At 41.3% G+C, this 72,089-nt stretch overlaps 2 protein-coding genes across 3 annotated transcripts; one reads left to right on the forward strand and one right to left on the reverse strand.

Moving 5' to 3' along the window:
- Window positions 1-10,416: 10,416 nt before the first annotated feature.
- On the reverse strand, window positions 10,417-14,163 carry LOC142204556 (uncharacterized). Its single transcript, XM_075275872.1, has 5 exons — window positions 14,082-14,163; window positions 12,902-13,004; window positions 11,641-12,812; window positions 11,257-11,310; window positions 10,417-10,511 (listed from the first exon to the last, which is right to left on the reverse strand). The coding sequence occupies exons 1-5, from the start codon at window positions 14,104-14,106 to the stop codon at window positions 10,417-10,419; spliced, it is 1,449 nt and encodes a 482-aa protein (XP_075131973.1). The 5' UTR covers window positions 14,107-14,163.
- Window positions 14,164-14,326: 163 nt separating this feature from the next.
- On the forward strand, window positions 14,327-33,057 carry LOC142204967 (V-set domain-containing T-cell activation inhibitor 1-like). Of its 2 annotated transcripts, none has more exons than XM_075276306.1 (6): window positions 14,327-14,610; window positions 15,175-15,288; window positions 17,784-17,844; window positions 25,141-25,473; window positions 29,257-29,382; window positions 30,530-33,057. In XM_075276306.1, exons 3-6 carry the CDS (start codon window positions 17,796-17,798, stop codon window positions 30,601-30,603), a joined length of 582 nt encoding a protein of 193 aa, XP_075132407.1. In that variant the 5' UTR covers window positions 14,327-14,610; window positions 15,175-15,288; window positions 17,784-17,795; the 3' UTR covers window positions 30,604-33,057. The 2 variants fall into 2 exon arrangements, with proteins under 2 accessions (XP_075132407.1, XP_075132408.1); XM_075276307.1 differs by lacking the exon at window positions 14,327-14,610 and adding an exon at window positions 14,665-14,965.
- The last annotated feature ends 39,032 nt before the right edge of the window (window positions 33,058-72,089 follow it).

Genomic DNA, 72,089 nt, shown 5'->3' on the forward strand with positions numbered 1-72,089 from the left:
GTCAGAGCCAGAATCAGTCTGAGAGGTCAGAGCCAGAATCAGTCTGAAAGGTCAGAGCCAGAATCAGTATGAGAGGTAAGAGCCAAAAGAAGTATGAGAAGTCAGAGCCAGTAGTAGTATGAAACGTCAGAGCCAGAAACAGTATGAGAGGTCAGAGCCAGAATCAGACTGAGAGTTAAGAGCCAGAATCAGTCTGAAAGGTCAGAGCCAGAATCAGTATGAGAGGTAAGAGCCAGAATCAGACTGAGAGGTCAGAGCCAGAATCAGACTGAGAGGTCAGAGCCAGAATCAGTATGAGAGGTAAGAGCCAGAAGCAGTCTGAGAGGTCAGAAACAGAATCAGTATGAGAGGTAAGAGCCAGAATCAGACTGAGAGGTCAGAGCCAGAAGAAGTATTAGACGTCAGAGCGAGAATCAGTCTGACAGGTCAGAGCAAGAATCAGTATGAGAGGTCAGAGCCAGAATCAGTCTGAGAGGTCAGAGCCAGAATCAGTATGAGAGTTCAGAGCCAGAATCAGTATGAGAGTTCAGAGCCAGAATCAGTCTGAGAGGTCAGAGCCGGAATCAGTATGAGAGTTCAGAGCCAGAATCAGTCTGAGAGGTCAGAGCCGGAATCAGTATGAAAGTTCAGAGCCAGAATCAGTCTGAGAGGTCAGAGCCAGAATCAGTCTGAGAGGTCAGAGCCAGAATCAGTATGAGAGGTAAGAGCCAGAAGCAGTCTGAGAGGTCAGAGCCAGAATTAGAATGAGAGGTCAGAGCAAGAATCAGACTGAGAGGTCAGAGCCAGAATCAGTATGAGAGGTAACAGCCAGAATCAGACTGAGAGGTCAGAGCCAGAATCAGTATGAGAGGTAAGAACCAGAATCAGTATGAGAGGTAAGAGCCAGAAAAAGACTGAGAGTTAAGAGCCAGAATCAGTCTGAAAGGTCAGAGCCAGAATCAGTCTGAGAGGTCAGAGCCAGAATCAGTCTGAGTGGTCAGAGCCAGAATCAGTCTGAGTGGTCAGAGCCAGAAACAGTATGAGAGGTAAGAGCCAGAAAAAGACTGAGAGTTAAGAGCCAGAATCAGTCTGAAAGGTCAGAGCCAGAATCAGTATGAGAGGTAAGAGCCAGAATCAGACTGAGAGGTCAGAGCCAGAATCGGTATGAGAGGTCAGAGCCAGAATCAGTCTGAGAGGTCACAGCCAGAATCGGTCTGAGAGGTCAGAGCCAGAATCAGTATGAGAGGTCAGAGCCAGAATCAGACTGAGAGGTCAGAGCCAGAATCAGTCTGAGAGGTCAAAGCCAGAATCAGTCTGAGAGGTCAGAGCCAGAATCAGTATGAGAGGTCAGAGCCAGAATCAGACTGAGAGGTCAGAGCCAGAATTAGTATGAGAGGTCAGAGCCAGAAACCGTATGAGAGGACAGAACCAGAAGCTGTATGAAAGGTCAGAGCCGGAATCAGTAAGAGAGGACAGAGCCAGAATCAGTCTGAGAAGTCAGAGCCAGAAGTAGTATTAGAGGTCAGAGCCAAAATCAGTATGAGAGGTAAGACCCAGAATCCGTCTCAGAGGTCAGAGCCGGAATCAGTCTGAGAGGTCAGAGCCAGAAGCAGTCTGAGAGGTCAGAAACAGAAGAAGTATTAGACGTCAGAGCGAGAATCAGTATGAAAGTTCAGAGCCAGAATCAGTCTGAGAGGTCAGAGCCAGAATCAGTCTGAGAGGTCAGAGCCAGAATCAGTATGATAGTTCAGAGCCAGAATCAGACTGAGAGGTCAGAGCCAGAATTAGAATGAGAGGTCAGAGCAAGAATCAGACTGAGAGGTCAGAGCCAGAATCAGTATGAGAGGTCAGAGCAAGAATCAGACTGAGAGGTCAGAGCCAGAATCAGTCTGAGTGGTCAGAGCCAGAAACAGTATGAGAGGTAAGAGCCAGAATCAGACTGAGAGGTCAGAGCCAGAATCAGTATGAGAGGTCAGAGCCAGAATCAGACTGAGAGGTCAGAGCCAGAATCAGTATGAGAGGACAGATCCGGAATCAGTCTGAGAGGTCAGAGCCAGTAGTAGTATGAAACGTCAGAGCCAGAAGTAGTCTGAGAGGTCAGAGCCAGAATCAGTCTGAGAGGTCAGAGCCAGAATCAGACTGAGAGGTCAGAGCCAGAATCAGTCTGAGTGGTCAGAGCCAGAAACAGTATGAGAGGTAAGAGCCAGAATCAGACTGAGAGTTAAGAGCCAGAATCAGTCTGAAAGGTCAGAGCCAGAATCAGTATGAGAGGTAAGAGCCAGAATCAGACTGAGAGGTCAGAGCCAGAAGCAGCATAAAAGGTCAGAACTGGAATCAGTCTGAGAGGTCAGAGCCGGTATCAGTATGAGAAGTCAGAGCCCGGAATCAGACTGAGAGGTCAGAGTCGGAATCAGTCTGAGAGGTCAGAGCCGGTATCAGTATGAGAAGTCAGAGCCAAAATCAGTATGAGAGGACAGAGAAAGAATCAGTATGAGAGATCAGTGCCAGAAACAGTCTGAGAGATCAGAGCCAGAATCAGTCTGAGAGGTCAGAGCCAGAATCAGTCTGAGAGGACAGAGCCAGAATCAGTCTGAGAGGTCAGAGCCAGAATCAGTATGATAGGTCAGAGCCAGAATTAATATGAGGTCAGAACCAGAATCAGTATGAGAGGTCAGAGGCAGAATCAGTCTGAGAGGTCAGAGCCAGAATCAGTATGAGAAGTCAGAGCCAGAAGTAATATTAGAGGTCAGAGCCAGAATCAGACTGAGAGTTAAGAGCCAGAATCAGTCTGAAAGGTCAGAGCCAGAATCAGTCTGAGAGGTCAGAGCCAGAATCGTTCTGAGAGGTCAGAGCCAGAATCGGTCTGAGAGGTCAGAGCCAGAATCGGTATGAGAGGTCAGAGCCAGAAGCAGCATAAAAGGTCAGAACTGGAATCAGTATGAGAGGTGAGAGCCGGAATCAGTATGAGAAGTCAGAGCCCGGAATCAGACTGAGAGGTCAGAGCCGGAATCAGACTGAGAGGTCAGAGCCGGAATCAGACTGAGAGGTCAGAGCCAGAATCAGTTTGAGAGGTCAGAGCCAGAATCAGTCTGAGAGGTCAGAACCAGAATCAGTATGAGAGGTAAGAGCCAGAATCAGACTGAGAGGTCAGAGCCAGAATAAGTCTGAGAGGTCAGAGCCAGAAACCGTATGAGAGGTCAGAGCCAGAAGCAGTATGAAAGGTCAGAACTAGAATCAGTACGAGAGGTCAGAGCCAGAATCAGTATGAGAGGTCAGAGCCAGAAGCAGTATGAGACATCAGAGCCAGAATCAGTCTAAGAGGTCAGAGCCAGAATTAGTATGAGAGGTCAGAGCCAGAATCAGTCTGAGAGGTCAGAGCCAGAATCAGTCTGAGAGGTCAGAGCCAGAATCAGTATGAGAGGACAGAGAAAGAATCAGACTGAGAGGTCAGAGCCAGAATCAGTACGAGAGGTCAGAGCCAGAATCAGTACGAGAGGTCAGAGCCAGAATTAATATGAGGTCACAGCCAGAATCAGTCTGAGAGGTCAGAGCCAGAATTAGTATGAGAGATCAGAGCCAGAATCAGTATGAGAGGTCAGAGCCAGAATCAGTCTGAGAGGTCAGAGCCAGAATCAGTATGAGAGATCAGAGCCAGAATCAGTATGAGAGGTCAGAGCCAGAATCAGCCAGAATCAGCCAGAATCAGTCTGAGAGGTCAGAGCCAGAAGTAGTATGAAAGGTCAGAACTGGAATCAGTATGAGAGGTCAGAGCCAGAATCAGTATGAGAGATCAGTGCCAGTATCAGTATGAGAGGACAGAGCCAGAAGTAGTATGAAAGGTCAGAGCCGGAATCAGTATGAGACATCAGAGGCAGAAGCAGTCTGAGAGGTCAGAGCCAGAATCAGTCTGAGAAGTCAGAGCCGGAATCAGACTGAGAGGTCAGAGCCAGAATAATTCTGAGAGGTCAGAGTCAGAATCAGTATGAGAGGTCAGAGCCAGAATCAGTCTGAGAGGTCAGAGCCAGAATCAGTCTGAGAGGTCAGAGCCAGAAGCAATATAAGAGGTCAGAGCCAGAATCAGTATGAGAGGTCAGAGCCAGAATCAGTCTGAGAGGTCAGAGCCAGAATCAGTCTGAGAGGTCAGAACCAGAATCAGTCTGAGAGGTCAGAGCCAGAAGCAGTATGAAAGGTCAGAACCGGAATCAGTATGAGAGGTCAGAGCCAGATTCAGTCTGAGATATATATGCGAGCGCATATGTATGCACTCGCAAATACAGGGTGTCCAAAAAAAACGCGCGCTCACATGGGCGCGGGTGTCCCATATACACTTACCGGCCACTTTATTAGGTACACCTGTCCAACTGCTCGTTAACACTTAATTTCTAATCAGCCAATCACATGGCGGCAACTCAGTGCATTTAGGCATGTAGACATGGTCAAGACAATCTCCTGCAGTTCAAACCGAGCATCAGTATGGGGAAGAAAGGTGATTGAGAGGCTTTGAACGTGGCATGGTTGAGGGGGGGGGGGGGGGGGGGGGGGGGGGGGGGGGGGGGTGATCACTGGGATTTTCACACACCCATCTAGGGTTTAGCGAGAAGGGGGGGGGGGGGGGGGGGGGGGATAGGTCCGAAAAAGGGCAGTTCTGTGGGGGAAATGCGTTCGTCTGATGGACAGAAGGTCAGAGGAGAATGGCCAGACTGGTTCGAGCTGAAGAAGGCAGGCAGACTAGAAGCTCAGTGGACTCAAATGGCCAGTGCCAAGCCGATACACTCTGAACGCACAGTACTTCGAACCTTACTCGATGGGCAGATGCGGCTACCCGCAGCAGAAGACCACACCGGGTGCACTCCTTTTGCTTGATAGAACAGGAAACTGAGGCTACAATTTGCACAATGCTCAGCTTCGAAATTGGACAATTGAAGATTGGAAAAACGTTGCTGGTCTGATGAGTCTCGATTTCTGCTGCGACATTCGGATGGTAGGGTCAGAATTTGGCGTCAACAACATGAAAGCATGGATCCATCCTGCCTTGTATCAACGGTTCAGGCTGGTGGTGGTGGTGTCATGGTGTGGGGAATATTTTCTTGGCACTCTTTGGGCCCCTTGGTACCAATTGAGCATCGTTGCAACGCCAAAGCCTACCTGAGTATTGTTGCTGACCATGTCCATCCCTTTATGACCACAATGTACCCAACATCTGATGGCTACTTTCAGCAGGATAATGCACCATGTCATAAAGCTGGAATCATCTCAGACTGGTTTCTTGAACATGACAATGAGTTCACTGTACTCCAATGGCCTCCACAGTCACCAGATCTCAATCCAATAGAGCATCTTTGGGATGTGGTGGAACGGGAGATTCGCATCATGGATGTGCAGCCGACAAATCTGCGGCAACTGTGTGATGCCATCATGTCAATATGGACCAAAATCTCTGAGGAATGCTTCCAGCACCTTGTTGAATCTATGCCACGAAGAATTGAGGCAGTTCTGAAGGCAAAAGGGGGTCCAACCCGTTACTAGCATGGTGTACCTAATAAAGTGGCCAGTAAGTGTATATATATTATATATACAGTCCTATGAAAAAGTTTGGGCACCCCTATTAATCTTAATCATTTTTTGTTCTAAATATTTTGGTGTTTGCAACAGCCATTTCAGTTTGATATATCTAATAACTGATGGACACAGTAATATTTTAGGATTGAAATGAGGTTTATTGTACTAACAGAAAATGTGCAATATGCATTAAACCAAAATTTGACCGGTGCAAAAGTATGGGCACCCTTATCATTTTATTGATTTGAATTCCCCTAACTACTTTTTACTGACTTACTGAAGCACAAAATTGGTTTTGTAACCTCAGTGAGCTTTGAACTTCATAGCCAGATGTATCCAATCATAAGAAAAGGTATTTAAGGTGGCCAATTGCAAGTTGATCTCCTATTTGAATCTCCTCTGAAGAGTGGCATCATGGGCTACTCAAAACAACTCTCAAATGATCTGAAAACAAAGATTGTTCAACATAGTTGTTCAGGGGAAGGATACAAAAAGTTGTCTCAGAGATTTAACCTGTCAGTTTCCACTGTGAGAAACATAGTAAGGAAATGGAAGACCACAGGGACAGTTCTTGTTAAGCCCAGAAGTGGCAGGCCAAGAAAAATATCAGAAAGGCAGAGAAGAAGAATGGTGAGAACAGTCAAGGACAATCCACAGACCACCTCCAAAGAGCTGCAGCATCATCTTGCTGCAGATGGTGTCACTGTGCATCGGTCAACTATACAGCGCACTTTGCACAAATAGAAGCTGTATGGGAGAGTGATGAGAAAGAAGCCGTTTCTGCACGTACGCCACAAATAGAGTTGCCTGAGGTATGAAAAAGCACATTTGGACAAGGCAGCTTCATTTTGGAAACAAAAATTGAATTGTTTGGTTATAAAAAAAGGCGTTATGCATGGCGTCCAAAAAGAAACAGCATTCCAAGAAAAACACATGCTACCCACTGTAAAATTTGGTGGAGGTTCCATCATGCTTTGGGGCTGTGTGGCCAATGCCGGCATCGGGAATCTTGTTAAAGTTGAGAGTCGCATGGATTCCACTCAGTATCAGCAGATTCTTGAGAATAATGTTCAAGAATCAGTGACGAAGTTGAAGTTACGCCGGGGATGGATATTTCAGCAAGACAATGATCCAAAACACCGCTCCAAATCCTCAGGCATTCATGCAGAGGAACAATTACAATGTTCTGGAATGGCCATCCCAGTCCCCAGACCTGAATATCATTGAACATCTGTGGGATGATTTGAAGCGGGCTGTCCATGCTCGGCGACCATCTAACTTAACTGAACTTGAATTGTTTGTCCAAAATACCTTTATCCAGGATCCAGGAACTGATTAAAAGCTACAGGAAGCGACTAGAGGCTGTTATCTTTGCAAAAGGAGGATCTACTAAATATTAATGTCACTTTTCTGTTGAGGTGCCCATACTTTTGCACCGGTCAAATTTTGGTTTAATGCATATTGCACATTTTCTGTTAGTACAATAAACCTCATTTCAATCCTGAAATATTACTGTGTCCATCAGTTATTAGATATATCAAACTGAAATGGCTGTTATAAACACCAAAATATTTAGAACTAAAAATGATTAAGATTAATAGGGGTGCCCAAAATTTTTCATAGGACTGTATATATATATATTTATATATATATATACTGTACACATCATGGAGGCTTCAGACCCGGGAGGTCAATTATTACCATCTCCCAGTACATGCTCGGCGTTCTACCTCCCAGAGGACACAATCCGCAGCAGAACCATCACCCAATTATATCGACAACTCAGCAGGAGCCACAATTATTATTATTTCTTTCTAGTCACGTCCAATGTAAGCATTATAAAAAAAGTATTTGCCCCCTTCCAGAATCATTATTTATGAGTGTAAATGTACTTCAGTACTTTCCTCCTGTATTTGTAGTGCATTAGTCTCGCGCCTGGCCATTGGGGGTAGCTGGTTCCATAGATCCAAAAAACCCCAAGATGTCTCCGTAGGACAGAGGCAGGGTCTTCAGTATGGCACCTGTGAACCGAGTAGGGTCCAGTACGTAGACAATGGGGCTGAGCCACAGAACTACCATTGGAGAGGCTAGACAATGTTGCAGACAGAAAAATGGAAAAGAGTCCATGTTGCTAGTTGGGATGGGTACAGCACAGATCCAGTTGTGAACCCTCAACAACATGGAAGACGTCATCTTATCAAGAGACTGAGTTGGCCTGGAACCTGGAGGACAAACCTGGGTTTGTCCTTGTAACGTAAGAGACCAGCTTGTAGGCCGTGGGTTGAAGACCAGAGGCAAAGACAGCAGAGACACTGCACTTATTTGGAGATCCCTGGGTGGAAGTGGTGATCCTGACACCGCCAAAAACGGCCTATAGAGTCACCTGTAGGGGTGGGATGAAGCCGCTTCTCCCCAGTTCTGTTGATCTACTTGTTAAATATTTGGCAGGTTTGCAAAGACAGTGATAAAAGGTTCCACCGATGTGATTCTGAGCCTCCGGTAGAGCAGGAAGCCATAGGCCTCCTGCCCTACCACTCTGATATATAGGTTAAAAGTACCCTGCGGTCTACAAGGTGCGAGGAAAACAGACAAGTTACGTGTCCTGGTGCAGGTGGTGGAATAATCACTGCCTTGTGTCCCCCGTGTCGGGTCACTCATATCCTCTCAGAACTCCCGCTACCTTGTATGTGGCTCACAATCTGGAAGAAGAAGCAGCGTCACAGCGGGATGGCGGAGGTGAGTATAATATTCACACATCGGGGGGGGGGGGGGGGTTATAATAAGGGGACATTGTGGGGGATTATATTATTGGGGGAATCAGGTTACATTACAGGAGGGTATAAAAACATGGAGGCAGCAGGTGACATTGATGGTCTTAGAGCACATTGGGGGGATTGGTTATATCATGGGGTATCGGGATATTGGGGGAATATTAATACAAAGAGACACCATTTATATAAGGCTATAGTCATACTACCTTCTTTCTATCTTGAAACACTATGCTAAAAAAGCGCAATGCCACAAAAAAATGTTTGACAAAAATATATCAGACTTTATTTAAATACATGTTAAAACATATATAAGAAAAGAGATAGAGGTGGTACAACCATACAAAAAATGGAGGCCCAATTGAGATAATACTATATATTAGTAAGTAAATGACACTCTCATTGCATACATATAAGGATATATACAATATCCATAATTTTTAGAGTGCAAATACAACATAGAATTATCATAGTACAAAAATATTAATTATCTATGGGAAGACCTCCATATAGTAAACGCACCCCAGGGACCTCCAAACAAGGACACAGGTCGCAGCATGGGCATGTTATACTGTATGGGGGAGCACTGCTGGGCTTGCTATACTGTGGGGGGACACACTGCTGGGCATATAATACTGTGGGGGGACACACTGCTGGGCATGAAATACTGTGTGTGTGTGGGGGGACACTGCTGGGCATGTAATACATGAGTCCCCCCGCGAACTTCCGGTTGACGCATGCGCAATGGAAGGGCGGCAAGAGAACTTCCGGTCCTGATGTTAGACGGACGTGTAAGCTTGACTTGCAAGCATTATGCCGTCTGCTTGTTGTGCTTTTGGTTGTTCCATGAGAAGTGGAACGAATTTAATGTCCTCCATCAAATTTTACAAGTTTCCATGGAATCCAGATCGACGAAAAGCCTGGGAAATCGCTGTAAAAAGAGAAGGTTGGACACCTAACAACAGCTCTCGACTATGCAGTCTTCATTTCATATCAGGTAAGTTTAAGTTTTCACATATGGTGTTCTGTTTTGGTCACTGTAAGCATAACTATAAACAAACAAATCGACAATTTGCAAACTAAGAATAGAAATGTTATTTCCTGGTTTCAGGGGGCCCTTCCAAAGATCCTCTGCATCCTGACTGGATACCCAGTGTGTTTCCTCATTGTGAAGCAAGTGGAGACAAAGGCAAAAATGCATTGAGACGATACAACAGGAGCAATCAACGTGCAACTTCGCTGCAAGCTACGACAGCTTCTACAGATATGAGCACAATGGCAAATGAAATGGAAAATGAAGTGGCAGGTGAAGAAAGTTGTGCAGACATTTCTACACAAACAGAGAAACTTGTACATTGTACAGTAGGAACACAGACTGAACTAACATTACATGATATTAATAAATTGGTAGCTGAGAATGAAGCCATGCGCAAACAGATTGCAAGTTTGGAGCAGATAGTTGACTATGAGAAAGATGATGAAAAAATAAAATTGTACACAGGATTGCCAAACTGTAAAGTTTTTCACATGCTCCTTCAGTATGTATTACTCTATTGGAGACCAGATATTACAACCACCCTTAGCTATGCTGATCAACTGTTATTAGTGTTGATGAAAATGCGCCTGAATCTGACCAACAAAGATTTAGGTTTCAGATTTAGAATTAGATGTAAAAAAGTTTCCACTATTTTTCATTGCTGGCTAAATATTTTGGCTGTAGAACTTAAAAGTCTAATTGTCTGGCCAGCCCGTGATGTAATTCAGAAGCGGACGTCGAAACAATTAGTAAAGGGTAGGTTTCAAAACCTTCGCTGCATAATTGATTGTTCTGAAATTTTCATTGAACGACCTGTTAATTTTAAGGCCAGATCACAAACATTCTCAAATTACAAGAATCACAACACTATTAAATTTCTAATTGCCATTAGTCCTACAGGTGGAATTTCGTTTGTGTCATCTTGTTGGGGTGGTAGGGTTAGCGATTTGGAGCTCACCAAAAGATCTGGAATATTGAGTCTCCTAGAATTTGGGGACTTAGTCATGGCAGACAGAGGTTTTGAAATTCAGAACATACTGTCTGCAAGAGGTGTTTCTCTTGCTATTCCCTCCTTCACAAGAGGTAAATTTCAACTATCAAGAAAGGATGTAGAACTGTCAAGGCAGATTTCTCGTGTACGAATACATGTGGAACGAATAATCGGTCAACTGAAGAAGTATAGCATACTACAGGGAATCATACCTATTACTCTGTTAAAACGCCCTTCTGACACAGAGCTGTCTACTATTGATAAAATGATAATCGTATGTTCAGCTCTAGTAAACATGCAAGGACAGATTTTTTAAATAAGTATACATGGTGTTGCAAAATCACATAAGGGTTAGTCAATGTAAAAGAAAGCAATAAAAAACAAATGTTTACTCAGAAATATCATTGTTTATTGTTATAAATGTTTTGATTTCACAATTTATTCAAAATACAATAGACATTTCAACTTCAGTAACTTTATCTACAGTTTCTCTTACGTTAAATCTTCTGCTGTTGGATATACACCCAAGTTTGTTGTATGATTCTGTTGTGTTCACACATCAGTATGCCATCCGTCTGTTTGAATTCAGTTTGACACTTCAAAACGGACTGATACACATGCTGATTGTATACTGACACCTTTTTCTGCTGATAGCAAACGTTCTCTGTTCCCTAGAGGACAGATAAGGGGATTAAAAGTAGCAATTGGAAACAGAGTAGAGATAAGGAGATATAATAAATGTCCTTATCTCTACTCTGTTTCCAATTGCTACTTTTAATCCCCTTATCTGTCCTCTAGGGAACAGAGAACGTTTGCTATCAGCAGAAAAAGGTGTCAGTATACAATCAGCATGTGTATCAGTCCGTTTTGAAGTGTCAAACTGAATTCAAACAGACGGATGGCATACTGATGTGTGAACATACCCTTACTGTTTTTGTTACCTTTATTTGAACATGAAAACTTGTTGAACATGAAAACTGTTAAACATTAATAAATATAAAGAGGTAAAGAATTACCTTAGTTGACAAAACAGACACGAGTATTGTTTTTTTGTTTGGCATCCATTGTGGTCTAACCTCTCAACCTCTATTCAGCAGACAACTGGTCACGTGACAAGTCATTTTTGTGTGCTCTATGCAATGATGAATACACCTGAAATCACTATGAAGAGGTTTTACACTTTTGACAATACCACTTTCCTTTAGGTTTTCGATTTAAATTCATACATTTGAAATGGAACCAAATGACATCACACCTATCGCCATCACATGCAATCATCTTTCCTGCTGCAGGTGATTTGCACAAACAGTACAACCGTTCTCCTCCATCTGGAATGTAATCTGTGTCTAGCCTTCGCGTTAGGATTTCTGGGAGTACATATTTTATATAAAAACTATCCAATTTCGGTTTTAATGCCTCTTCCCAAAATTTTGTGTCTGGGTAAATCTTACTGTATGTCACTTCATCATGTATGAACACTACAAAAAAACAAAATTTTGCTCTTGTTAAAAACAGCTGACCCTGTACTTGAGTGTAATACTGGTGATTAGGTTTTAGCTTTTTATTTTTTTCTAGATAGAATTTTGGATCTTCTAATGCCTCTTCAATTGTGGACATCTTATAAGTGAAGGGACATTTAATCTCAACAATTCCTTTCCCACAGCAAATACATTCTGTGAACCCATCAGGACTGGCTCCCAGATGTGGCCATTTTGTGTTAACTACCAATCCTGCTTTGCGGCATGAAAACTCTTGGTGTTTCCCTTGTTCTTCCTGAATAAATTTTTCTCTGGCTTTTCCCTCATTTTCAATTCCCCATACCATTGCATCAGATTTCTGAAAACCACCTGTATAGCCCATGATATCTCTTACTAAATTAGTGGAACTTGTACTTTCTTTAAATGTCATCGCCCTGTGAAATTGTGATGCACATATTCGTCCTTTTCTGTTTAGTCTCCATACTTCACTCATATTCTGTTTTCGGGATGCAAGCTCTAGGTAATCAGCCTCTTTTTGTGAAATACATAAACTGTCAAATACGGATATTAACACATTTTCTAAGCCTTCATCATCAAGATCTTTAAACTGTAGGTTATAAAGATTAATCAGTGACATGGGGAGTACGCTTTCATCTATTTCGTCTTCAGATGCAGAGTCAGTTTCTTGTGGGTCGAAAGTCTTGGTGGGAAAATGCCTTAGAATTTTAGCATTTGGATTAGCCTCCATTAGCATGCTCAGAAGTTTTTTAGGAGAACCACGAGCCACAGGAACAGGTAAAGGAGAGAACTTTTTATATGTACGTCCTCTAGTTGGCTTGCAGAAATTAATGTCAATTACTCTCATACTTTGCACCACTTTCTTGCCTGTAGTCTTCCACGTACAAGGGTTACAAGTCACAGATGTACTTGTGGCTCCATCAGTCACAGCTGCTTCTATAGCGAAGAGAACTGCAGCTATATGGCTACAAACTTCTCCAATTCTGTTAGTAAAATAAGAAAATATAATTGTTGAGTGCACATTCTACAGTTATCTATCATAAAACATTTTATTAAATGGACCATTACTTACCCAGCTATACATTGGCAGTGGGCTGAAAAAACTTCACCATTTTCGTGGCAAACAATCCAACATTCGTATGGGTTTCCATTTCGTTGTCCTGGTGCTACTGTAGCTAAAACAATACGATATAGTATAGAGCTTTCAGGTTTATGTATTAGAACCTTATATATTTTGCCACTTTGGAAATAATTAAAAGCTTCCAAAGACTTGAAAGCCTTCAAACTCTCTCCGGTATAAGGTCCTGGAGACTTCACCAAATAATCATATAGATGGGGCCATTGCACAGTCGGCCATAATGTACAATCATTGACAAACTTGTCCTTGTTTCGATTATCGTAAGGATCCGGACCTTCTTTTCCTTCTATTGTCAATTTTTCCTTGTATCGGGCTTGATCACCGATATCCAAACTTTTAAAATAAGCACTTGTCATTACGAGAAATCATCACTTCATCACTAACACTGTCTAAACCGGAAAGCGCTGTGCGCCCGGAAGTAGGAAGGGCGGGACATAATGTTTTATTATTGTTGTCAAAAGGGGACTCATGTATACTGTGGGGGGGCACTGCTGAGCATGAAATACTGTGCACGCCACTGCCCTCCCCCTTAGATGCAGCAGTACCCCCAAAGATCTCCTGCTCCCCCTTAAATGCCAGAAACACCCAAAGAACCCTGTCTCCCTCCATGCCAACGACTCCTATACCACCCTAAACATCAATCCAATCCCCCAGACCCTCCGGGATACAGTCCCATATAAAACATCACTCTCTTTTCAGCCTCATCCAACATGCAGTCCCGTGTAACTACATAACTCACCCCCCCAGCCTTACCCAACGTGCAGCCCCATGTAACTAACTCACCCCCCCCTCAGCCTCATCCAACGTGCAGTCCCATGTAACTACATCAATTGCTTCCCTCAGCCAACGTGCAGTCCCATGTAACTACATCACTTGCTTCCCTCAGCCTCGTCGAACATGCAGTCCCACGTCACTACATCACTCTCTCCCCTCAGCCTCATCCAACGTGCAGTCCCATGCAACTACATCAATCCTTCCCTCAGCCTTATCCAACATGCAGTCCCATGTAACTACATCACTCCTTACCTCAGCCTCATTGAATGTGCAGTCCCATGTAACTACATCACTCACTCCCCTCAGCCTCATCCAACATGCCGTCTCATGTAAAACAAACCTGTCTCTCCCCTTCCATCCTCCATTACCACGCTACAATCCCCTCTGCTTTCTGTTCTCCAGCTCCATGTGCTCTGCTCCGGCTTCCTCTACACAGCACAGAGCAGTGATGGCGAAACTCCGCCCTCCTCTGAGAGGCCACGCCCCTTCCTTTGACATCATAGCAACTCCACTCTAGTCACGACCCTCCCCAGCTCAAAACATTACCTGTGTGTGAGGGGACTGTTATTCATTGTGGAGGGGGGCAGTATAACAGTAATAGTGCCCACCCCAACAAGTAATGTAATTAACTGCTGTGGAGGAGGGGGGCACTATTACTGTATTAGTGGCCTAATAGTCACTAGAATTACATGACATTATCCTTCCTTGCTTACTAATGCAGCTCCTGATACCCGTTCCCGCACATAGGATTGGTGCAGCCTCTATCTGCTCCCCGGCTACAGACGCTGCACAGCCAAGGTTCCGGGAGCAGAATAGAACATACACAGCTCTGTGTCAGAGGGGATCCCGGGAGCTGCATCAGTAATCAGGTGAGTGGGAGGTGATCTGATGATGTAGCCTACACCAGCAGACCCGTCCTGTGGACACTTACCGGGTGTCGGCCGATGCTCCTATACTGTGGATTACACGCAGCGCAGGGGTATCGGACCACACCTAGTAGCCCAAACAGGTAGCCAATGACCCATATAGATACCATATGCCAGTCTAAGACGATGACAGGTTCCCTTTATATTTACTTCCGCACTTCCTCATTCACGAGTACAGCACAGATAAGCAAGTAGTGTAACCGCAGCAGAGTCTATAGAAAACCTTCCAAGTGCTCTGGATTCTAAAAACATATACAGAGATAATCAAGAAAGCCATCCACTATAGTATGGTGGTGAGGTAAGAATTATATACAAATCCATAAACTATAGGACATGTACACTGAGAATACTGGCCTCTGTTTCATTATTATTGTAATATGAGATAGGAGAGCAGCTGCTAGACTGGGAACCAGGAGCTAAACTTAGGAACAAACATTTATATCAAATGCAACTGTTTGCCAACGATTCTGTCTACTCCTACAATGTACAACTTTTCCTTATTTCCAGGTAACAGCTGTGAAGGTGTCAGCAATGTGTTAGGGAGAAACCAGAGGGAAAGAAGTTTACCTTAGCAGAGATCAATCGAGTAAAGGAACAGCTGGATATCTATGGGCAGGCAAGGTATGCTGCTTATTACTATATATATATATATATATATATATATATATATATATATATATATATATATATAATTATTATTAATAATAATAATAAACAAAAACTGTAATTTTTATTAAAGAATTATTTATCGAAAAATAAATAACATACAGGCAGCATGAAAATAGTATCAGGTGCTGAGATAATGAGTGAGACTAAGTAATAAGAGACCATAACAAAATAGGGAGGGAGGGGCAGGCAACAGGAAAACTTTTTTTTTTCCCCAACGTTTGTCCCCTAATGTACCAGATTCAGAAATTATATGACTTCTTAAGTGTTTTGATATGATGTATCTTTTGATCACAGGCCTAACCACCTTGTATAGTTATTTGTTTACGTTGGATCTTTTTATATCTCTTTCTTTATTATTTATGAAACAATACCACTTACACCAAGTTCACACAGTACAACAAAGAGGCTGAAAAAGGGGAATCCCTAATTCGGAAAAATCAGACAGAGGATCCCTACTAGAAGACGAAATAATAAAATATAACTTTTATTTGGTCCATATAAAATATTATTCAAAGTATGGGTATCCTCATCAGGATATGAAAGCAGATAAATATAATAGTGGAGAACACTGTGAGCATGTAAATAACCGGGGTGTATGATGTAGATCTGTGGGTAAATAAACCATCAGATCGAATTTAACACTCCTGCCAACAGTGCATCAATGTGACTCCACAATGGTTTTATGCAGTTATTAACTGGGGAAATAATGTATTTAAACCCCATATATGCAAGTAAGAGCAGAGTAAACCCCTGACAATACAATGAAATTAGGATGTAATACAGCATGCTCCTAAAAAGGGTAATCTGCCTGCTATATGTATACCACTTGTATCTTATCTGCATGCAAAACTGATAGAAATTTTCCCTAATCACCTCCACCCAGATGTTGCAATAGACAAGACAAAGTTGGCCACGTATGATCAGCCTGTCATCAATAGAGGGTATAGAAGGTTAAATATATATCATCCAACAGGAGCACTGGAGTCCCATAGTGTCTCAATAGATCAGACAAAGCTGAATAAATAGAACCAGCCTGTCATAGATCAGAGTGGAAAGCCAGCTCACTTGCATCAGTCACATGTAATTGAACAAGAGCAGTGTAGTCTTGCAGCTCTCAGTAAAGGAGAGACAGCTGATAAGATGAAGTCAGACTGTCAGAGACTAAACTGGAGATCCAACTCATTAAGGGTTTGTTTACACTTGCACTCAGTATCCGGTGTGTGCATTCCGCCAGGTTTCCGTCTTAAGCCCCGGCGAAACTGGACAGGGGACGGAAACCCGGAGGTCAACTTTAAAGCCCATTCATTTGAATGGATTTGTAAAGGTGACTGCCAGTGTTCACCTGCGGCCTCTCCGCGGGGAAACCGTTTTTTTTTTTAGCTGGACACAAAGTCGGACATGCAGGATTTTGTGTCCGGCTAAAAAAAAAAGTTTTCCCGCGGAGATGCCACAGGTGAATACTGGCAGTCACCTTTACAAATCCATTCAAATGAATGGGCTTTAAAGTTGACCTCCCCTGTCCAGTTTCACCAGGGCTGAAGAAGGAAACCCAGCGGAATGCACACACCGGACACCGAGCACAAGTGTGAATGAACCCTTATATCAGTTTAGTCAGTAAAACTGTACACATTTCCCTTATAATGAATAAGTTCATCAGAATAAATAGAGAGGAGGGAAAACAATACCCTATAGACCAGTAAAAATTGCCATTCGTGGAGCCTCCATTAAAGCAGAATGTGGAAAGAATACCCGAGCTCAGATGTGAACATACTCTTAAACACAACTCTTTTCCCATGAACATATCCATACTTATACTTGTGAACCTTTGAACATTTTTGCAAATGTAAAAAATGTGGGGGGTTTTTTTTTTGTTTTTTTTTTAGAGTTGTTTCTTGATCAGTTACCACTGGATAGGATCATAAATACAGGAACTTTTATTGGTTGGGCACTGGTCAAAAACCCAGCCATACATTTACATATTACGATTTTAATTGTCTCCAAATTTAGATATGACTGTGCTAGTTTGATAGGTGTTGTACAACAGAAGTCCCTGAACTCTGAATGATGTAATGTCTGGGTTCAGGTTTTTTTCCCTTCAAGTGGCCAGTGTGTTTTAAAATAAAGTAGTATTACTTACCTGCAGACATGTTGCAATCAGGAGCTGTTGACAATATGCGACTTCTTAGGTCAATTCTGAGTTACTAATTTATGAGCATTTTTAATTTTGTGTAGTATTGCTACATTATAACAATATATTATGTGATGGTACACAATGCATCTGCCTTGTATTTTATCTGTGTTTGAAACATAGAATTAGTGAAGTCAGTGACATGTTGATAGACCTCTCTGGTTTTCTGGCCCCTCTACATACCAAACATTGTAACTCATAGGGAAAATATAAAATATCTGTTAAAATTGTGTCTACTTCACCTGTTTTATACTTACAGATATACCCCAGGATGTGTATGATTTCTGGACTTCTGCTGCTCATATCGTTCTGGGTATCAGGTACCACTATTTAATACATTTTGTTTGTTTTTAACCCTAGGATTAGAAGAACTGATGTTTTTCCTAAGGCTAGACTCACATGACCGAGTTTCACCCGTGAAACTCAGTCTGTGTTTTTGCCGAATTTATTGGTGTAACCCTTATGCTGGGAGTGGGACAAGGACATGAATGTAAAAATACGAGAAGGTAATACTGGGGGGTACTGTACTGTAACAGAGTAGCTACAAAAGGAAGGGGAATATATACAAAGTAGTTATACTTTTCCCTTCTGCTCAATCTAGTCCTGGCTTTGGCTTAAAAACTGCATCACAATCTCATACCAAAACAGAGCTTTTCTACAACGTGGACCCTTAGCCTTGAAAGGTTTTTTTTGTAAGAAAATGCAGAAACTCTGCCATTGTCACTCCAAAATTCCAGCGTGACTGTTATGCAGTGTGTTCTAGTGTTCTAATGTTCACTGTTCTGATCACCCTTTCAGTGCTAAATCTCATCTTACTCTATTATCGGGGTTATCCAGGTAAAACTTTTAAAGTTTAAATCTGCTGGGTGCAGTGAAAAAAAATGCATAGTCTCCAGTTCCTTTCGCACTGGTGTCGTCCTGCACTTCTCGGTTTGTCTGCTTTCCCGGATCTCTTCCGGGATTGGGAAGCCACTGATTGGCCTCAGTGGTCATGTGACCACTGAAGCCAATCACTGGTCTCAGCAGGCCTCAGGAAGAGGACATGTGATGTCACAGGTAGTGACATTCAGGCCCTTTGCTAATTGGCCTCAGCGGTTACGTGACCACTGAGGCCAATCAGCGGCTTCAGCACAATCCTGGAAGACGCTGCTGGAGCAGATGAACTAGGAGGCCCGGAAGGTCATCAGAACAATGGGGACAAGTGAGTATACTTTTTTTTTTCACAGCCTCCAGCTTATTTAAACTTTAAAGATTTGTCCATTTTTGCCTGAACAACCCGTTTGTTTTTGTTTTTTGAAATATTGTTTTCTGAAAAATACAGAGACTGCCATTATCACTTCCAAATCCAATGTGACTGTCTTGCAGCTACTCTTACTTGAACAGGCCACCCTTTAAGTGGCAAGTCTCATTTCATTACTAATTTTTTTTTTTGTAAAACAAAAAAAATACAGTGTGTCAGAATTGTCATCAATCACTATGTAAGCGGTGCAATAAAATGATTGGAAAAAAGCAGGGCAGAGGACAGGAGCAAGAGAAGCAACTGTGATATTGTCATGCTATCTATGACTGCAAGTAGTAGCAATAAGAATGTAGGTGGCAAGAGCAACGCTACTTCTGGTCTTGGTAATGCTGACAGTAACCACAGGATTGTTGTACTTCCTGAGAAGGAAGATGAAGTTTTTGATTACTTGGCTCGTTCATCTCAGTCAGTATATTACACCCAAGAGTGATGCTACAGGGCTCTGTATGTTTCTCCTTTTAAACTATTGTTGTATCGAAATAGCGCCGCGTATACGGTACCGGCTCCCATTGAAAACAATGGGAGCGTATACGGCCCGCAAAAGCTCCCACGGCGTCTACGTGCCACATTACGTGTCAAAATACATCGTGTGAACCCGGCCTAATAGTAGTGATGTGGCACCTGCTGAGAAAACATGACTCGTAGTCTGAGTCTTGCTCTTCTTCTTCTTTTGAGAATTTGGATGAGAACAGTCAGCATTTTTTGGATGTAGAAGAGGAAAACATGACTGTTGTAGGTTGATCTAGTAGTAGCAGAAGGGTTGTGGTACTGATAATTGTGTTGGTAGGGGCACAAGGGGGAAATCTTGAGGTAGGAATTATGATGGTGAGCAAATATCTCATGAACAATATGTGTTAGGATAAGACCTGGTAATATAGTAAGGATAACAAGGTAACATCAGAGGAAAAAGGTGATAGCATTGGTGATAGTAACAATTCCATCGAATGCACAGCCCCAACATCCAAAAAACCTACCCAGGAGAAACCTAGGGAAAGCTCAAAGGTAGCAAACACATTTTCAGCACTGTGTGTTCATTTCCAGCTATGTGTGGTCATATCCCTGCTTTAAATCACCATATGCTGGAGAATTTGGGTCTTTCCTTGTATCTCTCAGTGTGGGGTGGTGTTTGCCACCATAAACATTTGGAGCAGCAATTATGGGCAGAGACAATACATGGCCTTCATGGCCCACTGGGTCAATGTTTTGAGAAAAAGGCCAATTATTAGTACCACTCGGTTTGTGCAGGCTGACATTCAGGTGGGGCCCATGCATATACTCTACTTCCTCCTCGCTAGACCACTTCCCCCAGCTTGTTTCATGAGTGTAAGTTAAAGCACTGCCATGCAGTTACAACAAATGAATCTGGAATAGAAATGCCACACAGCAGAGGAGCTGTTCTGTTTTATCCAGCAACAAGTATCCTACTGGATGGACTCCCTGCCAACTACAACTGGGGAGTATACACAACTAAATATAGGGCAAAAAATTGGCAAAGCAATATAAATAGAACACTATGCTAAAAAAGCGCACTGCCACAGAAAATGTTTAACAAAAAATATATAAAGCTTTATTTAAATACATTTTAAAACATATATAAGACAGAAATAATGAATGGGGTGATAGAACCAAACAGAACAATGAAGGCCCAAGATGGAATACTAATGGTTGATGATGAATAAATGACACTTACATTACATATATATAAGGATATGTGAAACATCCATGGTTTCTAAAGTGCATATATAACATATAGTTTTTTAAAGTGCAAATATTCTGTGAAATAACATGATACCAAGTGGTAAATTACCTATGGGTGGACCTTCATGTAGTGAACGCGCCCGACACGCGTTTCGCCACTACCGTGGCTTCGTCAGGGGGAAAAAAGATGAGGAACTCATAGGGAAAATATAAAATATCTGTTAAAATTGTGTCTACTTCACCTGTTTTATACTTACAGATATACCCCAGGATGTGTATGATTTCTTTTTTCCCCCTGACGAAGCCACGGTAGTGGCGAAACGCGTGTCGGGGCGCGTTCACTACATGAAGGTCCACCCATAGGTAATTTACCACTTTGTATCATGTTATTTCACAGAATATTTGCACTTTAAAAAACTATATGTTATATATGCACTTTAGAAACCATGGATGTTTCACATATCCTTATATATATGTAATGTAAGTGTCATTTATTCATCATCAACCATTAGTATTCCATCTTGGGCCTTCATTGTTCTGTTTGGTTGTATCACCCCATTCATTATTTCTGTCTTATATATGTTTTAAAATGTATTTAAATAAAGCTTTATATATTTTTTGTTAAACATTTTCTGTGGCAGTGCGCTTTTTTAGCATAGTGTTCTACAACTGGGGAGTGCTTCCAGTAACAATGGCATCATGAATATTGTGACTGTACTGCCATTGGGTAGAATAACACATTGTCCTTGAATAGCGCAACATCATGTTGCTGCAACATTCTTCTCCAATAAAAGGATACGGTAATTATTAGAAATGAGCGAGTAGTATTCAATCGACTACCTCCCCTACATAGTTATTGGTGTAATCGGTCGAATACCACGCGGTAAATGCAGTAAAAATTTGATGGCCCTCCCACCTTCCCTGGCACTTTTTTGCACCAATAACTATGCAGGGGAGGTATTTGAATACTACTCGCTCATCTCTAATAATTATAGGGGTTTTTTGTTGTTTTGTTTTGAAATCCACTTCAACCAGGCACACTGTTGCAAATTGCACTTACATGTCCCCAAAAAGGGCTAATTTTTATATAAAACCATTGCTTTTTCCAATATATCTGCCACATGTGTATTAAAAAAAAAAAAAAACACAGGTAAGCATCTTTTCCCAAACCAGGCTAGTTTCTGGATTTAAAACGTGTGTTAAAAATCATGGAAGAAAGATGATAGATCTAATGTATTGAAAAATATAGATTGACTTTTGAACTATGGATCAACTTATGTGAATGAGACCTTAGTTAGCCAACCCTTAAAGGGGTTGTCCATTTTCTGCAATTGGTGGATAGGCCTTCAGATGTAGAAAGTACATAACCAATTTAACAATTTTTATTATTTTTTATGTAGATTGTGAGCCCCATATAGAGATCACAATGTACGGTACATTTTTTTTCTCCTATCAGTATGTCTTTGTAGAATGGGAGGAAATCCACACAAACACGGGGAGAACATACAAACTCCTTGCAGATGTTGTTCCTGGTGGGATTGGAACCCAGGACTCCAGCGCTCCAAAGCTGCAGTGCTAAGACATATGCTAAGGCATTTTCTACGCCATTTTAATTTATAACCCTGCCGGTACTAGTTGTGCCAAAATTAATCATTTTGGTACACCTCGGAAGTTCCTACACACCAGAACTATAATCTGTGCAAGTTTTCTAGGATGAGTTGTAGTACATTTTACAGGCCCATGCATCCGCACACTGGCATGCCTTAATCTCTGTCCCCTTTCATACAATGTGGTAAACAGGTTGCACATCTATGCCCATCTCTGCCAGTGTTCTAGCATAGACATAGAGGGAATAGTGAATTCTTCCCACTGTATGTATTTCAATGTTAATATTTACCATTGTGTTGTGCACATTGACCCGTATCAGTCTAGTCTGTTGCCAAGCCTTAGTTTTACCACTAAACTACTATTAAAGTATCGCCTTTCAGGTTTAATATTCAATCTCACATAGCGTGAGGCCAGATCATAACTGTTTTGTTGTTTGGGGTTTTTAAAAAAAAAAAAATTTGTCTTGTCATAGAAACAGCAGAAAATAAAGTTTCCAGACAACTCACAAAGACACCAATGGAGCCCCCTCACTTATAATGAGGTCTGCTGGGTTGCAGCATAGCATCCATCATTTTATTGGAAAAATGTGCTGCATCGTGCAACATTTTTTTTCCAGCAGAAATAATGGAATCTGCATTGAGAGATCTGAATGAATTCTCCAATGTTGATGTGAACCTAGCCTAAGTAAAACTAGATGCCGATAAGGACAGTTGAACATTATCTCTTTAATAAAGATTATCACAACCATAAACCTATTTAGATTGCGAAATTACTGCTGTATAACACTGATAAAACATTAACCTCCTTACTTTATTATTTTGGTTCTAGATGAAACAACAAAGGCAGCAAAATTATTCATGAAAAAAATGCAGCTTTTCCTCACCATATGACCACCTCCTAAGATTACCTAATAGTTTTAGAATATTTTACCTGACTTAGATGAAATGGGAATATGACTTGACGAACATGGACATGGCTTAAGGTTTAAACAGCTCAATACTAAGACAAATAGTGTAAAGACACCTCCACTGTCATGTATGTACTAACCACAGGTAAGTAACATGCCCACACAGAATAAACAAAGTATTGCCACCATACATACCCCCTGACGAAGCCTGTTGTATACAGGTGAAACGCGCGTCGGGTCCTTGTATTTTTTGGGGGTATGTATGGTGGCAATACTTTGTTTATTCTGTGTGGGCATGTTACTTACCTGTGGTTAGTACATACATGACAGTGGAGGTGTTTTTACACTATTTGTCTTAGTATTGAGCTGTTTAAACCTCATGGTATGTTTGCCTGATATATAGTCCTGTTCATGGAGCCATCCATTCCATATCCTTATGTTAACATATTAGTACATGTAGTCTTGTCTACCCCTTTTTAATCCCTGTATTATTTACATGTGTCATGTTGTTATACTATTTTAGTAGTATTTAATAAAAGTTATCTTTAATATTTTTGTACAATTGTGTGGTTGACTTGTTTTGTTGCTATGGTTATATACCCACACATAGGTTTCTATATTTGCCTCATCTGTTGCTGAAAAGACCATATGTACCTAAATGGTAGATGGTTACTATGTGGACCAATTGCCACTGGTAATGAAATAACATGCTTAAAAGGGTTGGCCACTTTCAGACCAATATTGACAAGCAAAAAGAGATACAATTTTCCAATATACTTTCTGTATCAATTCCTCACAGTTTTCTAGATTTCGGCTTGCTGTCATTCATTCTGTTACTTCTAGAGCAGGGATAGGGAACCTTCGGCTCTCCAGCTGCTGTGAAACTACAACTCCCATCATGCTCCATTCACTTTCATGGGAGTTCCAAGAACAGCAGAGCAAGTATGCATGCTGGGAGTTGTAGTTTTGCAACAGCTGGAGAGCCGTACGTTCCCTACCCCTGTTCTAGAGGATAAAACTCTGACCATGGTCATGTGATTTACGGTCCACGGTCATGTGATGAGTACACAGGTGTCCCTCGTTACAGTCCCAGCACAGTAATCAGACATCTGCCTGGTAATCAGCTGTGCACCTGTGTGCTCATCACATGACCATGGACCATAAATCACATGACCATGGTCAGAGTTTTATCCACTAGAAGTAACAGAATGAATGACAGCAAGCCGAAATCTAGAAAACTGTGAGGAATTGATACAGAAAGTATATTGGAAAATTGTATATCTTTTTATTGTACATTTGTTTGTCAATATTGGTCTGAAAGTGGCCAACCCCTTTCAGTTACAAAAAGACAAAGGAAAATCACCACATGAGGTGGTGATAGTCACATACCCTCACTAACATACTGACGCGCATTTCGCCTATCCTGTAGGTCCTCCATGGTGTTCGGTGAAAATATTACAAAAACTTTGGGCTTGGGTTCACCTTCTGCAAACTATTATTATACTCTTGGGTCTCTTCAGACTGTCCTCTCCTGGGCTCTGGTGCGACTACCAGCAGTCTTCTGCGCATCTGACTGATGTCACAGACGTGGGTTACATTCATGTCATTATGTTTTGTCATGCCGGCCTGACCCATGTCTGTAACATCATTTAAGAGGCCCAAAGACAGCAGGGAGTCGTGCCAAAGCCCAGGAGGGTGAGTAAGACTATTGTTTTTTTTTTTGTTTTTTTTCACCTCCCCTGGGCCTCTGATCATTGTACTTTGGGGTCCAATAAGTAAATAGGGGCTGTTACCTGCTTGAGTAACTCCCCCAGGTAGCTGTCTATTTAAAAAAACAAAAAAAACAACAGCCAGCTCCCCTAAAGTTGATATGACAGTAGTTCCGCCACTGAGGTCTAAGCATTCAGTCCGCCTGACTTGATTCCTACCAAGCTCCTCCCAGTTTCTTAAAAAGTGTCAAGTGAGGTGCAGAAAGGGGAAACTGGCACATCTTTGGTGAAGAAAAAAAAAGTCCATGCATTAAAAATGCACCAAACCTATGTCTATCTGTATCAATTTCCCCCCCTCTCTGTTTTAATGACTCTAAAATGTTTTGTCTTCCAGCCTATAGCTACACAGTTGTTACTGGAATTGTAGGTGAAGGCGTGATTCTACCTTGCACTGTTGAATACAAAGACAAATTTTCATATAACACTTTAAATATTATTTGGAGAACTGAAGGCGTTCGTGTGCATCATTTTTATTATGGAAACGTTCAAGAAAAACACCAGGATAAAATGTTTAAGGGAAGAACACAACTTTTTTATGCAGAGTTTCCTAAGGGAAATTTATCTCTCTTACTAAATAATATCCGGATATCTGATGCTGGAATATATGAATGTATTGTATTTATCTCAAAATACACATTCAGAATAAAAACAGAGCTTGTGGTACAAGGTAAGAAACATTTATCATTCTATATAATGAGTATGATATATTCACATAGAACTTGTATAGTATAACTGTAACTATATTGTAATGTGGATATGACATGCCTGATTATCATGACTATATTAATATATTCCATTCCTGTATTCATATGTATAAATTTCTACTTTTTCATGAGACCCCTAGAACTCAGTGGATCAGTTTTATGAGAGACAATCTGATTTTATAGCCCACTGCAACTTCAATGCATCTCTTAAAGTGTATCTCCAACAAGTCCATCTCTTTACATCATTTAATAGATGCTGCTCCGCTGACTCTGGCACAGTTGTATGTTTTTTTTTTCTCTAGCCCCCCCTGTTTCTAAGCAATCAGTGCTTAGTTTTGGTGCCTCATATGCTTTTTAGCCTTTGGAGAGTAGTTTCAGTCAGGAGCAGACAAGGGGCCCCCTGCGTGACACTGCCCTTCTCACAGTACAGAGCTTAAATACCCCATCCTGCATCAAAAATTCCTGTGCTTTTTGGGAATGGTAGGAGTTAGACAGAAAATTCCAACTGTACTGGAATCCGTGGAGCAACGTCTATTTACAGATGCTAAGAAGTACAATTGGAGGTGGTGAAAGGCCCTCTCTGATCTTCTAGAGCAGGATATGAAATGCAAGCCATACTGTAATTGGTGGATGTGGGCCCATACAAAGTTGAGTTATGTACTTTCTGTTCAGGCAGGCATAGCCGAAAAGAGGGTTATGACAGAACACAAGTCCATGTATAGATCTTAAAGGGGTTAGCCAGGCCCATTGAAAAAAAAAAAATCTATTCTAGACATACCTTTGATTCACTAATCCTCCTAGCCATTTTAGAATTAGCCTGCTTTTATTGATATGCTAATTATCCAGCACAGAGCACCGGAAATCTGTGTGATGTTTCCTGAGCACTGTTTGTGAGATATGTGTAAAGAAGGGGGAGGTGAGAGCCAGGGAAGGATGATGATGATGATGACGACGACTCATCATCAACCTTCCCCTTCTTTACAAATATCACACAAACTGAGCTCAGGAAACATCACACAGACTTCCCCTTAGAACAGTCCAGTATTTAGAATGGGTACAGGCCATTCCAACTCCAACTCTGTCCTAGAGGACGCAGATGAGTTGAATACAATAGTGAAGAAGGGAGCCATCAATATAGCACAATGTAGTGATGTAACTTACATTGCATCTATTGCTTATTGAAGCCTCTGGGAGCAGAGACAGAAGAGAACTATGGTATGGGGAAAGGTGAAAGTTAGGTCTTTTTACAATGCCTGATGCACTGTGGTGTGGGGACAACTGGAAGGGAAACATGAACATGAAATTGTGGGGGCAACCAGAAGCGGGACATGATACTGTGGGGCGACCAAGAGAGGGACATGAAACCATGGGGTCAACCAGGAGGGGTACATGGAGGGGAGTGGCTATTGCTCTTCACCACTGATCCTTTCCATTGTAGCAAACTAGGGTGACCCCTGTGACCTGGCCTTCCTTTCAGATCACTCTTGGGGAAATGCAGGGGATGTTTGGCCATGCAAACCTAGGTTTCCTCACTGGTTCAGCAGTGGACACGTTCAGTAAACAATATGTTCAGGAAGTCTGGACTTTGCAAGCATGGGGACATGGGATTGCCTTTTAAAACTTGTTGCCTCTGAAGAGATGATGGTTCCCTTTTTACAGCTAGCTACAGACTGAGGCTAGGTTCACATGTGCACTGAACGCTCCGTCATTCCGGTCGGCCAGCAGTTACCTACTATTATACTGAAACTGACAGAGAAAAGTCCTCCATGTAGGCCTTTTCTCCCTGCCGATTACTGGCGGTTTCTGTGGTGGAGTCTGCCACGGAAATTCAACACAGATGTGAATCTAGCCTAAGGAAGTAACTCAGTTTAAAAGCTGGGGTGACCTAACAACCACCAAACCATCTACTAGAAATCCAAAGCACACACCTGCTTTTGTAGCAACATAGAAATGGCTGATCAACTCTTCAGCTTTCTGGCATGAGTTTTGTTAAAAAATTTTTTGGAAGAGGAGATCCTGTTTCGGCCTGTCTTGGTCTTTGCCTTGCTCTACCTACTTTCAGAAAAAGTAGCGAGCAGGATGCAAAGATAACAATGTGGTAAAGCTTTGGTGCAAGAATGGACCGTGCACCAAAAATGTGCCACCTTTACACCTATCCAGAAAACTGCCGTAGTTGGGTTAGTAAATTCCCATTATGTAGAAGACTACAAAATAAATACAGACTCACAATAAATACAGATTGCAGGCCAGACCTCCAAACTAAATATGACCTTCAGAAAATACCCCCTAAATAAATATAGGCCACTGAATAAATACTTTAGATCAGATTCTAGAACACTGACCAATGAATAATTATCGGCCTCAAAATAAATCATACTTGTCAAATTTTAAGATGAGATCTCATAATGCATAACCCATTTGAATACAACCCCCCCCCCCCAACATATGTTATGTTAAGATCAGCAGAAGGGACCGGCAGAATATAAGTAACATATAATGCATATAATGTTTTACCTTGCAATGAACGCTGTAAAACCAAAACCTGTAAGAAAATGGCATAATTGTATTTTCTTTCCAATTCCACACCATTCTGATTTTTTTTCTGCTTCTCAATACATTGCAAAAAATATTAAATGGCACAATGATGAATTACAATTTGTCCCATAAAAATAAGCTCTTGTGTTACTCTGTGAATGGAAAAATGAAAATGTTATGGCTTTGGGAAGGTAGGGAGTATATAACAAAAATACAGAAGCTAAAATGACTGTGATGATGAGTTAAAGGGGCCCTATCATTGGGGATATGCATTTTAAACTAAGGACACGTTGGAATAGCCTTTAGAAAGACTATTCTACTCCTACCTTTGGTTCAGTCCTTTATGTCGCCGTTTTTTAAATAAATTGCTTTTTCATCTATGCATATGAGGCTCAGAGAGCACAAAGGGCGTTCCCCCTGAGCTACAAGAACAGCTTCGTCATGGCTTGAATGCCTCCTCCTGAGCCTTTGCATCACGCCCCCTGTGATGTCCTGGTCCTCCTATTCACTGCTTAAGCAGCTATGCTATCTTCAGAGGGATTGAAATCTCACGCATGCGCTGTACATGAGCGCAATACACTCATGTAGGAATAGAATAGATGGCTACTGAGCATGCGCTCTCAGCTCTGCGCATGCTTGGAAGCCATCTTTATTCTATTCCTACACAAGCTAGGACGACCAGGACATCGCAGGGGCATGATACAATGGCCCAGGAGGTGGGATTCAAGTCATCAGGAAGCTGTGCTCATTAGCAAAGGAGAATGCCCCTTGTGCTCTCTGAGGATCATTTACATAAATGGAAAATGTGATTTATTTCAAAAATGGTGGTGTTGAGATCAGAAAAAGGTAGGAAAAGAATAAGCTTTCTTTTTAGGCTCTTCTAACATTTCCTTAGGTTAAAATGCATATCCCCAATGGTAGAGCCCCTCTAAACAAATAAAATCCTCACTACAGGAAAATACACTCAGCATGTCAGTTATTGTGGGGGGTTTAGCTGTGGTTTTCAGAGCACCCACCATTGATGGAGCCTTTCCTAGATTCCTCACTGCTCTGGTCAGTAGTTGACCAGGTTTAGGATTAACATTGGATCTCATCATAGGTTCATAAAACAGTGTGTGTTAGCATTCATAATATGAGTGTGTTAAATTCACTGGTCAATGTTAGGCTATGAATATTTTTAAAGTAACTGTATATTTTTAATCACATTTTAGATAAAGCCTTGGGATTTACAAATGAAAGTTCAGGAGCTAATTTCTCCATCCTAGTCTTGATCATTTGTGTTGTGATCGCATTCGTTGTATTTCTACGGAGGAGGAAAAGAAGCAGAGGCAGTCCAGGTTTGTATTCATAATGGAAATGCCATTACTATAGCATATTATAATAAAACATAAATCATTAAGATCACTATGACTGTCAAAAGTACAAGGTACTGAATGCTTTCTTGTCATGGAGTCCACATGTTTAATAGGGAATATAACACCACATCTAGCTAATTTAATGAAAACTGTTTGACACCAAAACTGGTTGCTATGTGTTAGACAAGGTCAACAGGATGCTTGTTTAGCATACAAGTTGTAATATGCAGTCACAAGTAAAGTATATCCAAAAGCAGTTAGTCTGTGACTGACTGTAGCTATTTGTATTCGCTGTCCTTCATGTGATCCAGACCTAGATTGTGGAGACTTAGGCTAGCAGTACCACATGTTTTGTTTTGTCAGTGTTGCAGCCCAGTTTTTCCTTTGTGCAGAATATTTCCCTTATTGTATCCTTACTGTGATACAGCATCTCCAATGCAGCACATCAGTGACCCCCAAGATGAGAAGGGCATAAGTGAAAGGGTTTTTCTGAGAGTTAAATGGGTTGCCCAGGATTTGGAGCATCCCATAGGATTGCTAGGGTAGGTCTAAAAATAAAAAAAACTTTCTCTCCTATGCATGGTACCCCTGTTGTCTGCTCCCAATCCCTTTACCACTGCATATCGCTGTACGTTGCACCAGAGCTGTGAGGCTCACATGACCACTGAGACAAGTGAGTGGCCTCAGCAGTTGCTGGATCAGGATAGGTCACCAGTATCTGACTGGTAGGATTCAGACACCTCGGATCCCCAGAAATCATCTGTAGTATTCAGGCTAGAGCTGTGGACTCTTCACTGAATACTTAGCAGAACTCCATACCTTGTGTAGGGGCTGTGCTTGGTACTGCAGCTAATCTTCAATCACTTGAGTGGGACTGAGCAGCAATAGTGACCTGTGATTGATAAACATGATGTTATTGAGACAGAGAATTGGTTGCAGCTCTTGTGAGTGCCATAGCCTCTTCAAATAGCTGATCAGCAGGAGTCCCCACCAATCTTATATTAATGACTTGTCCTAAGGATAAGCCATCAATATTTTAGTCCCAGAAAACACCTTTTAACCTTATGGCAACAATACATGCAAAACATGAAATAAACAAAAAGGACACATTTTTTTGTCTTGTTTTCAGAAATGCAATCTAGAAGAAACTCACAAGATACTACAAAAGACGAAAGAAAACCAACTAAAGAAAAAGAGAGCTGAGTAACTTTCAAACATGGAATGGTTTATAACAGAACTGTATAGTAAAAACCAGATTTGAAGACTGAAGATAAGCATCACACACTGTAGGAATATACTATGAAGTCCATTAACAATTATTGGACTGCTTGTCCTTAAACTGTCAAATAAAATGGCACCATCTGATTTTGTAGGATTTATGAGATTAAGCACATTTTGGGGAGAGTCTTGATGTAACCCCAAACCAGCATCAAACCTATGAGATCTCTTGGTTAGATCAAATTTCTGTAGGTGGCCATGCACAAAGTTGTTGGCTCCGCTCAACCCAGTCATCTAACATGTATGAAGATGTCTTCACTCTCTTCTGAAGGCAGATCGGAAAAAAAATGGTCGGGCATGATGAATTTCAACATGGACTAAGTGTGAATGGGGTGTTAGAAGCAATAACTTCCTTCTGTTAGGGAGCATTCACACTACCGTTGGTGTCCGACTGCAGTGTCCGTTGCTACTGTCCGTTGGATTTCATCTGTTGTCCGTTTGTATCCTTAAGGGTCCGTTAACAACCATGTCCATTTTTTTCAAGCGGACAGAGAAATCACACATACAGGATTTTTTTGTCCGTTTGAAAAAACGGACAGAAAGTGTCTGTTTTTCTTTGTTTTTTTTAACATTGAGGTCTATGGGCAACGGACATATAACGGACAATAACTGATGGCCATCAGTTACAATCCGTTATTTTCTGTCCGTTTATTTTCTGCACATGCTCAGAAAGCATAAACAGCAAAAAAGAAAAAACGGACAGTATAAAAAAACATTAAATGGATCAGTTAAAAAAACCGGACACATTAACATCAGTTAGCATCAGTTAGTGTCCGTTAATGTCCGTTATGATAGGTGTCCGTTGTTTTTCTTTTAAACGGACACCTTCATAACGGACACCAATGAGGTTTCATTTATTAAGGGAAAAAAGCTTTCCAAACCAAAACTGCCTTTTGTATTCACAAACACACACACACACACACTGCTGTGAAAAATTATATATAATATATATACACTGAAGCAACTACATGTCTCTACTGGGGATTTTGACTATTATGGTTTACATAGAAGGGTTTTCGGACATCCTACTGTTTTTCTTACTTAAGACCTATCCCCAGAAGAGATTATTAGTATCTGATTGGTGGGATTCTGACACCTGGACACCGTACCAACCAGCTGTCCTTGCTGCCACTTGGTGTTAAAAGCTATTGAGACCTTCAGAGCCAAAGCAGCTTTGCACCTATTCCACTATTAGGTTCTTCCAACAGCTTCTGTCCATTTATATAGTCTTTGGTACTTGGAGGCAGCAAGATCAGCTGATAGTTATGAAATCTCTGTGTCAGACCGCCATCAGTCAGATATGTCTAACCTATCCTGTGGATAGGTAACACTACACAACAAAAAAAAAAAAACTTTCTGCTGATATCTTAGTATACAATTATCGATCTTAGTCAATTCGAACATGCTGATTTTGAATATGCAAACCGTTTTTCTCTATCACCCTCCATTCTTAAAATATCCACGGTCTTAAATTTTATATTTCAATTAATTACTGCGCTTGAAGAGAACTCTGTGGCTTCTGGCTTCCTTCATAGTTGTCGTTGTTTGCGACGAATTAGATTCTCTTTTTCCAGGCATGTTGAAAATTGGCAAACTGCCAATTGGGATTAAAGGTGTTTGCTCATGTCACTTTGTCTGCACTGGAGCAGATCAGATAATATGCAAATAAGTGTACACACTGAGGGTTAGTGTGTGTTTACACAGATAGATTACAAGACCTGGCTTTGTCAGAAGGTGAGATAAGAGCAGTGTAATATAGTATGTGAACATAAATTCATAACAGTCATGAAGCCATGTCATTTACCGGAATAAAAAGTAGCCTATATTTTAATCGAGGTTACAATCTATCTTTGTGCCGAATTTCATTCAAATCCATTCAGCCGTTTTTGCGTGATTGAGGAACAAAAATCCAAACATACAAACTTTCACATTTATAATATTAGTGCCCCAGTGTTTTCCAATCAGTATGAAAAACACTGGGGCACCTGAAAAAAAATCTTAAAATTTTCTCTTCTGTAGTTCAAGAGAACACATGTGAAAAAGCTGCTTTTCTGTTGTTACAGATTTTGCTGTGTTTTTTTTGAGCCAAGTCAAGAGTGGATCTAGCAGAAGAGTTGACTATAAATAATTCCTACGTATCTCCCATTCCTTCTGAAGCCACCCTTGCCTTTGGCTAAAAAACAATGTAAAATCTCCAACAAAGAAAGTAGCTTTTACATAATATGTTGCTGCTGTCTTTTTGTGGTTTAGTGTCTATATTACTATTTATCCGATATTATGAGTTTGTGATGTCTTTTCATGCACGGTCACAGATTGAATTCAATCAAAGTAGAAATTATATTGTGTTAATATGCAAATAAATTGTCTATTTTTTCTTGATTGTGTTTCTCATTTTTTTCCTTATTTTATACTTATAGAGGTTGTTCAAGATTTGATATTAATGACCTATACTTAGGATCGGTCAGCAATAGGAGATCAGTGGAAGTCTGCCACCCAGAACCCCCACTGATCAGCTGATTTTTGCACTGTGTATGCATCTGTTGCAGCTCAGCTCCTATTCACTTTAACAATCTGATACTGATAACCTTTGCAGGTAGTTTCAATGGGGACACAGTGCTAATTCGGCAATGCTGTCCTATCATTCTCAGGAGGGATCCCAAAGGTCCCAAATCTTGAAGAGTAAATCAAGTGAAGGCTTAAACAGATACAGCAAAGAATAATATTAAAAAGCTCTGACAAGAAATTTTCTAATTTTACATTCAGAGTAGAATGTCCATTATTTTGAATATATAAATGCAATAAAACATAAGCGAACCTGGGGAGTGGTAAAATTCACTTTACTGTGGTTGTTTGACATCATTTTCTAATATCTATCAATTTTCTTTATGTTGGCTGTAATATTTGCATACTATTACCCATGTATATCAGCAATAACTGAATTCTAGTAGCACATAAATAAAAGCTATCTGTTTATACCACAACTTTATGGATGCTTATGAAGGCAATACTGTAAATTATAGTTAGTTCTCTCATACAGAAAATCATAAAAAGCATAGAGCGTAGTAATTAGCATATTTAATAAAGATGCAATGGACCCCTTTTATTTTATTTCAGAATTATTAAGTGCCAGTGTACTGATCCTGTGCAATTTGCTAAGTCATTAAGACATAAACCTAACTACTTGTAGAGAAATAATTACTAAAATCATTTAGGTCCTGCAGGAGAGAGGTTGATATACAACATTTATCGTCTGTTAAACACCAGTGCCATTACATTGCTTAGTAGAGATTGGGAAACTTCTAGGCTGTTTATTGCTTTTATTTTATGCCACTATATAGTCATTGTCAACTATACAAATGAAATTAAATTGTTATTGCTTGAAAGGATTGTCTCCAGAGAAGAGCCCCTGGCCATATATTGGCTTAGGGCTCCCCGTTATGCCTCAGAATGGAAACTTTCCCTGTGAGAATGGCTCTCGCTATGGCAAATTCAGAGCATCCATTTATTACATGGACTGCAATACATTTGAATGGCCAGGATTTCATGTCATCAATCCAAATCTGCTGTGGAAATATATACCATATAAACTTGACTTTCCACAGAGATAACAGCTGATGCCATCAGTCAGATAAGCTGAACCCATGAGGATCGGTATTGAGTGAAATGTCTTGTTGTCAAGGCCAGGACCCCACCTTGCAACCCTGAAACACCACGGCAAGGGGCCACACGGTGGCTCAGTGGTTCGGATTGCAGCCTTGCAGTGCTGAAGTCCTGGTGTTCCAATCTGCCAAGGACAAAAAAAACATCTGCAAGGAGTTTGTATGTTCTCCCTGTGTTTGCATGGATTTCCACCCCTTATTCCAAAGACATACTGATAAGGGAAAAAATGTACATTGTGAGCTCTATGTGGGCTCACAATCTACATTTTAAAAAAAAAAAAAAAAAAGAAAAACACGGTTAAAAAAAATGCTGGAACATGGACAAGATTCTGGTAAATCCCATCCACACATCACCGAAAAAAATCTTCAGCGTTTTCCGTATAGGTATAATAGGGGCAGAAACCCGCAGAGGAAAACTCTGCAGATTTTCTGTGAAAAACGCTTAGTATTTCCGCCACTGTCTTTTTCGTAGCATTTTGTGCCGCGGTTCACTACTTGGGGCCTTAGCTTAAAAGGAGTCCTCTGTGTAAGAACACCCCTTCCTTGGGAGGCAGCTTATAATGTCAAGACAAACATAATAAATCTACTCTGCCATCCTCTGGATCACTGCTATAGTACTATAGATGGAACTTAATGAAACTGTGTATTTTTTTTTTTATCTATTACTAGTTATTTTTTTAATTTATTTACTTATATATCGCCATTACATTTTGCGGCGTTTTACAGACATTGTCGGTCACTATCCCATATAGGGCTCACAATCTCAATTCCATATCAGTATGTCTTTGGTAATTTTTGTAACTTATAAGTTGTATATCCACCTGTCAATATTTACTCTAGGACGAGTATCTAGTTTGTCAACTTTTATGTGGAATATGGTGATATTGCTAGAAGTCCTAGAGTCAGATTGTCAATTTAGACTGAAGAGAAAGCAGTTAACATGAAAAATAAATAGGTAGACTACTTAAAGACAAGCCCTAGCAAACATTCAAGACAAAATAAGGCAATTCACATAATAAGATATGAAGCAATTACCTCTATGTATCTGAATAGTTTCACAAAACAAATAGGTCAAATATAAGCGATCAGTCTGGAGGACCTTCAAAATTTATTTCTCCTTCAAACAGATGACTAAATGTTGAAAAATTGCATAAAGAAGACATAATTGCTTGCCTCTTTCCTCAAACTTGCTTTTCAATTATTCATGCTATTTCCACAAGTTTAATTTGCACAGAATTAATATCACTGCACACATTCATTATACAAGAGCTGCCTGATAGATAATGTTTAATTTGATCAACACATTTTAGTTTACCGTCTGTTAACCTTACCAAGACATATTGAGAGTTGACCTCAGTCAACATTTCCTTATCCTCAAGAAGATTACATTCTTTGGTTCATGTTGCATAACGTTTCATATATCACTTGAACTTTTAGAACACAAAAATCCAATATATATTCGCTTTTCATGTTTTCCTTTTTTATTAATTTATCCTCCTTAACCAAGTAAACTTAGTATGTATTTGTACTGAACCCCCTTCTTGTCATTGTCTAGAATATGTATATTTTAAAGAGGCTCTTTGGGCAGAGTAAGCAGTAGCTGCAACACCGAAACTACGCCGTGCTCCTGGTTTATTAGGCGTGCCTTTAGCCTGTGAAGCCCTGTATTAAGACTAGCATTCAAAGCTCCAGTCTTAGTAAATTTCCCCTTTAGTAAATCAGTTTTATCTTGAGTGTTTCGTTAAAGAGAATTCATGGGATAAATTGGCTTATTGCTAAATTTCCAAATTCACTAGATACATCCTACCATATAGGTGTGTGGAGACTTGTTAAGCCTTTAGCACTCCACTTTGCAAGGAACTATGGGAAGAATATGCAAATCCGCCTTCCATGATGTAATTAGGAAGACAGTTGCTGCCTCATTGTTGCAAACCAATAGAGGGCGCTCACTGGAATGTGCAAGCCTGTCTTAAGACAGGATTCCAGTGAAATAACCCAATAATGGCTGCTCCCTTTAGCCTCATGCCCGACCTTCCAAGAGGCCTTTGTTTAGCAATGACGCTGGGATTATTACCAGGTTATAGTCTCTCAATCGAGGACAGCTGTTTCGATCTGGTTGGATCTCATCAGCTCGATGTAGAGAGGACTATAACCTGGTAGAGGTGAGAGGCTTAGACAGGGTTCGGGGGATATTGTCACTCCTTAGGGAGAGACCACCATATAGGTGTGTGGAGACTTGTTAAGCCTTTAGCACTCCACTTTGCAAGGAACTATGGGAAGAATATGCAAATCCGCCTTCCATGATGTAATTAGTTAAGACAGGCTTGCACATTCCAGTGAGCGCCCTCTATTGGTTTGCAACAATGAGGCAGCAACTGTCTTCCTAATTACATCATGGAAGGCGGATTTGCATATTCTTCCCATAGTTCCTTGCAAAGTGGAGTGCTAAAGGCTTAACAAGTCTCCACACACCTATATGGTGGTCTCTCCCTAAGGAGTGACAATATCCCCCGAACCCTGTCTAAGCCTCTCACCTCTACCAGGTTATAGTCCTCTCTACATCGGGCTGATGAGATCCAACCAGATCGAAACAGCTGTCCTCGATTGAGGGACTATAACCTGGTAATAATCCCAGCGTCATTGCTAAACAAAGGCCTCTTGGAAGGTCGGGCATGAGGCTAAAGGGAGCAGCCATTATTGGGTTATTTCACTGGAATCCTGTCTTAAGACAGGCTTGCACATTCCAGTGAGCGCCCTCTATTGGTTTGCAACAATGAGGCAGCAACTGTCTTCCTAATTACATCATGGAAGGCGGATTTGCATATTCTTCCCTTAGATACATCCTATTAATATTATAAATGTGAAAGTTTGTGGGTTTGTGAGTTTGGATGTTCGGATGTTTGTTCCTCAATCACGCAAAAACCGCTCCACCGATTTGGCTGAAATTTTCCACAAACATAGTCACTACACCCGATTGCGCAATAGGCTACTTTTCGTCACAATAGCGCACATACATTTGTGCCAGGACCCCCACAAAACCCAAACTCACACCACCATCTCTGCAATCTCACACACTTTGGACCATAGCAAGCCACAAAATTCATATTGCCCTCTACAGCCTCGCCCCTAACCCCACACAATCACATATACATATACTTTACCACTTTGCCCTTCACCTTAACGATACTCCAGGAGGTTCTCTTTAACGCTCCAGAGCAGCCATGTTTGCCGACCCCCACCGCTCTGACAATCCGCGACACCGCCCACCCATGTCAATACCCCTAGGCGGTCTAATAAATGCAAAAAAAAAGTTTAAAAAAAATATAAAAACAAATAAAAAGGATTAAAAATTCAAATCACCCCCTTTCCCTAGAACACATATAAAAGTAGTTAAAAACTGTGAAACACATACATGTTAGGTATCCCCACGTCCGAAATCGCCCGCTCTACAAAGCTATACAAATATTTTTCCTGTTCGGTAAACGCCGTAGCGGGAAAAATGGTCAAAAGTGTCAAACCACCGTTTTTTCACTGTTTTGATTCTGATAAAAATTTGAATAAAAAGTGATCAAAGCAATAACATTTCCCGAACATGGTAGAACTACAAAGTACACCCGGTCCCGCAAAAAAAAAACACCCTATAAATCCCTGTACACACACCTATACAAAAGTTACGGCTGTCGGAATATGGCGACTTTTCAAAAAAAAAATTTTAAACAAAGTTTTGGATTTTTTAAGGGGTCAAAATGTAAATAAAACCATATAAATTTAGTATCCCCGGCATCGTAACGAAACACAGAATATAGGGGACATGTCATTTTGGTTGCACAGTAACGCCGTAAAACCAAAGCCCGTAAGAAAGTCGGAGAAATGCATTTTTTCTTCAAATCCACCCCATTCTGAATTTTTTCCCTGCTTCCCAGTACATTATATAGAATAAATAATGGTGGCATCATGAAGAAAAATTTGTCCCAGGAAAAATTAAGACCTCATATGACTCTGGGAGCGGAGAAATAAAAAAGTTATGGGGTTTAGAAGGAGGGGAGTCAAAAACGAAAATCAAAAAATGCCATCAGCGGGAAAGGGTTAACTTCAAATACTTCTGTCCCAAAGTCACTATGTAAAGTTTCTCACAACACCGTATAGCAGCTCAAATACAAATTAAATTCAACACAAAAGTCTCATGTATTCTCTGAATTACAGAAACAACAAGATACAAAGTTACTTACATTTCATATCCCATACCTTATACACACTACAAAAACTTTACCCACGCCTGTATATACCCACTTCTACAATCACCGCAGACGAAGTCGCGGGTACCAGCTAGTCATAAATATTTGAACAATAGTCTGTAACCGTAATATCCTTCAAGTCACATGTTCAAACCCTCAACACTTCCTGCCGCCTCCAACTCAAGAACAACAATCGAATCCGCAGCTTCCTCACCCCAAAAACTGCTAAAATGCTAGTACAGGCCCCCATAATCTCCCACTTAGATTACTGTAACACACTTCTCAATAGACTCCCAGGAAACACTCTCACCCCCTCCAGTGCACCTTAAACTGTGCTGCTCGCTTAATACACCTCGCCCCCCATTCTTCATCGACTGCTCCCCTCTGTCAATCCCTTCACTGGCTACCTATTGCCCAGCAAATTGAATTCAAGTTACTAACGTTAACATACAAAGCCATCCACAACCTGTCCCCTCCATATATCTCTGACCTAATCTCTCACTACCTGCCTACATGTAACCTCAGATCTTCCAATGACCCCCTACTCCGCTCTGCTCTCATCCGCTCCTCACACAACCGACTCCAAGATTTCTCCCATGCATCCCCCATACTCTGGAACTCCCTACCAAGACACATAAGACTGACCCCCACCATCACAGGCTTCAAGAAGGCCCTGAAGACTCACCTATTCAGGAAGGCCTACAACCTCCAATAACACTACTGTCACCTCACTGCCACCTGTACAGCCTCTCCCTTCATCTTCTGTCTCTATCCCTCCTCCTCATAGATTGTAAGCCCTTGCGGGCAGGGCCCTCTATCCCACTGTGCCAGTCGGTCACTGGTAGTATTATATTTGTTTGTGTACTGTATGTAAACCCTCAAATGTAAAGCACCATGGAATTAATAGTATAGTCTTTTTGTCTGCAGACTCCATTCTTCTTGCCAGGAGCAGTATTGTATCTTGTGTAAAAGGTAAACATATTCCATGCGGTATAAATAAGGCACCCACCGCTGTGTAGAGCAGGCTCACTCTCATGCAACTCAATGGAAATCACAGTTTAGAAATCCAATTTATCTTGCTGTGAATAGAATTGCATCCACTACAGACAGCAATTAGTTTTGTTCCATAACGCCAGTACAGAGAGTTGACATTGAAAAAACTATTTGCAAACTACCAGCGAGCATTGGCATAGCATGAGATCAGACAGACAGGTTGCCCTATTAGTTCCAATCCAGAATTTGGGAAAAACAGAAATATTTCTTTGAAGAGTTCATTCGCAAGGTCAGTGCATAACAGCTGATATAATAACATAAGGTTTTCAAAGGCTTACAAGACCAGAGAAGCTATCTAGCCTGGCAAATTGCTTCACTAATCTTTAAACATTAAGAAGTATTTTTTCTTTCCTTGTAAAACTGAGAAAAAGAGAAAATATGGGTAATTTTTAAGGAAGAGATAGCTGGAAAATCTGAGTTTCCTATAGTTCCTGGTTGCCTGCTTGTGTCTATACATGTGGTTGCATTTAAAAGTCACAGAAATCTATGCAGATATCCATCGCCATTTACAATTTACCTACAAAAACAAACCATCCCAAAAAGAAAGCATGGTGGTGACATCTTCTATGCCAAATTATGGTATGGAAAACTTAATTCAGGAAAATCTTAGATGAAACGCGACAGCAGCCAGCAAGAGGCCCAAGATAATTGTGTTGATTTAAAAGTATACATACATATGTATAGTGTAATTCCTGCTAAATACATACTTGAGAGATGTGAATAATTATACGGTACATTCAGTTGTAATACAGATGCAGCAAATTTTAAATTGATTCTCAAAGCATTAAATGGATTGTTGAAGACATTTAAAAGGGGTTTCCAGCCTAAATAATTGATGACCTATCTATAGGATCAGCTTAATTAAAGATTGTCAGGGATCTGATACCGACCTCCAGCAACTACTTGTAGAGGATGCAGCGTTTGGATGAGCACAGCAGCCTGTTAAGTACTTACCACGTACAGTGCCGTACATTTTTACAGCAGCCATGCTTGGCATTGCAGCTTTGCCCATTCAATGGAATGGGACTGAGCTGGGATTTGGCCATGTAACTGATGAATGTGGTGACACATGGTCTGTGAAATGGAAGCCATGTTTAAGTAGCACCACTACTGCTTCAAACCATTGGTTCACAGGGGTCCTTGTTGTAGAACCCACACAGATCTTCATCTGTAACATCTAACTTTGCTTCTATTCAGACCATTATGAGTTGAGCTGTAATAGCAGCACCTAGCCACTGCACAGTGTACTGAGCTCTCTTCTTACAGATCTGTACACTGTGCTAAAAACAATGGATTAGTGCAGGGCCGGGGTGCTGGACCCCCACCCATTAATTTGGATCAAATTAATGACCTTGCCAGTCTTGGATGACCGATTTGACTCAGGAAGGCTGAAGACCATTAGGAAGCTAGCATATAGCTGAATTCATACTGTAACTGTTTTTTTCTATAAGTGCCCAAGGACTTCTACCATTGCCATTATCACCTTATATTGATAGAAACAAAAATCCCAACTTCAGATCTTATAAAATATCATTTCCAGCTTTAACAATCTATGACACGTGAATGGATTTCTCAGTTCTTGAAGCAGAACAACAGGAACTAGCACCGAGGCTCGGAATATTTAGTATGCATAAAGAAAATTCATTATGCTTTGACACTTCTTCCCTTGTTTCGAAATTAACATTTCTGCCCCTGGCTATCAAACATCAATGCGCAAAATTATTCACAAAGGGTTTAAGGTTCAAGTGGTAAATCCAGTCATTTGCAAAATGTTGACCCATGTGAGTCACAACAGAGAGCTTGATCTTTCAATATGATGAAAATGTAGTTTTATAGATGCCAAGATGAAGTTCAAAAGTGACATAAAGTGTCATCCAGATAAGCATTTTTGCCCTAAGCAATGCCACACTTCATAAGTACATTTTTGGCTAGTGTTACCTACTAAGCTAGGAGAACTGCCAACCCAAAGGAAATGATTTTAATGAGCGTCACATACTAATAGTGTTCCTGTTTACTGTGTACTTACTTCATCTATATGTCGACAGAATACAAAAATCTCAAAAATGGGTCTTAATTATTTGTCCTAAATGGATTTTAGATGTTATATATATTATCTTAAAATGAATTTAAAGCAACACTGTTATGATACAGAGATACTTGAAGCCACGGCATCTATAGAATAACCATACAGGGTGAAACTAGTAGGTGCAAAGAGATTTCTTTTGAGAGGTCCTCAAGTTTATGGGGATATATACTGTGGCTATAAACCATCTTAAAAAGGACATTTGGAAAGACCATTGCGAGTTGCTTTCTGAGTGTTCTCGGCTCTCTGCTGGATGATGAGCACGCTATACATCCCTACAAAGCCTAGCTTTTGGAGTTGTATATGGGGACTCCAAACACTCTTTAATTGGGTACTCTGGCAATTACACATTATCTTTTAACCATTGGATAGAGGATAACGAGTAGATCGTCAGGGGTCCTGAGTGCTGGGGTTCCCACCTATCATAAGTCCTGCGTCTCATGTACGAATGGATCAACAGGTTGTGTATATGCAGCATTCCAATTGACAATACAGAACTGTTTTACACTATTTGTACAGTATTTACTAGAGATGAGCGAACAGTGTTCTATCGAACACATGTTCGATCGGATATCAGGGTGTTCGCCATGTTCGAATCGAATCGAACACCACGTGGTAAAGTGCGCCAAAATTCGATTCCCCTCCCACCTTCCCTGGCGCCTTTTTTGCACCAATAACAGCGCAGGGGAGGTGGGACAGGAACTACGACACTGGGGGCATTGAAAAAAATTGGAAAAAGTCATTGGCTGCCGAAATCAGGTGACCTCCATTTTAGACGAATAGTGGATTTCAAATCCGGGTCATATGAGAATGTGAACTTTGTGACTATGAGACAGGGATAGCTGTACAGGCAGGGATAGCTAGGGATAACCTTTATTTAGGGGGGAATGTTATTAAAAATAACTTTTTGGGGCTCTATCGGGTGTGTAATTGTGATTTTTGTGAGATAAACTTTTTCCCATAGGGATGCATTGGCCAGCGCTGATTGGCCGAATTCCGTACTCTGGCCAATCAGTGCTGGCCAATGCATTCTATTAGCTTGATGAAGCAGAGTGTGCACAAGGGTTCAAGCGCACCCTCGGCTCTGATGTAGCAGAGCCGAGGCTGCACAAGGGTTCAAGCGCACCCTCGGCTCTGATGTAGGAGAGCCGAGGGTGCACTTGAACCCTTGTGCACCCTCAGCTCTGCTACATCAGAGCCGAGGGTGCGCTTGAACCCTTGTGCACACTCTGCTTCATCAAGCTAATAGAATGCATTGGCCAGCGCTGATTGGCCAATGTATTCTATTAGCCTGATGAAGTAGAGCTGAATGTGTGTGCTAAGCACACACATTCAGCTCTACTTCATCGGGCTAATAGAATGCATTGGCCAGCGCTGATTGGCCAGAGTACGGAACTCGACCAATCAGCGCTGGCTCTGCTGGAGGAGGCGGAGTCTAAGATCGCTCCACACCAGTCTCCATTCAGGTCCGACCTTAGACTCCGCCTCCTCCGGCAGAGCCAGCGCTGATTGGCCGAAGGCTGGCCAATGCATTCCTATGCGAATGCAGAGACTTAGCAGTGCTGAGTCAGTTTTGCTCAACTACACATCTGATGCACACTCGGCACTGCTACATCAGATGTAGCAATCTGATGTAGCAGAGCCGAGGGTGCACTAGAACCCCTGTGCAAACTCAGTTCACGCTAATAGAATGCATTGGCCAGCGCTGATTGGCCAATGCATTCTATTAGCCCGATGAAGTAGAGCTGAATGTGTGTGCTAAGCACACACATTCAGCACTGCTTCATCACGCCAATACAATGCATTAGCCAATGCTGATTGGCCAGAGTAGGGAATTCGGCCAATCAGCGCTGGCTCTGCTGGAGGAGGCGGAGTCTAAGGTCGGACCTGAATGGAGACTGGTGTGGAGCGATCTTAGACTCCGCCTCCTCCAGCAGAGCCAGCGCTGATTGGTCGAGTTCCGTACTCTGGCCAATCAGCGCTGGCCAATGCATTCTATTAGCCCGATGAAGTAGAGCTGAATGTGTGTGCTTAGCACACACATTCAGCTCTACTTCATCAGGCTAATAGAATACATTGGCCAATCAGCGCTGGCCAATGCATTCTATTAGCTTGATGAAGCAGAGTGTGCACAAGGGTTCAAGCGCACCCTCGGCTCTGATGTAGCAGAGCTGAGGGTGCACAAGGGTTCAAGTGCACCCTCGGCTCTCCTACATCAGAGCCGAGGGTGCGCTTGAACCCTTGTGCAGCCTCGGCTCTGCTACATCAGAGCCGAGGGTGCGCTTGAACCCTTGTGCACACTCTGCTTCATCAAGCTAATAGAATGCATTGGCCAGCACTGATTGGCCAGAGTACGGAATTCGGCCAATCAGCGCTGGCCAATGCATTCTATTAGCCCGATGAAGTAGAGCTGAATGTGTGTGCTAAGCACACACATTCAGCACTGCTTCATCACGCCAATACAATGCATTAGCCAGTGCTGATTGGCCAGAGTACGGAATTCGGCCAATCAGCGCTGGCTCTGCTGGAGGAGGCGGAGTCTAAGATCGCTCCACACCAGTCTCCATTCAGGTCCGACCTTAGACTCCGCCTCCTCCAGCAGAGCCAGCGCTGATTGGCCGAATTCCGTACTCTGGCCAATCAGCACTGGCTAATGCATTGTATTGGCGTGATGAAGCAGTGCTGAATGAGTGTGCTTAGCACACACATTCAGCTCTACTTCATCGGGCTAATAGAATGCATTGGCCAATCAGCGCTGGCCAATGCATTCTATTAGCGTGAACTGAGTTTGCACAGGGGTTCTAGTGCACCCTCGGCTCTGCTACATCAGATTGCTACATCTGATGTAGCAGTGCCGAGTGTGCATCAGATGTGTAGTTGAGCAAAACTGACTCAGCACTGCTAAGTCTGCATTCGCATAGGAATGCATTGGCCAGCCTTCGGCCAATCAGCGCTGGCTCTGCCGGAGGAGGCGGAGTCTAAGGTCGGACCTGAATGGAGACTGGTGTGGAGCGATCTTAGACTCCGCCTCCTCCAGCAGAGCCAGCGCTGATTGGCCGAATTCCGTACTCTGGCCAATCAGCACTGGCTAATGCATTGTATTGGCGTGATGAAGCAGTGCTGAATGTGTGTGCTTAGCACACACATTCAGCTCTACTTCATCGGGCTAATAGAATGCATTGGCCAATCAGCGCTGGCCAATGCATTCTATTAGCGTGAACTGAGTTTGCACAGGGGTTCTAGTGCACCCTCGGCTCTGCTACATCAGATTGCTACATCTGATGTAGCAGTGCCGAGTGTGCATCAGATGTGTAGTTGAGCAAAACTGACTCAGCACTGCTAAGTCTGCATTCGCATAGGAATGCATTGGCCAGCCTTCGGCCAATCAGCGCTGGCTCTGCCGGAGGAGGCGGAGTCTAAGGTCGGACCTGAATGGAGACTGGTGTGGAGCGATCTTAGACTCCGCCTCCTCCAGCAGAGCCAGCGCTGATTGGTCGAGTTCCGTACTCTGGCCAATCAGCACTGGCCAATGCATTTCTATGGGGAAAAGTTAGCTTGCGAAAATCGCAAACTGACAGGGATTTCCATGAAATAAAGTGACTTTTATGCCCCCAGACATGCTTCCCCTGCTGTCCCAGTGTCATTCCAGGGTGTTGGTATCATTTCCTGGGGTGTCATAGTGGACTTGGTGACCCTCCAGACACGAATTTGGGTTTCCCCCTTAACGAGTTTATGTTCCCCATAGACTATAATGGGGTTCGAAACCCATTCGAACACTCGAACAGTGAGCGGCTGTTCGAATCGAATTTCGAACCTCGAACATTTTAGTGTTCGCTCATCTCTAGTATTTACTATGTCTGCGCCACTGTGTATTGCCCCTTTGATGGGCTGGTCCACTGGGGGTTGGGAACTTTAAGCATTGGTGCTTTCATCCAGCAAGCTCTGTAAAAGGGGAGGAGACCAGTGAGTCTTCACCCAGCTTCCATAGAGAAGAGGGGTCTCCATGCAGTCTCCTAAGAGAAAGATGTTTAAGGAGATAGAGAAGAACCTATGTAATTGTATGGCAGCTCTGATACAGGATATTCAGTGAGAAGTAAGTTGTCTTCAACTGTTAATAGAAGTCTTGAAATGTTTTAGTACCAGTTTGTGGAGTCTAAGGACACTCACAATACAGGCCTTAGAGTACAGACTCTGCTGTGCCACAGGACAGGTTTTATCCAATGGGTTGCTGCACATGCTTACAGGTACTTTAGTTAAATCTTTGCAACTTCTGGAGATATCCAAGTTCAGTACTTGCCTTTTCTCTAGCAGTCTTGATATAAGTCAGCACACTTATGTGACTTCTGCTCTATTCAGATAAGAACACAAAGGACTCCCATTCTTGTGATTGATGTTGGTCCAAGCATTCAAACCTCCACTGCTGGGAAAATCTTCTGGATAGGTGAATCATTGTAAACTTTAAAGGGATTCTACCATTAAAAACATTTTTTTTTCTCCCTAACCCGTCGAAATAGCCTTAAGAAAGGCAAGTCGTCTTCTACCTTTAGATGTCTTCTCTGTCCCGCCATTCGGTTAAAATCCCATTTTCCGCCGGTATGCAAATGAGTTCTCTCGCAGCACTGGGGGCGGGCCTCAGCGCTCAAACAGCACTGGGGGCGTCCCCAATCCTGCAAGAGAACTCTCCAGCGCCGCCTCCATCTTCTTCAGGAACGGGGTCTTGACGCGTCTTCTTCCGGGGGTTGGCTTCAAGCTTCTTGGCCTCGGGCCTAGGGCAAAGCCAACTGCGCATACCCGCCGGCAACAAGAAAATGGCCACTTACAATACTGTGTACAGAACTACAGAACTGTTGCTAAAGGCACCATTACCTCATTACTTTTTGTAAAAGAGCATTGTCTGTACAGATACACTATATATCCCCGCTGATATCAGATGCGGACCTGCTGACGGTCAGAACACATTACCGTTCCTCTCCCATCATAAAGCGGCTAAGTGCTGCAACGCTATTTTCTTAGCCCCTGAAGATTCTAAAAAGGTGAAACGTGTAGGGCTTTCTAAGTAAGGGAGGTGGTTGCTGTGGCTCGTACAGAGGCTGATATCGTAGGGCTGGTTGCAGACTCCATTTCTGGTGTTCCTTTGTTGGTGTAACGATAGGTCAGTATCCTCAAGGGACCCAGGAGTAGGAGCTGCCTTGTTATTCCTAGCATTTACAAGTATTTTTATCAGCCGAGCAACAGCAACACCCCGATCATTCTGGTTGAGGGAGATAGGACTTGTAAGGGACAGAGTCCTATGTGTATCCCTATAGACACATTTGCCATATAGGTAATTGTCTCAGAGTATACTGACCGTTACTCAGCGGTGTTTAGTCACTATATATGCCTTGGGCAATTTTTTATATTTAACTTTATTTTTTTTAATGAATCAATAAAGGTTATATTTTATATCCAATTGGATACTCTTTTGGGAGGATCAATATAAGGTCTTTTCAATCAGTGATGAAATATATATCCCCACAATCCCATATCACAATCCCATCTGAATGTTGGTAATAATACAACAAATTATGGTTTGTCCTGGCTGATATAAATAATATAAACGGTTTTCTCAATGGAGGACTGGAAATTCCATGGGATAAAGATTCCACAACCTTTGGCTAATTCCTTACGAAATATGTTATCATGACTGTAATGTGCAGCCATACAATATTTTCTGCATACCAATGAAAATAATCATGTCCATCATGTTGATTATGTAAAGGGACAAAGGATATCATTAATTCATGACCATTAAAGTTAATGAAATGCATTGGTGACATCATTGGTTGGGAGTAGATTGATATGATGTCTTCAAGGATGTTCAGAATCTGCTGTTTCTACAGTGTGACGGTGAAAGGTGCTCTCTGCCACCTAATGATTTATGTAAATCTCAGTTTCATAGGTGACCTATGTCGATAATGGTTTGTTAAATTGCTGCTCGAAGCCTCTACCGATCTCTATGTATAAATGAAAACCATGATGCAGGACAAGCATTGTGCTACAACTGTGGAAATGTAACACATTAAGACAATCTTTTGTTTGAAGTGATACTTCAGTACGAATACTAAAGAGATTGTTTTGACCTCTGTTTCATTGATTATTCTAAATGAAAGTCATATTGAAATAGGTTAGGTTTCATGCATTTTAATGGCGTGATATTTGCATAAACGGACCTGCTATATTCTATTACTTTTCTTGCTTCAAGATATCAACATAGTTTTCAAAGCCCTCTATTCTTGTACATTAGGTAAATGCTGAATGTTGTGCTCTTTACTGTATAAAATGTTCCGGGTAAAAGTAGATTGAAAATGTGCTGAACATTTTTGTAAAATAATCCAAAGTTGTTAAATCAAAACTAATTTCAATAAAATGACATACATTCACTGTAGATAGATAGGTAGGTAGATAGATAGATAGATAGATAGATAGATAGATAGATAGATAGATAGAATAAATGCTGTTACCAAGATAAATGTATTATACTATGAAAATTGAATGAGAAACATCAAAAAATAACATTGCAGAAATGCAGCTTTTTTTGTTGCAGTTTTTTGAGCCAAAACTATGAATGACTACAAAAGGAATGTGAAATATATATATATATATATATATATATATATATATATATATATACCGTATTTTCCGGACTATAAGGCTCACATAAAAACCTACGATTTCCTCAGAAATCGTAAGTGCGGCTTATAGTCCGGTGCGGCTTATATATGGATGGAAGCGGCGGCAAAGACTGCGTGCCGCTTCCATACATACATAAAAGGCACCGTAAGGGTGCATTCACACTACCGTACACGCCGGCGTTACAGCAGGGCTGCCGGACACTTCCTATTCATTTCTATGGGAGCAGGCATGCGAGCGCTCCCTATAGAAATGAATGGAAAAAAGCAGTCCATTCATTTCTATGGGGAGCGCTCGCATGCCTGCTCCCATAGAAATGAATAAGAAGTGTCCGGCAGCCCTGCTGTCACGCTGAAACAGAACGTGAAACTTACCCAGCGGTGCAGGGCGGGCGGGCATTCAGGCCTCCTCTGCCTCCGATGTTCCGTCCTTCTCCTCCGGCGCTCGCTGATAATGGCCGGGGCGCATGCGCAATATCATAATGCTTCTACTGCACATGTGCCCTGGCCATTATCAGCTTGCGAGCGCCGGAGGAGGACGGAACATCGGAGGAAGAGGAGGCCTGAATGCCCGCCCACCCTGCACCGCTCGGTAAGTTTCACATTGTTTCAGGCTTTTATTTTAAAACGGGGGGGGGGGGGGGGGTAGTTAAATCTAACGTTTACGGTTGGGCTCTATCAGCATGATTTTGCTGATAGAGCCCCTCCTCGCCTGCCGAGCGCTTCCAATAGAAGCGGCTGGCACGCGGGGGGTTAAGCGGCCGCTGGCAAAGTCTGCCTGCCGCCGCTTTCAATAAGATATAATGCGCACCGGACTGCGGCTTATAGTCCAGTGCGCCTTATATATGAACCGAGACGGACTATAAGGCGCTCATGGGCAATGCGGCTTATAGTCCAGTGCGCCTTATAGTCCGTAAAATACGGTATATATATATATATATATATATATATATTATATTATATATAGGAAGTTCTTATACTTCTACCTTCTGCTCAATCCACTTCTGGCTTTGGCTCAAAAAACTACAACATAATCTGCAACAAAAAAAGCTACATTTCTGCAACGTGGCCTAAGGCTGAAGTTCAACGTGTTGCCCCGCAGCAAAAAAGCCCTTTGGGAAAAAATGCAACGGCAATGCATCATGGCTCTTCCCACAGTGTTTTAGACAGAAAGTTCGCAGAGGTTTCCTCTGCGGACTTTCTGTTTCAATTATACCTATGGGGAAACTGCTGTCCTTTCTGTAGGTATAATTGACATGCTGTGATTTCCAAAACCGCGCTGGTTTTGGGAATTGTGGTGAGTCCGTAGCATGGTTTTTACCGCAAAGTGACCATGGGATTCGCTAGAATCTCATCCACTTTGCCCTGACTGTAAAGCACTGCAATTTTTCTGCACCATTTCCACCGCAGGCCATTTGTGGTGATTATGCCACATGGGGCTTTAGACTTAAAACACTTACTTTTTTCCCTGAAAAAAATTGAAATTTCTTTTGTTTTTTTGTTGCAATTTTTTCTTGGTGTTTTCTGTGCACACAGTTTTTCAGGTGTTTTTTTCTGCTATTCTTTTTCCTATATAGAAAAATGCCTGAAAAAAATCCTAGATTCCCTCCATTCCCTCCTAGATTCGCCCCCATCCATTCATAACAACTTCTAAAAGCGTAGCTATGTTCACTTTTGAAAACCTGGAGGTGCACTTTAGAGTAAAGAAATATTCACAATAAGAAACCCATTCTAAATGTAGCATTGGCAGAAGAATAGAATATTTTTTGAGAATGTTCATTCATTTTCTTACTTAAATTAAAATGTATAAAATGTATAAATGGAAATGAAAAGTGAAGCAGCATACAATACAAATGCTGAAACAGAACTTCAATGCTCCTTTCAAGATGCTAGACAAATAGATAACCCAGGCAGTAATATAAGAAAAACTTAACTATTGTGTTCATTTAATGTTTGTAACATTGTGTGCAGCTCAAATTCTATGAAGTGCAAATACAGCTTTTCATTATTCTATTCTAGATACACAACTATTACTGTTCTCAGTAGGGAGGAAAATGAAAACCTTGAAACTGAGGATGGCCATGTTGAAACAATATCCCTTTATATTAATGTGAATTTTCAAGCATGTGGATGTTGGAATTGCATTTATATCAGGTATAGTTCTGAGATCTGAAACAAAATGGAAACATTATTCTAATGGGTATGTTCAGAACTTTTAGAATTGTATTCTCAACTTCTTTCTCTTGTTTTATATACTTACTATATAAAATAAGACCTACTGTGTATGCTTAAAGGGGTTGTAGAAGAATATTCTCTGACAATGTCAGATAGTATAAGAGAGTATACCTGCACAACTTCTTAAAAAAAAAATTCCTAATGTAATAACAGAATATAGCAGTTTAGGACCCATGCATATAACTGTATGGTCTGTATGGTTCTGGTTTGTGTGAATGGAATGGATGGCACAGAAAGATTGGTGGGTCCCAAACAGATCAGTGAAAACTATGGATATGTGTATAGGACCATAGTTATAAACAGGTATGTATGTTTACGACTGAGCACATGGACCAAAAATACAGTCATGTGCATGGGTCTTAGGCTTTAATTTGTGCTACTTTATTAAATAGAAAACAGGACTGTATCCAGGGGGGATATAATCAGGGTGAAATTTGTTGTTGATTTGGGTCCAAGGCTTCAAAGGGGCTCAGGAACATGTATCTGCACATTTACAACCATTATAATCTGACCTCATAATCAACTGTATTGGATGTTATGCAATGTGGTAGTGTACAAGAGCCTACTGGTGGTGAGTATGTGTTGGACCAACCTTGTGAGAATCATCTTACAAATATTCGCAAGGTTCACCCAGCAGTTTAGTTCGGACTGACCATGTCTGAACCGGAACTGCCATTATTATACTGTGGTGTCTCTTCAGACCCCAGAGCATAATAAGCAGAGGTAAGTAAACCAGGAGAGGTGAGTAAACATAACAAACATTATTACCTCCTATGGGTTCCAGCGTGTTCTCTGTGGGCCTCTTTTGGCCTTCTGAATTGCATCAGGGACCACTGAGGCCTGTGATTGGTCTTCAGCAGTCACATGCATCACACCACCATAACGGCGTTTACATCACCCATGTGATCGCTGAGGCCCAATCTCAGGACTCAGCATGTGGTGACCCACTATGGGACATTATTCTGTCACAGGAATCTTAGGTATGAATGGAGAATGGGGCCTGAACAACAACAACCTGGGGTCCATGGAATCCTTAATCTACCCCTGACTGTACCACAAATATGGACCTGGCCAAAACAAATTTACTTGGGGGAAATTCATCAATCCTTCCATGACAGTTTTCTTCCCTTCTTGTGCCAAAGATCCAACATATCTCCCATTTCCGTAAATGTGGGCGGAGCTTGGATTACATTTATTATTCCTCACACCAGTTATCTAGTGTCAGTTGTGCAGGAATTCTACAACGCATTTCCATTCTGGCATAAAAGCACGCGCTTGCTTTATCAAGAAGCAGGATAACTTTAGTTATGTTTGCTTTAGAGAGCTAGAAAGTGGATAGATAGATTCCTAAGAGCCTTGACAGTGTTATGCCATAACATTGGCATCTCTGTCTCTCTCTCTCTCTCTCTCTCTCTCTCTCTCTCTCTATATATATATATATATATATATATATATATATGTAGTGGAGAAGGTAGTTCAGTAGCAGCAGTGGTGCGGACTCAAGCAGTCAGAGACAGTCACAAATCTTGCAGCAAAAGTGGCACTTCCTAGTGGGGGCCTGGGCAGGGGACAGAGTTACCACTACTGGGGCCTGGTCAGATCAAGAGTGGTTATCAATATCAGAGTCAACTAACAGCCTAATTGTAGGAGCGTTCCCAGAAAAATAATCAATGCACATGTGGAGGGAAAATAGGGAGAGAGGGGGGAGGGAAGAGAGGAAAAACAATAATTATAAAAGTAGCATGCAAACACTGACAAGCAAGTCATGGGCAGGCCATCAGTATAAATAAGAAAAAGGTGGCAATAATAACCCCTAGATATGAAGGGCAATGGATCACACAAGGCGCATGGATTATCAATGGGTACCGCCCTCACAAAAAATCAGTAGGAAACATGAGGCAAGAATACAGTGAGCTCCAATCTGCCCTATGTAAACTGCCAATTAAAGGGAGTCTAGCATTGGCTATAGTGATTTTTAACTAAGCATATATTTGCATAGACTTTAGAAAGGCTATTCCAGACATACCTTTTGTTTAGTAATCCTCCCAGCTTTTTTTGAATTAGCCCGCTTTTATTGATATGTTAATTAACCAGCACAGAGCACCGTAAGTTCACTGAGCACTGTCTGCTGTGTGTGTGTAAACAGGGGGGAGGTGAGAGCCAGGCTGCTGGTGCTGATAATGATGATTATGACTCATCAGCCTCCCTGCCCTCACCTACCCCTGTTTACACACAGCAGACAGTACTCAGTGAACTTCCAGAGTGCGCCATGATGGTTAATTAGCATATCAATAAAAGCAGGCTAATTCAAAAACGACTGGGAGGATTACTAAACAAAAGGTATGTCTGGAATAGCCTTTCTAAAGGTTATGCAAATCTAAAAATCACTATAGCCAATGATAGAATCCCTTTAACAACAACTAAAGCATATCTGTGGACCTAGAATGATATAAAGGCAAAAGGCAAAACACAACTTGGACTAAAGTGACTGATGTCTGAAGAATGCAAAAGTCCAAAGAATGATGAGGATCAGTCTGTGGGGACCTCTAGACGCGGCTTTTGGGAAGGCGATCTTAGAGAGCAGGAGTGGCGTCTCTTAGGAGGCTGTTGATGCCACACTGGTGGAGGCGGGGAGAGGGGTACAACCAGTTCCCAATCAGACAATTCCTGAGTGGGGATTCCCAGCAGGTCACAATAGGGGGGACAGATCCCCCTTCTACTGGGTAGATGCGTTGATAAAGAGTTGTACTGTTTAGATCTCATCAGTTAATCGACAGATATTTATGAAAAGCCTTACATATACTGTATTTTTTGTCTCTCCGTTTTTTGCAATCTTCCTGTCATTTTTTACTTCTCTTGGAGTTTTTTCAAAATGCAGCATGCTCTGATTGTTTTCCTATATACTTCTTTACAGGGAAAATGGCAGGAAAAAAAAATGCCTAAAAAACTTAAGGCTTAGACTACACATTGTGGAAAAACTGTGATTTTTGTTGCAGATCTTGCTACAATTTTTTGAGCCAAACCCAAGAGTGGATTCAAATGGAATGAGAAATACAAATGAAGCTCTTATACTTCTCCCTTCTGTAACATTTACTCCTGGCTTTGGCTCAAAAAATACAATAGCAAAATGTGCAACAAAACACAGCTTTTGTACAAGTGTGGTCTCTGCCCAAAACTGTTTGTTTTGGAAGGAAGGTAATTTGGGTTATTTTTCATTAGATATTACCATCCATTCTGAATAGTAGAAAATTCAAAGATTAGCAGATATTCTAATGTAGAACAATCTTGTTTCAAGTATTAAGCCACTTAATGAGAAAGCAGCAAAATTAGATTTACAGAGGCGTATCTCAGTACTTACTGTTCGTATGCACACCTCTACCAAGTGCTTTGCAATAATACCCAATTAAAAACTGATTTAACTGGCACTTGCAGCAGTCCACCAAGTGTGACATTACCGCTTTCCCAGTGTGTGGATTGTAACATTCTGCACTGGTTTATAGTGAACAATAATCACACCTTCCTCATTAGCTTTTAACAACTAAATATTCCTAGACCTGATATTACTGTACATATGGAACAATCCAGGAAATATTCCTAGAAATACACTCATTGACAAAAAAAAAATAAATAAAAAATAATGCACCCAGATTAAAAAAAAAATTGTTGGATTGCTGCAAAACTCGGTATGGCAGGCAGATGTGTAATTGATTAGTTGTAGCCTGATTAGATACTGAGACTTGCCAAAAGAGGAAATAAAATTGCTTTCCCCACTGCACTATAATGTGGATACTTTTGGGTAGTTTACCTCTTGGTGAGAAATTGTTGACTGCTAAATAAGCCTCTACTACGCACTCAAAGACATTTTGCCAAGAGGATAGACTTTGAGAGGGGGCACATCACTGGTCTGTGAGAGGCAGGATATTCTGTATGACACATTGGCTGCCATCTAGGCTGTTGGATAGTGAGAACATACATACACGGTGAATAGACTCCAGAAGACCCAAATAGACCAGTGGATATAAGTGTAAGCAATCCATTTGGGGCTAGAAAACCCATTTAAATCTAAGGCCCCAGGGGACGTCCCGCAGCAAAAAAAACGCTGTTGGAAAAACCATGGCGGCAACGCATCGCAGTTCCTCCCACAGCGCTTTAAACAGAAAGTTTACGGCGCTTTCCTCTGCAGAATTTCTTTTACAGTTATACCTATGGGAAAACCGCAGGTGTTTCCGTAGATATGATTGACATGCTGCGATTTCCAAAACTGCGCCGGTTTTGGAAATTGCAGCTTGTCGGCACTGCGTTTTTTACCACAAAGTGGGCAGGGGATTCACTAGAATCCCATCCATTTTGCCTGTACTGTAAAACACTGTGATTTTTCCTGTGGTGTTTCTGCCCCTTGGGGCCTCGGCCTAAGACAAGAAGTTACAATCATACTTATTTTTAAGACTTAGGGCTCGTTCACATCTGCGCCCGGTCTCCGTTTTGCAGGTTTCCGTTTCCTGCACAAAACAGAGGCAGGATACGGAAACCTGCAGGACTCTCTCTCACCCATTCATTTGAATGGGTTTGAAAGCTGTCCAGCCGTGAGCGGCGGTGAGCGTTTTATGCTCTCCACCGCGAAACCGTTTTTTTAAATCCGGACACAGAGTGCAGTACTCTGTGTCCGGTTTAAAAAAAACTGTTTTGCTGCATAAAACACTCACCGCCGCTCCCGGTCTGTGGTTTCCATCTTCTTGCATGCAGAAGACAGAAACCACAGAACGGAGACCCGAACGCAGGTGTGAACCTAGCATTACTTATATTTCTATATTTGTATTATATATTTACCTTTCAATCTTGTAACACAACATATTCTCGAGGAGAATACCATATAGGCAAATACATAGAAGTTCCGTCCTCTTTAATATAGTGGACTCTTTACTAAAATTATTCTGTATTCTTTCAAAATCATTAATAAAAAAATATACCAGAATTTTCTGAATTTGCATAATTTTTTTGAGCTGGAAAACTAGTCCAGTGGATCCAATTATAATAAGCTGCCTTAACACAGGACATTTGATGACAATTGGCCTTAAAATGTATATTTTAGGAGGAGTCCTCCAATGAATATTCACAAGTACCCACTTGTATTACTCAGCAGATAAAACAGAAATAAATAATCACATTTTAAATTATGTGAAGAAAATAGCCCTCGAATCACACAAAATAAACTTGCTAAATCATTGAAATACAATTTGAGTAAAAGCATGTAGAACAGCATTATGATGACACTTTCAATGCTCTGAAAGCCAGATTGACCTTTAGGGGAGAATGCACCAGAGAGAAGAGTAAATTGTTAAATTATCATACAAATGCCTCAAAACCACAGTTTTTTGTTTTTTTTTCAGACTGAGAAAAAAGATTCCCCTGAAGAGATTACTAGTACCTTGTATAGAATATAGTAATGTTTATTACAGCAGTTAAAGGTTATATGTGAAATACAATTAACGTCTTTAAGTTAATAGCATACAAGTGGCATATATTATTCACAACAAGAATTGCTTTTTGACAGTAACATTGTTTCTCTGTATGATAATAAGACATTTATGTAATGCAATGTGAGTGGAACAATCAGAGCAAATTAAAGTAAAGGACAAGTGCTTGACCTTAATCTGATGGAAGAGAGAAACAAGTCAACAGAAATATCAAATATAGAGTAAAGGCCAAAGAGCCAAATCTTTTGTGACACTACTGAGCTGTAGTATACATGTGTTCCCTTGCATATGTCACAAAGAAAGTGCTTTATGACAAGCGGCAACAGCAGGAATCTCTTCCTTATTCCTCACCACATCATCATAATCAATATTTTATATTTATACCAGCCCTACATGAATGCTCACTAGGACGCACACAATATCAGATATATGGAGATGCATACACAGAAGTCGAAATAACAACTGACGCTAGGTTCACATTAGCGTTCGATCTCCGTTCTCAGCTTTCCTTCTTCTGCATGCAGAAGACGGAAAGCTGTCAGACCGGGTCCGGCCGTGAGCGCCAGTGAGCGTTTTATGCTCTCTGCTGCAAAACCCTTTTTAAAAAAAATTGGACACAGAGTACTGCATGTCCGACTCTGTGTCCAATTTTAAAAAAAACGGTTTAGCGGGGGAGAGCATAAAACGCTCACGGCCGGACATCTTTAAAACCCATTCAAATGAATGGGTATGAAAGAGTCCTGCAGGTTTCCGTCTCCTGCCTCTGTTTTGTGCAGGAAACGAAAACCTGCAGAACGGAGACAGGGCGCAGATGTGAACGAGCCCTGAGCCTTTCACTGTACCACCACCCTCCAGATTTACAGCCACTAGTAGAAGCCAGCTTACCAGAATAAAAAACGCTGCTTTTCTGAAACATGAGCATCAGCCTTAGGCTAAAGCCCCACGTTGTGGAAATGCAGCTTTTCATGTTGAAGATTTTGTTGCAGTTTTTTGAGCTAAAGTCAGAAGTGGACTGAGCAGAAGGGAGAAGTATGAGAACTTCCTATATATTTCCCATTCATTTTGTAACCATTCTTGACATTGACTTAAAAAAAGCAACAAAATCTGCAGCAGAAAAAGCTGCGTTTCCACAACGTGGGGCCTTAGCCTTAGGCTGAGGCCCATGTTGCAGAAAGCAGCTTTTTTTCTTGCAGAATTGGTGTGTTTTTGTTTTTTTTTAGCCAAAACAAGAGTGGCTATGAAAGGAATGGGAAATATATAGGAAGTTCTCATACTTCTCCCTTCTGCTCAGTCCACTCCTAGCTTTGGCTCAAAAAACTACAACAAAATCTGCAACATGAAAAGTTGTGTTTCTGCAACATGTGACCTTAACCTAAAAGGGGAAACATTAATAGATATCAGCATATTTCCTGAAATGCATTTTGGGTCTGATTTCATTGAATCAGGTAAGCAGATTTTAGCCGGTGGCAACAAACAGTCTGTTTTTTTTTAATTTCTAAAAAGGTTAAAATGATCCCTTTATGGTGGCAGATGCCTATGGGTGTTTATACACTTACAGTGGTATGGGAATATGCTATGTATTTTTAACAAGTAATCCAAGCAAGAGGTTTGTTGTTATTTTAAAGAAAAAATATATACTCCTTAGCCTGCCTCTATTGTCCCTGCTCTCTTTACATCAGTTTATAGTGCTATTAAAGCCTAATCTATCTTTGATTTCATTTCCCTGTCTGTGTTTTCTGAGTGATACATCTCTCAGCTAAGCCCTACTATTTCTTTTCACAATGCTCACTATTTAGCTAGTGGGAACCCACTGTGAAGGGAAGTAATAGCAATGGTGCTTAGCAGAGCAATGCATCACTTAGTATAGGTAGAGATAGGCAGGGACAGGAAATAAAAGATAGATTAGGTTTTACTAGCGCTATAAACTGAAGTAAAGAGAGCAGAGACTGCGGTAATACCAGTCATAGACATTGTATATAGTGCACAATATAAACACTGGGGCTGATAAACTAATACTGTTGAAGTTATAGACAGTACAAACTTAGGCCCGGTTCACATCTGCATTTGGGCCATTCTATTCCCCCTCTCCACATGAAATATGCAGCGAGAAAAGTCCTACAACCAGCATTTTTCATGCTGAAACTGAGCAGAAACCACATGAACCCAATTATAGTCTATGGGGTCCGCAGGTTTCCTTAGGGTCACCGCTTTTTTATGCGGATAGGTTTATGTTCAGGGGGTCCCCAAGCGGACTCCCCAATTGGTAACACGAACGCAGCGCAGATGTGAACTGGGCTTGAAACTGTAGAAGCTGTTTCCCATAACACATAACCTTAAAGGTATAGCAGCTGAATTGAGAATTCTCCCAGAATCTTACTGACTCCTATTGAAATCAATTTTCAAATAGTTTTGAAGCTGCTTTTGGAGCTGGTTTGAAGTAGAAAAACCCTAAACCAGCTTCAAAAGAAGCAATGTGAACTCACCCTGAGGAGTGTCCTGGTCTTTTCCAATTAGCAGCTGAGGAGGCATTTATTAGACCCCTCCCTCCTGACACATGTTGCCAACTAATTTAGTTTCCTAGTTTGGCTCTGTACTTTAAAGTGTGTGTTTTGGATTGCATCATTCTGACACTCGGTTTATTCTCTGGTTATCCGTTTTTCTGCTGATTTTTCCATTGACATACCCATTCAGATTTGACCTTGTCTGTCTTCTAGATATTGCTTTTGTCTCCTGATTCTGCCTCTGACATCTTCATCTGGTTTTGACCTTTTGCCTGGACAACTATTCACCTGGTTCAGATCTACCTTGTAAGTAGGAAAAACTGTTCCAAATCCCATTGACATCAAAAGGATGCCTCACAAAATGCCTAAAAAAGTGCTGAATTTTGAGGCTGGAATTTAAGCATGACAAAATGAATGCCTTTAGACTGTCTAATGTAACTTTACACCACATAATACTTAGTTTAGTTTCCTACAAAAAAAATACCAAAAATGTTACTTTTTTGCATATTACTTAATACATTTATAAAATAGTTTATTGAAATTATGTATAACCATGGATATAATATATATTTAAAAAAAAACTTGTTTGGTTTTCCATAAAGTTAAAGGGATTCTACCATTAAAAACTTTTTTTTGTCGTTGACACGTCGGAATAGCCTTAAGAAAGGCTATTTTTCTCCTACCTTTAGCTGTCTTCATCACTCCGCCGTTTGGTTAAAATTCTGTTTTCCGTTGGTATGTAAATGAGTTCTCTCACAGCACTGGGGGCAGGCCCCAGCTCTCAAACAACACTGGGAGCTTCCCCAATGCTGTGAGAGAACTCACCAGTTCCGCCTCCATCTTCTTCTGGAACGTCCTCTTCATGCGTCTTCTTCCGGCACAGGCAGTGAAACTTGTAGGCCTCGGGCAGAGCCGAATGCGCATGCCCACGGCCACCAGAAAAATGTCACAAAAAACACTGATTTTCTACAGCACAGTCAACTTTTTCTATGCTACAAAAATATTACATTGCCCACTCCAGATCTGGACAGTCATTGAAATGCAGTATGTGCCTACAATTTGCATATCAAGCCATGCAAATGCATCAAGTGCCATAAAAATGTATCTTATTATTTGAGAACATTTGCAGAAAACAACATTGCCATCTCTGTTTGTATCCCTATTCCATCTCTAAATTGAATTTAGAATAGCGTCTTGAGTATGAATCCAATATTAATCCAATTACGGTGCTAGCAATGCTCTGATTGGGTTCGCTGTTTCCAAATTCTAAACATTGATGCTGTTTGTGCATTTTTATTTCTTATCATGTTCCCAGCTTCAAATGATTGCCCATTTCGTAGTTCATTTAGACTTGATGCCATTAGTCGGTAATGTCTTCTACAGCAACTCAATTATTTAATTGTTATTGATTTTTCTTTCACCAAGAAATGCAGCATCAAGAAAAAAAATATCCATTAGACATGAAGCATTAAAAATCAATTAATAAACCATCAGCTCTGGACATGCACTAAGTATTAATATAAAGCAATGAAAGTAGTACATTTTACAAACACATCACAATTTGGCGCAGAGGATTCTAATCTGTTACCAAGCATAAATTCAATGTATAATGTGACCAAAAGAGAAATAAAAATGTCTGAGGAGAGATTCTATTAGAATTTATGCAGAAATAAAAAGTCAATATCAAAGCTAACTACTTAGGAAAATGCCTTTGTGTCATCATCACTGTGTTTACTAATTTGGGTTTGTTTTAAAGGGGGTTTGTCCACAAAAGTCAGGATATGACGTAAATGTCTGATGATAAGTTCACACCTGCATTTAGGTTTTCGTTCGGGGGTCCACTTCAGGACCTCCTGAACGGAAACCTAATCCACTTTACAAAGCAGTTACCCTTATATAGACAATAAGGGGGTCTACCAGGCTTCTGGCCGAAAAGGGCGCAATGGGAACCGAATTGCCAAGCGGAGATCTGGTGTAGGTGTGAACCTAGCATGATAGACGCGAGTCCCACCTCTGAGATTTGCACTTATCTCTAAAAAAGAGGGCTGAGTACTCCACAGTTTTCTAGAATCTTCTAGTGTATCATAGCCTTCCTGAAGACACCATTTAAGAAGCTCTGTTTATGGATCTGCAGGATCACAAATGACATGTTTTGTGTGTGTCAGTAAAGAGAGAGTACTAAGCTTTTTTCTTTAGACAAATGACAAATATCAGGTTAATGACTTACCTTCAGTTTATTACTTGCAATACATTTATTCTTCATTTCTATGAAACAACAGTCTTCACAAATATGTCTTAACCTGTTTTAGAACTATGCAAATAAAATCTCATTGGTAAAAAAAAAATAAAATAAAAAGAATAAGTTCAAGCATCACATTTATGAAATTAGCTCCCTATAGAGTATAATGCTCTCCAGAGGCCACCCCCCACACACACACACACTGTATAATGCTCCATGTTGGTCTCACTTCCAAGAGCCTCCCCACACAGTATAATATACAGTATAATGGAACCTTCAGCTGCTTCAGGCAAATTCTTTTTGATGAATATTTGTAAAGTTCAGTCCTCTGGTTCGTTTGATGCTATTATAGCATAAGTGAAAACCCAGGGGAGGTGAGTAAAATAAAAAGCACTTATACTCACCTTGCCCCACCTCTCCTTGGCATCATCACTGTATCTGGTGATCTTCAGTGTCTTCTTCTGGCTTTTTCCAGCCCGACTGATGTCACTTGCCCTGGGGTCAGGGCTAACCCCAGGTCAGGGCTGATTGGGCTTAAGCAGTGACCTCTACATCACATGTTGGCCGCTGGCCCAAAGAAGACACCAGGAACCTACAGACACCCAGGAGAGGTGAGTATAAGTGATTTTTTTTTATTCAGGGGTGCTGGGCAGCAGAGATAAATTATACAAATTTTGTCTGTAGATAAAGTACTTATGAACTGACTCTAGTCATAAACCTTTTGCGCAATGCAATTCAGCATTTCAGAGACAGTTATTCACTTTGTAATATTGTATGGTGTCATCTACCTCACTAGTCACAGCCAACTCAGACCTTTAGGGGTGTCTAATTTTAAGTCAATCCTATAGCCTGCTAATGTGTTGTTGTCCTTGCCAGTGGTTGCCATGACCCCTGACATGAAAGCTCTGTGTGAGCTTCTCGGAATCTCCTGTGAAACTCTGAATCTATAGGAACCACATGCTTTTACTTTTGGAGGTGGAAATTAATTGAAGCATTTAAAGTTTTTTTTTTTTTTTTTTTTTTTTTTAAATATGTTTAAGGTACAAATACCAGCATAAGTATGGTATAAAAAATATTAGTTATACATTAGAGATCGCTATCTACCATACTGCTTTTTTTCTGATTATTTAGGTGGCAGAATACATTATTATATATTGTCATTCAATATTACTGGCACATAGGATTTTCTTTGTTTTTATACTCATATGGAAAAAAAAAAAACCTTAATTGATTTTACTAACTTATTATTACACTAATATTCCTCTGTTAAAACGATTCCTCTATTATTCTAACAATATTATAAGAGTGGAAACATTAGTATCTGATCTATTCTGATCTATACAGTATGAAACAATTCATTGCCCTCGATCAATAGACATTCCTAGCATTTATATAGTTTGCGATTATTGGAAAATCACGAGAGTTCTGCATATTGTTATGCCCCATAAAATATTTAGCTGCGAGTCAATTAAGAAATAACAGCCGGCGTCATTCCAGGAAGCTGCCTCCAGTTTAATCAGTTGTCTGATTTAATGGCGCATCATTTCTGCGCTGCTTTTAATATTACTCATCTCAAGCTGATTGTAAAATCGCTTGATTAAATCAAAGCCGCACTATAGTGTCCTCAGCACAACTAATAATTGTCGCCTAAAAATTACTATTAAAACTGATGTATAATACTGAGAAATAAAGTCACCACATGATTAAACACTATGGCAAAACAAGGAGAAATTAAGAGTCAATTCCACAGTTGAAAAATGCAAAAAATATTAATAAAAAGGAAAGATCTGATAATGTTCATGTGACTAAAACACACTTGGCTAAGCAGCTCATATAGGAGACACCTATGATCCCAGCCTTAGATAGATACTCTTTTTGTGTCACGCCTCTCAGTCTCAGCATTGTAACCCCAGGGCTGATGTCTTTAACATTAACTTGGGTGTAAGGGGTGGTCAGTCCTTGCCAGGATCTTTGGTACTGCTGAGTATCACATAGTAACTCAGATGACAGCAGACCAAATAGTGGTTTTACTCAAGATGAATTGCAAGCTGAGTAGTTACAAAACAGTGTTAGAGGAAAGACTTGCCCATTGGTTACAAAAGTATTATAAGGCAACTAGAATGGATAAGTGATAGAATGCTTGACAGTGAATTGCTACACACACTTGGCCACAACTTAGTGCAGCACTCTCTATGTCTCTACACACTGATTCCTCTGTGCATTGACTCCTTTCACACTCTTTCAGCAGTTTCAGTTTTAACAGTGACGAACAGAACCCCCCTCCTCCCGCACAAAACGCCTTCCTGCACACACTATTATGCCCCATAGTGGTCCCTGCACACAGTATTATGCCCCATAGTGGTCCCTGCACACAGTATTATGCTGAGATGCAGCAGAGCTGAGCGTGCAGCAGGGTTCAGCGCACCCTCAGCTCTGCTACATCTCTGATGCAGCAGAGCTGAGTGTGCAGCAGGGTTCACATCTCCGGTGTAGCAGTGCTGGCCATGCGCTCAGCTCGGCTGCATCTCCGGTGTAGCCAAGCTGAGCGCATGGACAGCACTGCTGCATCTTGGCATAGGAATGCATTGACCAGCGTTGATTGGCCGAATGCCATTCAGAGTACAGCATTCGGCCAATCAACGCTGGTTCTGCCGGAGGAGGCGGAGTCTAAGATCGGTCCACAGCTGTCTCCATTCTGGTCCGATCTTAGACTCTGCCTCCTCACAGACGAACCTCCGGCAGAACCAGCGTTGAGTGGCCGAATGCTGTACTCTGTATGGCATTCGGCCAGTCAACGCTGGTCAATGCATTCCTATGGGAAAAAGTCAGCTCCCGCATATCGCAAGCTGACAGAGATCCCGACGTAATACAGTGACTTGGGCATGTTAGATGCCCCCAGACATGCTTCCCCTGCTGTCCCAGTTGCATTCCAGGGTGTTGGCATCATTTTCTGGGGTGTCATAGTGGACTTGGTGACCCTCCTCAGTCGAAGCGTGGGATCCCCTGAAACGAGCATTTTTTTCACCATAGACTATAATGGGGTTTGATATTCGTTCGAATAGTCGAATATTGAGCGGCTATTCGAAACGAATATCGAATATTTTACTGTTCGCTCATCTCTAATATTTAATAGTGAACATTGCAAAAAGTAGATGAAAACTATGGCAAAAACACTTTGTTTATACATATCATTGTAGATGATGTAGAAATGAAAAGTTTACTTTATATGTACCTTAACACATCTTTCTTTCTATTACCATCAAAGTAAAATACTCATACTGTAATAATAATGGTAACACCACCGCCACCACTGCTACTACTACTAATAATAATTACAATAATATACATTATAATAAACTAAATATTGTTTTCATTTCTCTTTTTGAACCAAAAGTCTTAGGCTAAGGCCCCACTGGATGATCCGCAGTGCTAAAGCGCTTTCAGAAAAACTGCGGCGGGAACGCATTGTGGTTCTTCCCTCAGCGCTTTTGAACAGAAAGTTCATGGAGTTTTCCTCCATGAACTCCCTGTTACCATTATATCTACGGGTAGCCGCCAGCGTTTCCATAGATATAATTGACATGCTGCAATTTCCAAAACCGCTCTGGTTTTGGAAATCACAGCGTGTCCGTGCTGCAGTTTTTACCGCAAAGTGGGCATGGGATTTGCATGAATCCCATCCACTTTGCAATTACTGTAAAACGACGTGACTTTTTCCCCGCGGTGTTTCCGCCGCAGGCAAATCACAGCGTTTAAAACCCATGGGGCCAAGGCCTTATAAATTTGAAATCTATATGTATGTATGAATACTCTTTTGTCTAAATTTCTTCTGCAGCTAGCACTCATTTATTGGTGTCCCTAAAAACACCAAGTATTAAAACTATCATAAAAAACCTAAATCTTAAGTGTGACTTACAATCCCATTGGAGTTTTCAATCTATTTACAAAGTGTCTTTTTAGTCTCTAAGGTTATTTGGCTTTAAGTATCTAAAAGTAGATTCTATCTAATATTTATAGACAATTATGTTTCATATCACCTTTGGGAAGAGGGAAAGCCTGAATTTAATCAATGTATTCTTTATCATTTCCTGAAATGAGCAATGTGACCTTTTTCTTTTCTATTTTCAAGTTTCTAGCCGACTCTCTGTTAATGTAATGAGTTTTATCGCATAAAATTAAAACATATAAGTAAAATATTTCTATGCCACTCAAGTAGAAATCATTTATATTAATAATCAAAATTCTACTACTTTAATAATGAAATATTGTTAAAGAAAATTGATATAATTGTTGTTTTAATCAACAAAATCAGCCACAAATTCAGAACAATGGCACATTATTTGCAAAGTATTTTGAGCAGAGAATTATAAGTGTTCTTCAAATTAGTGGAGAGCTCTTAGAATTTATAAACTGATGATATCTTTGGGATAATTTTCTTATGTGAAATTTTTTAAATTAATATTTGTTATTGACTTAAGAGAATGAAGCACCAAAGGACTACCAACATGATTCATTATACTCCCCAGCAATGGTAGTTATCATAATACTTAACATACCAGTGTTAACATTTCTAATATATAGGTGACCTTCAATGAACATGTACCAATGCCATGGCATCAACCATTATGGCGTACCTGCTTATTCATTGATCTCTTATGCCAGCTTATTGTGACAGCAATCTATTTTTGGTGTTAAAGGCTATGTCTGTCTTTACAAGAATTTTTTTTTCTATCTTTTTTTTTATATATATATAAAAATATACAAAACCTAGGAAAAAGAGATAACAATAAAAAGAAAAAAGAGGGGGTGAGAGAGGTGTACTAAATAAGGTATTTGAGAAAAGAGTGACAATACAGTACTATAGATGAGCGAACACTGTTCGGATCAGCTGTTCCGAACAACACGCTCCCATAGAAATGAATGGAAGCACCTGGCACGTACACTTTGCTGGCGGCCGGTCGCCGTGCCAGGTGCTTCCATTCATTTCTATGGGAGTGTGCTGTTCGGAATGGCTGATCCGAACAGTGTTCGCTCATCTCTATACAGTACTATTATCACATTATAGAGAAGTAGGTCAAATATATTGTGAGAAGCCGACTTAAAATATACGACTTAAAAAGAGGTGTTTGATATAACAAAATATATATACTCTTTGCCTCTATACAAAATGTAGGCGACAAAGATAAACTTGTGGACTAAAAATTTAGAGAGTATCTGATGTCCTCTTTCAGAACAAAGCTATAACAGATCTAGCCACTGTTAAAAGATGGAAGCAGCAGCCTGACAACCATCTTTCCCATGGATTTCAGGGGTATTAATAAGATATAGCTCTGGGTGTAAGTGGAGATCACTATTGAAAAGTTTGAGTAAAAGGCAGCAGACTACCATTCAGAATGGGGCAATGAGAGGACATGTCCAGTAATTATGATATATGGACCCACCCGGGATACCACATCTCCAACAAATATCACAAGTCTACAAATTTTCAAAAATTGTTTGGTTCAGAAATAAAATGAGCCATTCCTTAATGATTTTCATGCGCTGAATTCAAATATCACAAGGAAAACTGTCAGTTGGCACTAGTTTCTATGATATCAAAGAATTCTTATTATACTGTTATGTAAATTGTATAGATTATATATAATTGTGACTTCTGAAATCATATAGGTGCAAGTTTATGCAAAGAAATCTGAACAACATCTGCTAACAGATTTCACTGTTGAAGTTTGGAGCCTAAGGGATCAGCCTTAGGGTAAGATCACACAGGGTTTTTTGGTCAGGATTTTGAGGCTGATACAGCCTCAAAATCCTGACCAAAAAGACGGCTCTCATTGAAATCAAATGGAGCCAGTCAGTTCTTTTTTCCGAGAGCCGGTTTGTTCCAGCTCCCGGTAAAAGAAGTGAGATGCTCATTCTTCAGGTCGATTTGCCTCGCGATTCGGCCTGAAGACACTCCCTTCTCTGGACTAGGCCCATTCATTGGGCCTAATCTGTAGCAGAGTGCACGACTGGATGCCGGTGCAGTGCAGCCTCCGCCTCAGGTTCTGGGCCAAAAAACCCTGTGTGAACTTACTCTCACTCTTGTGCAGATCTAGATCTCTAACAAGATTGTTTGGTTCACTTTGCGTGTAGTTCAGTGGAAATTATGAAAGAAAATCTTGATTTTGCGAGGTAGATGGTTCATGACCACATGCTTCTTCTTTTTCTTCCTCAGTGAAATCGAGTGAGATAGTTTTAGGTGCTTTTGGAACTGGCAATTCTTCTGAATGAGCTACTGGGTGTATCATAGATGGAGCAGAACAGCAGGAAAAGTACAGTTTGGATATAGTTTGGCAGCACAAGTTCAATGGTCAAGAAAAGGCCAAGATTAAACACAGATATACAGCATTTAGCATTGAGCAGTGGGCTGCTGAGACAAGGTTAGTAACAAAAATGATTAGCTTAGTGCACTAGTGTACTAAGAATCTTGGCTGAGGCAGGGCGTAGAAAGTGAACCAGAGTTTTATTCATGAAGACTGACAGAGATAACCTGGGGAAGTGCTACAAGGGGTCCCAGCAGTAGCAGAATCAGAAAATTTATGTGTATCGCATTGTTGAGGAGTGGGCAATTTGTAAAAAAAAAAATGTTGGCAGCCATGCCCACTGGGAGATGTAGTACACCAGCCAGGTCGGACTGGCCCACTGGGGTACCAATGAATACCCTGGTGGGCCCCGTGCCTTTAAGGGGCCCTACCTGACCCCCACTGCTTTTTATTCCATTATAAACTGTAATTTTTTTTTATTAAAGTTGTATAAATAAGAAAGGAAATATCTAGACATCAATCAGCAAATAAACAAGAGAAGTAATTACAAACATCCCATCAACTGGCAAAGAACAACCAGAAAAAAACACAACAAGAATGTAATAAAAGCATATAAAATGCAAGAAAAGAAAATGAGGGGGGACAGACAAAAGAAAATAAAAAATGAAAAAACAAAAGGTATGTGTCCCTGTGTACTGTATGTGGTAGAAAAATATGTGTCCCATTGCCACCAGATAGACTGGAACGCCTCCATAGGGCTATTAAGGTTCACCATCAGGCATTTGAGAGTGTGGTTCTCCCAAGTAAATCCAACCCTGATGGCGGAGACACCATCCTCCAATTCCATGCTATAAGGGTCTTTGCAGCAGTACAGAGGTATAGGAAGAGTCAGGAGGATGCTTTACCAAAGTGTCTAGGTGAGAGGCCTAGGAGATAAATCAGCGGGTCCAATAGAACCCTCTGGAGAAAGAGGGTATCCATTATTGCCTTGACCTCCCTCCAGAAACCCAATATGAGTGGGCAGGTCCAAAATATATGATATAAAGAACCATGACTCGAGAGGCACCAACAACACACAGATGGTACAGCAGGGTTGAGGGAGTGGAGGAGAGTGGGGGTATGGTACCAATACATGAGTAGCTTGTATTGGGTCTCCTTATCAGTTATGTACATAGAGGACTTTGCCGCTTGAAACCAGACCACCTGCCATTGATCTATAGTAATTGTTTGACCTAGGGTCTCCTCCCATCTGGTCACGTATCAATGAACTAAGGGTGTGCCAGCTGTCAGGGAGAAGAGAAGGTGGTATACGTATGAAATAAAGCCCTTAGTAGATATACCAGCCCGGCAGAGCTTCTCAAATGGGGAGGATAGGGAGACTGTGAGCGAGCCAAAGAGTGTGTGGACCAGGTGGACCAAGAGTAGAGGTGAGAAAAGCAAAGGGCCTGAGTTCCAATGTAGAAGGGTCAAACATGTCCGCAATGCGATAGAGACCAGCCATTGACCACACTCGGACCATATTGGAGGTCATACCCTCCGGGAATAGAGGGTTGTACACAATAGAGATCATAGAAGACCTCTCAGAGGTAAGGGGGAATCAGCGAGAACACCCTAACCATATAGCTCTCGTAAACCTAATATGGCCCAGCAAGTCAGAGGAAGGGGGCGAGGGGAGGGAGCTGACCTACAAAAAGGAATTAGAATGTACAAGTGTGATCCACAATTTCTCTATTTACATCCACTTTGTATAAGCTGAGATGGTTGCCCAGAAGGGATTACAACGCAAATGTGTCACCCAGTAATAATGGAGTACATAAAGGAATGCCAGACCCCCACCCCAGCCAACATTACAGAATGAGGTATACGATGGCGCTTGACATGCCAGATAAACTGGAATACAGCTTTCTGTAGGCTTCTAAGCGCACCACTGGGGACTGCGAAGAACAACGTCTGAAAGAAACATTTCAATTTAGGGAGCAAAGTCATCTTGATCGCTGTGACACGTACCAGGAGGGAGACTGGTAGAAACTTCCAGGAATCCAACAAGGACCAGAGTTCCTGAAAGAAGTGCGGGTAGTTTGTCGTATAGAGTGCTGCATAGGATGGGATAATTCGGACACCCAGATAGTTAATGGAGTCCAATCGCTACTGAAAGATATAGTTGCTGCAGAGGAGGGCTAGAAAATTGCGCAGGACATTAAGCGGAAGGGCCTCAGTCTTTAGTTTAGCTATAGTTTAGGTAGTGCAGTGGTGCAAATCGTATGGTGGGTTAGCAGCATGGCTCCCTACATGTTATTTCCTTTAGCCGCCCTGTCTCAGTTCAGCTGATCTGCAGGAGTTCTGGTAGTGGGCCCCTAGAAACAATTCTACTGGTGGGCCCTAGACATCCAAGTCTGACACTGTACACTAGTGTTTGTAGAGTGTTGGCGTTACACCTGGTTCTCAGGGAAGTGCCATAACATCTCGCTTACCTCAATTGCTTATAATTTCAAGGTGTTGTTACTAAAGAGGAGTAATAGACGAGTAATAGAAGACACATCTACCAAATACTTCCGGACACCAGCATCCAGCACCATTATAATATCTTTTGCAGGGGGAGACTACCTAACACCAGCAACATGGATTGAGAGTTTATACTACAATTGTTGCTTTTTAATGCCTTCTTGCAACTAGATTGAGACCTTTTCTAATGATTAAAGGGGTATTCCCACGTCGCATACTCACCAGTCTTCACTGTGGTAAAATCTTCTTTCTTCCTGGTTTCTTGCATCATTTGGTGGGTGGGGTTTCACATGCAACCTGCCGTTTAGCTCTGTCCCAAATTAGCATGTATCTCCGCCCACCCATATTGGACTATGAATTACAGGCAGCAGCAACTCCATTCTGTGTTACATACAGAAACTGCCTGTCTCTGCCATAATGAACACAATTGAATTAGCTAGCCTGATAACTGGGAGAACAGAAGAAATGAAAGCAGCTCCTCTCCCCTATCTGATGGCAGGAAGCTAGGTCACGTGGTATAGACACAGGAATAGCTAGATACACAGGCTCACTCCTGTGCACTTAGCCCCTCCTCCCTCCCCCCTGAGAGCAGCAGATACATCACTTCCTTGTGATGGGACAACCCCTTTAAGTGCAAGAACATTATTGCTATCAGTATAACATATACCTGCAAGTATGAAAGGAATCGGCTTATTACTCTGAATCCCCACTGATCAGCAGTTTGAAGAGGCCATGGTGCCTTTTTATAGCACATGCTATCTAATTGTAGTGACTGTGTGATGTAGTTACAGCCTAGTCACTATGACATGTATAGGACGAGGCTGTAGTTATGGCTGCTATATACATATACATGGCCGCTATGAAAGAAATGACACTATGTAAACAAAGAAGGGGTTACGGCGCTTACACAAGTACCACATCTGATCAATGGGGGTCCCTGGTGTTAGACCCCCACTGTATACATAGTTATGAGAGCTATGATGTGCGATACCCCTGGCTGGTAATCATGCAATCCACCCCAATTTGGATTGAGTGCTTTGTATACATCAATTTGGAAGGCAGGGGCAATCATAAAGCAAATCTGCCTTCTCTCTGAGAAGTCTGGTTGTCACTGACAGCCGATTCCTGACTCCTGGAGCTGCACAATTTCATGCAGCTGCTAATTCTGCAAGGATGCACAGGTATGTATGCTTCACAACATCCCAATGTAATATTACTGTTCTCATCTTTCTAAGTTAGACCTGCTGCAGTTTCCTGTGGTGTCAATATTGCACAGAAGATGGCACTACAGCTCTGGGAGAAGAGCTGCTAATTTTGTCATATAATAGCAGGTGCATTAACCAAGGAAATCATAGCCTAAGCACTATATACATATACATATGCAATAAAATATAATATATTTTGCTTTCAACTGATACATTTACATATGTGTTACAAAATTCTTATGCAAAATAACCACAAACATGTATGTGTAAATGGGGCTAAATCTATACGAAGTAAGTCATAAATTCATATTATAATTATTGTCTGCTATTATATAGATTTTTTTTTATAATCTTTTGTTTTATTATTGCCCTCTTTTCACAAGACCATGTGACAAGATGTTAAAAGGAGGGATAAAAAAAAAAATAGAAACTCATGCTTCGGTCATCCATATGGCTATCTGATCCTATTTACCTTGGAGCTCCTCGGCCTCAATGCTAAATTTGTAGCCTGGACACCACACCTATTATGTGACATTTATAATACTGGTGTCTTATGTGATATTACAACTTCTCTGGCACCAATGTACAAGTGCAATTGCTATCACTAATACTCTCCCATGCATAGATATAAAGGTGATTGTTTACTCTTGGAGCATCTCTTAAGGCATTGCAAAAATAAAGAATATATATTTACTTCCTGATGCTTATATAGCACTATAGTGCTGGCAGTCTAGACAGTAATGGGGTTAATATTGGTATGCCTACTCAAAGCGCTCAACCATCCTGCATTGTGCGGGACAATCCCGATTTTAAACTCCTGTCCCGCGGTGCGGCATGGTTTACCTCATGTCCTGCTCTGCCCCTGAAGTGTTTTACTTATTAACAAACTTTACCCCAATCATCACTTGCTCTTATAACAGATAGAAGTTTGTAACTGCGATAAGAGCGAGTGGTGATCGGGGGAAAGTGTGATTCCTGTACTCAGAAGGACCTGTGTGATATTAGAAGGTCACGTGACTAGGTAAGCATTTCTTTGTTTCCCGTGCAGGGAGGAAGAGAAGGAGAGATGTATGGTCTAAGGTACTGGCTGGGGAGATGTGAGATGCAGAGTGGACTGTGTGGGGAGATGTGAGATGCAGGGTGGACTGTGTGTGATGGGGAGATGTGGGGTTAAGGGTATACTGCGGTGTGCAGGGTGTACTGTGTGTGGGGGAGGTATGAGGTGCAGAGTGGACTGTGTATGGAGGAGAACTGT

Source organism: Leptodactylus fuscus, chromosome 5, assembly GCF_031893055.1.
Source record: "Leptodactylus fuscus isolate aLepFus1 chromosome 5, aLepFus1.hap2, whole genome shotgun sequence".
NCBI lineage: Eukaryota > Metazoa > Chordata > Amphibia > Anura > Leptodactylidae > Leptodactylus > Leptodactylus fuscus.

What these genes read in the sequence shown, in the direction of transcription:
- LOC142204556 (XM_075275872.1), bottom strand. Translation starts at nt 14,106, where the DNA reads ATGGAGGATGGAAGGGGAGAGACAG. An exon ending in TGGAGGAGAACGGTTGTACT is followed by an intron (nt 11,311 to 11,640) that starts GTTTGTGCAAAT and finishes AATGTTTAACAG; the next exon opens with TTTTCATGTTCAACAAGTTT. An exon ending in AGGTAACAAAAACAGTAAGG is followed by an intron (nt 10,512 to 11,256) that starts GTATGTTCACAC and finishes ATACTTCTTCAG; the next exon opens with TTGACCGATTATTCGTTCCA.
- LOC142204967 (XM_075276306.1), top strand. Translation starts at nt 17,796, where the DNA reads ATGTGTATGATTTCTGGACTTCTGCTGCTCATATCGTTCTGGGTATCA. An exon ending in CATATCGTTCTGGGTATCAG is followed by an intron (nt 17,845 to 25,140) that starts GTACCACTATTT and finishes TTTGTCTTCCAG; the next exon opens with CCTATAGCTACACAGTTGTT. An exon ending in AACAGAGCTTGTGGTACAAG is followed by an intron (nt 25,474 to 29,256) that starts GTAAGAAACATT and finishes ATCACATTTTAG; the next exon opens with ATAAAGCCTTGGGATTTACA.